The sequence below is a fragment of the Ochotona curzoniae genome, unplaced genomic scaffold (assembly GCF_017591425.1).
Source record: "Ochotona curzoniae isolate NIBS_2020 unplaced genomic scaffold, NIBS_Ocur_1.0 contig_523, whole genome shotgun sequence".
Lineage (NCBI taxonomy): Eukaryota > Metazoa > Chordata > Mammalia > Lagomorpha > Ochotonidae > Ochotona > Ochotona curzoniae.
Genome location: NW_024466459.1, coordinates 11,766,524 through 11,827,471, shown reverse-complemented (window position 1 = coordinate 11,827,471; position 60,948 = coordinate 11,766,524). Strand labels below are relative to the sequence as shown.

The 60,948-nt window shown below is 62.2% G+C and overlaps 6 protein-coding genes across 9 annotated transcripts; 4 read left to right on the top strand and 2 right to left on the bottom strand.

Moving 5' to 3' along the window:
• The first annotated feature begins 790 nt into the window (after positions 1-790).
• On the top strand, positions 791-7,921 carry CUNH17orf99 (chromosome unknown C17orf99 homolog). Its single transcript, XM_040989852.1, has 6 exons — positions 791-944; positions 1,202-1,234; positions 5,326-5,640; positions 6,813-7,082; positions 7,162-7,258; positions 7,813-7,921. Exons 1-6 carry the CDS (start codon positions 908-910, stop codon positions 7,817-7,819), a joined length of 759 nt encoding a protein of 252 aa, XP_040845786.1. The 5' UTR covers positions 791-907; the 3' UTR covers positions 7,820-7,921.
• A 1,731-nt stretch (positions 7,922-9,652) lies between these two features.
• On the top strand, positions 9,653-12,771 carry SYNGR2 (synaptogyrin 2). 2 transcript variants are annotated; one of them, XM_040989850.1, is made up of 4 exons: positions 9,653-9,765; positions 11,289-11,526; positions 11,708-11,847; positions 11,926-12,771. In XM_040989850.1, exons 1-4 carry the CDS (start codon positions 9,667-9,669, stop codon positions 12,121-12,123), a joined length of 675 nt encoding a protein of 224 aa, XP_040845784.1. In that variant the 5' UTR covers positions 9,653-9,666; the 3' UTR covers positions 12,124-12,771. The 2 variants fall into 2 exon arrangements, with proteins under 2 accessions (XP_040845784.1, XP_040845785.1); XM_040989851.1 differs by lacking the exon at positions 11,708-11,847 and having other exon boundaries at positions 11,926-12,056.
• Positions 12,772-13,997: 1,226 nt separating this feature from the next.
• On the bottom strand, positions 13,998-23,775 carry TK1 (thymidine kinase 1). 3 transcript variants are annotated; one of them, XM_040989847.1, is made up of 7 exons: positions 23,680-23,775; positions 23,563-23,594; positions 23,083-23,193; positions 20,652-20,745; positions 14,996-15,085; positions 14,735-14,854; positions 13,998-14,642 (listed from the first exon to the last, which is right to left on the bottom strand). In XM_040989847.1, exons 1-7 carry the CDS (start codon positions 23,743-23,745, stop codon positions 14,454-14,456), a joined length of 702 nt encoding a protein of 233 aa, XP_040845781.1. In that variant the 5' UTR covers positions 23,746-23,775; the 3' UTR covers positions 13,998-14,453. The 3 variants fall into 3 exon arrangements, with proteins under 3 accessions (XP_040845781.1, XP_040845782.1, XP_040845783.1); XM_040989849.1 differs by having other exon boundaries at positions 14,454-14,483; XM_040989848.1 differs by lacking the exon at positions 23,563-23,594 and having other exon boundaries at positions 23,680-23,757.
• On the top strand, positions 23,744-28,049 carry AFMID (arylformamidase). Its single transcript, XM_040989382.1, has 11 exons — positions 23,744-24,049; positions 24,578-24,668; positions 25,418-25,522; positions 25,603-25,651; positions 26,112-26,197; positions 26,291-26,363; positions 26,471-26,568; positions 26,694-26,772; positions 26,858-27,002; positions 27,157-27,261; positions 27,958-28,049. The coding sequence occupies exons 1-11, from the start codon at positions 23,744-23,746 to the stop codon at positions 27,988-27,990; spliced, it is 1,170 nt and encodes a 389-aa protein (XP_040845316.1). The 3' UTR covers positions 27,991-28,049.
• Positions 28,050-31,779: 3,730 nt separating this feature from the next.
• BIRC5 (baculoviral IAP repeat containing 5) lies at positions 31,780-37,156 on the top strand. Its single transcript, XM_040989456.1, has 4 exons — positions 31,780-31,902; positions 32,711-32,820; positions 34,043-34,160; positions 36,991-37,156. Exons 1-4 carry the CDS (start codon positions 31,780-31,782, stop codon positions 37,078-37,080), a joined length of 441 nt encoding a protein of 146 aa, XP_040845390.1. The 3' UTR covers positions 37,081-37,156.
• A 7,029-nt stretch (positions 37,157-44,185) lies between these two features.
• LOC121162396 (probable low-specificity L-threonine aldolase 2) lies at positions 44,186-48,384 on the bottom strand. Its single transcript, XM_040989381.1, has 8 exons — positions 48,368-48,384; positions 47,721-48,145; positions 46,582-46,665; positions 46,310-46,398; positions 45,841-46,026; positions 45,159-45,296; positions 44,865-45,057; positions 44,186-44,685 (listed from the first exon to the last, which is right to left on the bottom strand). Exons 1-8 carry the CDS (start codon positions 48,382-48,384, stop codon positions 44,402-44,404), a joined length of 1,416 nt encoding a protein of 471 aa, XP_040845315.1. The 3' UTR covers positions 44,186-44,401.
• Between the last annotated feature and the right edge of the window lie 12,564 nt (positions 48,385-60,948).

Below are 60,948 nucleotides of genomic sequence, written 5' to 3'. Positions count from 1 at the left end.
CCTGGGTCAGGCCCTCTCCCAGGGTGGGGAGCTGGGCGTCCCAGGGAGAGAACAGCCCTTCCCAGGAGGGACGACACACAGGCCTGGGCTCCGGCACCCACTGCAGGGCTCCCCGCAGCCCCTGCCGTGGCATAGCCACTAGCCTGGACCCTGTCTGCTCTGGGTCATGAGAAACTCGGGCTCTCCCAGCACACAGGTGGGGTGTGAGGAAGCCCCCCACCGCTAGGAGCTTCCCTGGGCTCTGAGAGGACAGCATATGCCTGGCCGGTGGTCAGAAAGGAGCCCCTGAGCGCTGGCCCTGCCCCTGCCGCTCCCCTGGCCCCAGCCCACTCATCCAGCCCCCTCAGCCCAGCAGCCTGGTCGTCATCCTTGCTGTGTGATTCATAATGTGACAGCTTTGGGGCTCCCAGGGACAGTCTGAGATTCATTTTGCTTTTGAGACTTATTTTATTCATTTGAAAGGCAGAATTAGAGAGGTGAAGAGCCAGGGCTGGGCTGGGCTAAAGTCAGGAGTGTCTTCTGGGACTCCTATGTGGCTGCAGGGGCCCAAATATGTGGGCCATCCTATGCTGCTTTCCCAGGTGCATTAGCAGGGAGATGCGTCAGAGTGGGGCAGCCGGGACTTGAGCCAGCGCTCACACGGGATGCCAGCACATGTGGCCTCCACAATGTGGCCCCAGCACTCGAGTTGAAGCTGAGTTTAGCTGCAAGACCCAGCTTGGCTTTCCAGGGTGGGGAACAAGCTGTGTGGGCCGGCAGGCTGTGTGGGCCCAGCCCTGGGAGCTGAGGCCCTACTGCTCAGGTCCGGGTTATCTCCAGCCTGCAGGCACCCCCCAAGGGGACACAGGGGCCCCAGGGTGGAGGGACCAAGACCAAGGGAGCCGGCAGAGGCCCCACAGCCACAGCCATGAGATCCCTCTGGCTTCTCTGGGTGGCCATACTGGGTGAGCCCCCGGGGGCGAGGGCAGGGGCCAATGCCAGGCTTCAGGAGGTGGGCATGGAGACGTGAGGGGAAGGGAGGGCCTGGGCTCAACCCTGGCTTGCTGGGGGTGCAGCCCCGAGTCGCTCCAGCACTGGGTCCCCTCCTCACCCCACACAGGCCAATGACTTCCAAGCCACAGCCCCACTCCCAGGGCTTGGTCTCGCCCGCGGCCCCAGCCCTCGCCCACCGGCTCTTCTGACCCGACACCCTCTCTTCCAGCCTGCAGCAGGTGCTCCACGGTGCAGGAAGATGGTGAGTAGCCGCCCCCTCCCCTGCTACACTGGCCAGGGTAGGGCTCCAGCCTGGGGACCCTGCGGGCAGAGCCCTCATCTGTGGGGGTGCCCATTGGAGATGCTGTGTGCCGACACACAGCCAGAACATTCTGGAAGCCAGGTTGGGCGCCCTAGATGGGGTAAGGGGAGAAGGGCAGGGTTAGCCGGCCAGTGTGGGGGCCTCCTGGGGAGGTAGGGCAGGTACATGACCTGGAGCCCTGTGGCTCCCCTCCCCCACCCAAACCCACCAGAGCCTCAAGGCCCTGCCAGGAGGATGTGGCCCAGGGAGGCCCAGCAGGTGGGGGGTCTCCAGGCCTGGAGGAGGCTCCACTAGGATGGGATTTTGAGCCTGCAGCCCCAGCCTCACAGAGCCAGGGGAGGGTGCACGAGGGCCCCACAGCCCCTCCTTCCTCTGTCCCAGTGAGGTGGGCAGGCCAGAGCGGGGCATCCCCTGAGTTCCATGGAAGCTCTGGGTACAGATGTGGCCCCGGGTGGCACTTGAGTGCGGTCAGAGATGAATTGTCATTTCCTCATTTGCTGTAAAAACAAGTGCCCTCCGAGTGCCAGCACAGAAGAGCAGGCAGCTGGGTGTGGGAAGCGCCTCTGCCAGGGCCCCTGGTCTCGCTGTGGTCCCCGGAGATTGCCAGCCAATCACTCAGTGCCTTTCAGTGACTGCCTGTTCCAGGTGCCTGGTGCCCTCCCACCTTCGGGGGAGGCAAGAAGAGGGGCGCCCAGAGGGCCAAGGATGGCCTTGTGCTGTGGGGGAGGAAAGCGAGGGCCCGGCAGCCCCGTGGCTGGGAACCAGTTGCTCTGGTCACTGTGTTAGGACAGCTGAAGGCTGTGACCTGGGAGGAGCATGGTGGGAGGGGTGACAGGAAGTCCTGTCGGTGGGCATGGGCAGCAGCTGGGGCCCAGAGGGGCAGGGGTGGAGCGGGAGGTGAAGGAGCCGAGGCGAGCTGGGGAGAGGTGGGCTGTGTGCTCTCTGAGCTGTGCCATTACGGTGCAACCGGTGGAAGAAGCAAGGCACTACAGGTGTTTCTGAGAGAGTTGAGGCTGGCCAGGCCCCAAGCCCAGAGGCGGAGCATGGCCGGAAACACCTGGAGGGTACAGAGCCCCCAGTGGCCGCCCAGGGCCAGGAGGACAGGTCAGGGGCAGGCGAGGGCCTGGAGCCGAAGGAGGCTGGCTCCAGGAAGTGCAAAAGCAGCTGAGGGTGTTGGGGTTCCCCAGGGCTGGCGCGACCAAAGTTACTACATGGTAAATTTATTTTTATTGGAGGTGGGGGTATGGCGTAGCAAGTTAAGCTACTGCTTGTGGTGTCAGAATTCCATCCTGGAGCGCAGGTTCAAATCCCGGCTGCAGACAAATCCTGGAAAGGCAGACATACAGAGAGAAAGCTCTTCCATCCACTGGCTCACTCCCAAGTGGCCCCAACAGCCCGATCTGAACTAATCTGAAGCCAGAAGCCTGGAGCTTCTTCCAGGTCTCCCACACAGCTGCAGGGTCCCAAGGCTTTGGACCATCCTCGACTGCTTTCCCAGGCCACAAGCAGGGAGCTGGATGGGAAGTGGGGCTGCCAGCATTAGAACCGGCACCCATGTGGAATACTGGTGCAAGGCCAGGACTTTAGCCACTAGGCTACCACGCCAGGCCCACAGATCCTATGTTCTACACAGAGTTGACAGGAGTGGAAAAAAGATCTTGCATCCACTGATTTATTCCCCAAATGTCCACGACCCATGGAATTGGGCCAGGCCCAAGCCAGGAGCCAGGGGCTTCCTCCGAGTTTCCCACCCAGGTGCAGGGGCCTGAGCCCTGGTGCCATCTGCTGCTGCTTTTCCGGGCACTTTGGCAAGGGACTGGGTCAGAAGTGGAGCAGCTAGGATTTGAACCTGTGCTCCAGGATGGGACTCTGACACCACAAGCAGTAGCTTAACTTGTATGTCACACCCCCACCCACCTCCAAGAGAAAAACAACATTTACAACACCGTGTTGTCATTGTTCTGTTGTGTGGCCGGTTACTGCTGACCTCTTCCTGTGCACTCGGGAGCCAGCCAGGGGCCTGCGCCCCTAATGTGAGGTGTGCACTTGGGGTGTCCCATGGCCCAACGGGGTTCCCAGCCAGAGTCTTCGCATTTCAGGGTGGGGCTGGGGCAACCCTGCACAGACCAGTGGAAGGTTCCATTGGCATGTTCGCCCTTCAGGTGCCCGCCAGGGTCTGGGGCCAGAATCAGGAGCCTAGGTCTGCCAGGTCTGGTCTGCGTGGGTGGCAGGGGCCCGAGTTCCTGAGCCATCACCTCGGGCTCCCCGGCCTGCGGGCCTCAGTGGGGAGCTGGAGTGGGGAGCCAGAGCAGGGAGCAGAACCCAGGTGCTCCTGGCTCAATGCAGCCTGCCTCTGCGGGGCTGCTTGTTAAAGCCGGGTCCCTGGGACCACCTCTGGTCTCCGGAAAGCCCATCTCTTCAGCTCAGTTCCCATTTGTCGTGGAGACAAGGCAGGGTTGTCCCGGAGCCACACAGGACACGGTGTCCGGAGCTGGACAGCATCCTTCGGCAGGGAGCAACCGGGCCCCGCCCAGAGGAGGAGGCAGGGAGCAGGTGCCTCCGCCCCGCCCCAAGGGTGTGGCCTTTCAGTTCTGAATTCGACACCCTGTCATTTGAACATTCGCCCAGCGAGAGAGTCCGCCCATCACATCAAGGCAGGGCTAGATGCACACAGAGCCATCAAAAGGGAAGTTGTGTGAACGCCCTCTGCAAGGTGCACTTTAAAAAACGGTCCCTCTGAGCACATATGCAAATCCAGCTGCTATTCACAGCCAGGCGGGATGAAGGTTACTTCCCTTGAAAAGGGAGGCAGAAAAGGAGGGGGCGGTCATCCTGGACCCCAACCCCTCCGCGGGAGGCGGCATTGTGGCCTCTGGAAACTGCTTGGAGTGCAAGGGAGAAGCCGCCTAGGCCCAAGGGTGGTGCCGATGAGGCAGCTGGGCAGTCTGCAGGACGGGGCCCCAGAGGCTGAATCTAACTGCAGATCTGGCTTCCCCTGGATAAGATCAAAGGCTTTGCAGGGAAGCCCATTGAACAAATCCACCAGGGCCCAGTGCGTTGGCTCAGTGGTTAAATCCTCGCCTTGCAAGTGCCAGCATCCCATATGGGTGTAGTTCATGTCCCGGCAGCTCCACCCCCATCCAGCTCCCAGCCTGTGGCCTGGGAAAGCAGTCGAGGACGGCCCAAAGCCTACACCCACATGGGAGGCCCAGAAGAAGTCCCTGGCTCCTGGCTTTGAATCAGCTCAGCTCTGGCAGTTGTGGCCATTTGTGCAGTAAACCAGTGGCTGGAAAACCTGTCTTCTCTCTGTAAAACTGTCTTTCCAACAGAAATAAAACAAATATTTAAACCAACCAACCAGTCTGTACCTGGCCTGGGGAGCGATCCTGGCTCCAGCTCGGCGTGTGGACACTGACACCAGGGCCCTGGCTTGAGGCCCAGTGCTGCTGAGGTACACCTGTCGGGCCTGGCCCCACTGCAGACATCTGGGCTGTGAACCAGCGGGTGGAAGATCTCCCAGACTCTTTCTCCCCTCTATCCCTCAGATATTCTTTTTTAAGTCCACGCTTTAAAGATTTATTTATTTGAAAGGCAGAATTACAGAGTAAAAGAGACTTTTCCACTGGCTGGTTCACTCCCCAAATGGCCACAATGGCCAAGGCGGAGCCAGACCAAACCCTAAGAGGCAGGAACGCCATTGGGTCTCCCGAGTGGAAACTCGAGGGGCTCACGCGCTTGGACCGTCCTCTGCTGCTTTCCCAGACCGCAAGCAAGGAGCTGGATGGGAGATGGAGCAGCCGGGACTAGCCTGTGGCACTCCTACAGGAGATGCCAGGTCCCGGGCATTCCAAGTAGGAACTGAGCCCACTGTGCCACGAAGCCCACCCCAACTCACCACACTCCCACATGGGCTGCTGTGCCAGGCGTGTGCGTGCGCGTGGCTCCAAGAGGCGGGGTGGGTGGGGTGGACTCGCCGTGCCCTGGACAAGGCTGTGCCCAGCTCCAGTGGTTCCCTCCCTCCTGCCTTCCAGCACGCGTCCTGCCAGCAGACACCCCGGAGAGCTCCATCGCCTACCGAGTTCTGGAGGTTTACCCCAGAAGGCGCCTCGTGCTCATCACGTGCCACGTGCCCCAGGCACCCCCACCTGTCACCTACACCCTCTGGGGGAGCGGGGACATCCTGGTGACCAGGAAGGTGGTGACGACTCCCCAGCCGGCCTCCTTCACTGTCAACGTCACTCTCAAGTCCAGCCCGGACCTGCTCACCTATTCCTGCCAGGCGGCGTCCAGCCTGGGCGCCCACGCACGCAGCGCCAGGCTCCGGCTGTACTGGGAGCTGTGGGCCAGTGAGCAGTGGCTGGGGCTGGGGGGACGGGCGGGAGCTCCAGGGAGGAGGAGGGGCAGAAAGGACTGCCAGCTGTTTACCACTCCTGGTGTCCCCGGGTGTGCAGGACCTGCCTCACATACACCTGGGTCTTTATTGGACGAGCCTGGCAATGTGACATGATAAACCGAATGTGCGGGGGCCTTGGCGAGGTGGTGCAGTGGATTAAAGTACCGCTGTGAACTCTGCATTCCCAGCAGAGGCCCTGGGTTGGATCGCGCCCCTGCCTGTAGCCCAGCTCTCCGTGGATGCCTTGCCTCTGGGAGGCAGGGGTGACGCCCGATGAAGTGGGCCCCTGACACCCAGGTGAGGGCCTGGGATGGAACTCCATGCTCCAGGCCTCCTCCTGACTCGGCCCTGGCGCCAGGCTGTTGCAGATAGAGAATGAACCAGAAGATGGAAGAGACTTTCTCTCTCTGTCTTTTAAATACAGAATTAATAAAAATTGAATGTATTTTATTACTTTTATTGCAAAGGCAGATTTTGTATATATAAAATATATATATTTCCCAGGCCACAAGCAGGGAGCTGGATGGTAAGCGGGGCCTCCAGGATTAGAACTGGTGCCCATATGGGATCCTGGCGCATTCAAAGTGAGGACTTTAGCTACTAAGCCATGGCGCCGGGCCCTAAAAACTGAATTTAAGAAGCCCCAAATGTGAACCTGTATGGGCTTTGCTGCCTGACTGCCTGCAGGCGGCAGACAGGCTCAAGTCCCAGGAAATGGGACTTCTTAAAAAACTTTCATTGTTCTTATTTGCTAAATGTGTGTGGTTTAAACAAAAATGTGTTTATTTATTTATTTAAAGAGATAGGCAGAGAGCTTCCATCTGCTGGTTTACTCCCCAGAAACCTGGAACAGCAGGGCTGGGCCCGGTGGAAGCCAGGAGCCAGGAGCCAGGAGCTCCTTCTGGGTTCCCCACGTGAGGGCAGGGGCCGTCTGCTCTTCTCCCAGGGCCATCACGGCGAACTAGCCCAGAAGCAGAGCCACCAGGATTTAAACTGGCGATTTGACAAGGGGTGCTAGGGTTGCAAAAGCAGCACCCTGCCCCACTGCCAGCTCCCTGCCCTTACCCTGGTCAGCAAGGAATCTCAAAGCCCCCAACTTGGCTTTGCACCCTTCCCTCCATCCAGAGCCCGTGTCCCAGCCACAGGCTGTGTTCGTCCTGCAGGACAGAGGCTCGGGCCCTGAGGTCGGGGTGTCCTGCTGGGCGTCCTCGGGCAGCCCCCCCATCTCCTACAGTCTGGTGGGAAAGGACAGACGCATCCACAGCCAGCACACACCGCCCCCCGGGCAGCCGGCCAACTTCTCCGTCCCGCTGGCCCAGTCGTCAGGCTGGCTCCAGTGCCGAGCCGAGAACGCTGTGGGCGCCCAGAGCAGTGCCTTCAGATTACTGCCGCCAGGTAAGGGGCAGGCAGGGGAGGGGGCAGTGGACAGCTCTGGGCAGAGGGAAGCCCCAGCCACCTGTCATCTGCCTCACAGGGGAGCTGCCCGAGGGCCCCGCCATGGTGCTGGCTGGCAGCCTTGCCTCCATCACAGCTGTCACTTCCGGAATGCTGGGTTGGACCATGTGGACCAGGTAGGGCGCAGGCGGACTGGGAGGGCATGAGGGCAGCAGGTTGCAGGGGAGGAGGGGCAGCCTGCGGGGCAGCGGGGAAGGAAGGGCGACTGTGCCAGTGCCTCCCAGTGGTATAGCTGCACCCGAGGACTCAGCGGGCCTCTGGCTCCCCGCGGGTTGGAGGACGCCTCTGGAGGACCCGAGCTTCTGTCTTCTCTGGGCAAACCCACTCTGAGTCAGTTTGTCCCCAGAGGTGAAAATCAGGGTCCCCTCTCCAAGGCCAGGGCTTCCTGCCATAGGGGACCAGGCCTTTGCGTCACCCAGTCCCAGGTACTTGGTGGACACTGTTGTGCCCCACTTTCCCTGTCCCCTTGGCCACCTTCCACAGGCTCTTCTCTGTTCCTGGCGTTGCACCTCAGGGACTCAGTCTTGCCTTCTGTACCATGGGAACAGAGACTGGCTCCACTGAACTGGGAGCGGGGCCAGGGTGTGTCCACTCAGGGTCAGAGCCTCAGGCCTCTTCCCGGTCTGGCCCCGGGAGCGCGTCCAACCGGCCCCGATTCCTTTGTCATCAGGTTGTGACGGAGACATGGCTTGGCAGAGTCCTGGGGCACCCCATCCCTGTCCCTCCAACCGCCCTACAGAAGCAGTTGAAGCCCAGCTGGGAGGGGCCACAGGAAGTAGTCAACACTCGAAGGAGCAGGTGGAGACCGCCCTACCTGCTGCTCTTAGCTGTTCTGGACGCCAACGTGTGCGGCCACGTGAGCCCACGACATCACCTGCCCCTCCATTGTCCCCGGGAACCCTCAACACGACAATAAAACTCATCCAATGAAAAGCACTGGGTTATGCCGATCCATCCCCTGTGGACACAGGTTCGAGTCCCAGCTGCTCCTCTTACACGCTGGCTCCCTGCCAGTGCACCTGGAAGGCAGCAGAGGATGGCTTGAGTACCTGGGTCCCTGCCTCTGTGTGGGAGACTGGGGTGGACCTTCCGGCTCCTGGCTTCGGCCTGGCTCAACCATTTGGGGAGTGAACCAGCGGAAGGAAGGAACACCTCTGCCTCTCCCTCCTTCTGTAACGCAAATAAAACTTTAAAGAAACAAAGGGAACGTCTGCCTGCGGGGGAGGGGGTGCTAATGGGAAGCCCGCCCCGCGGCTGACCATCCTGGCTGACCCCACACTTGCTCCCTTCTTCCCGGTGGGCGCAGGACCCCCCCCCCCCGCAGCTGGTGGCCCTGGGCGTCAGTTCTCAGGCTCTTCAGCGCACTCCCTGAGGGTGGGCGCACGCACAGACCCCCCTGGTGCACGTGTCCTTGGGCGGTTCGCCTTAGGCGAAACGCAGGGCGTCCCCCTGCCACCCGCAGCCTGTCCCCCTGCCACCCGCAGCCTGGCCCCGTGCAGCCTGTGCATGTGGCGGTGTGGGTGGGACTGCTTTACACCCGCCCCTGCCCCCTGCCCGTCCAGGCTGCACCGCGGGGAGGCTCGCCCGGCCAGGAGCAGGGGCGCGGGGCGTCGGGGGCCGGGCGCGGGGCAGTGCGGGCGCAGGGGCGCGGGGCGTCGGGGTCCGGGGCACGGGGCGGCGCGGGGCAATGCGGGCGCAGCGTCGGCGGGGCGCGGGGGCGCGGGGCGCAGGGGCGTCGGGGGCGCGGGGCAGTGCGGGCGCAGCGTCGGCGGGGCGCGGGGGCGCGGGGCGCAGGGGCGTCGGGGGCGCGGGGCAATGCGGGGCAATGCGGGCGCAGCGTCGGCGGGGCGCAGGGGCGCAGGGGCGTCGGGGGCGCGGGGCAGTGCGGGCGCAGCGTCGGCGGGGCGCAGGGGCGCGGGGGCGCGGGGCGTGGGGGCGCGGGGCAGTGCGGGCGCAGCGTCGGCGGGGCGCGGGGGCGCGGGGCGCAGGGGCGTCGGGGGCGCGGGGCAGTGCGGGCGCAGCGTCGGCGGGGCGCGGGGGCGCGGGGCGCAGGGGCGTCGGGGGCGCGGGGCAATGCGGGGCAATGCGGGCGCAGCGTCGGCGGGGCGCAGGGGCGCAGGGGCGTCGGGGGCGCGGGGCAGTGCGGGCGCAGCGTCGGCGGGGCGCAGGGGCGCGGGGGCGCGGGGCGTGGGGGCGCGGGGCAGTGCGGGCGCAGCGTCGGCGGGGCGCGGGGGCGCGGGGCGCAGGGGCGTCGGGGGCGCGGGGCAGTGCGGGCGCAGCGTCGGCGGGGCGCGGGGCGTCGGGGGCGCGGGGCAGTGCGGGCGCAGCGTCGGCGGGGCGCGGGGCGTCGGGGGCGCGGGGCAGTGCGGGCGCAGCGTCGGCGGGGCGCAGCGGCGCGGCCCGGCCCCTCGGCGCGCACCGCCCTTTGCCCGGGCCTGGCGGCGGCGCGGCTCCGCCCTCGGAGGCGGGGCGGCCGGGCGGTCCGGCTGGTTCTTCGGCCATCCGCGGCGGCGGCGGCGGCGACATGGAGAGCGGGGCCTACGGCGCGGCCAAGGCGGGCGGCTCCTTCGACCTGGGGCGCTTCCTGGCGCAGCCGCAGGTGCTGGCGCGCGCCGTGTGCCTGGTGAGCCGGCGGGCGGGCGGGCGCGGGCCGTTCGGGGACCCCCTGCGCCCCCGGGGCCCCGGGGCGGCGGGCGCGACAGGTGGCGGCGGCCCAGCGTCCCGGGCCTGGCGGCGCGCGTGGGGCCGGCGTCCTGGGCCCCGCCTTTCGCCCTCCTCGCCCCGGGGCTGGCCGCCTTGTTCCCCTCTGGCCCCGTGGCGTGTGCAGCCCCCCACCCGGCCCGTGTCCGGCGCGGAGTATCCCGGAGGTGCGTTGGGGAGCAGGCCGGTGGCCCTGCTGGCAGGAGGAGGAGTTTGAGGGCCGCACCAGAGCAGGTGGCCCTCACACCCCGGCTCCCAGTCGGGGAATCACCTAGAGGGGGCTTTTCGAAGCCACGTGGGGGCTGTGGAGGGCAGGAGGGCCTGCGGCCCACCCGAGGCATGGGGGCCCCCATGAAGCAAGTCCTGCAACCCTGGGTCCCCAGGCGGGGGACAGGGAACTTGCCATGGGAAGCGGAAAGCAGCTGGCTGTGGGCAAGTGGAGGGCGGACCGAGAGCGGGTTGCTGAGGCTGGAGCCTTCCAGGGGTCCCCCACCCCCTCCCAGCCCTTTGGGGGGTCTGGGCTCTGCCCCCTGTGGGCTGGATGTCGGTGCCAGGAGGGTGGTGGGACAGCGTTCCCAGCCTGCATCCGGAGTTCCGGCTTGATTTGCAGCCGAGGGTGGAGCCTGTGTCTGCCAGGGCAGGGCCAGGCCTAGAGCCGCACACCTGCCCTGCGCCTCCTGGGCTGAGGGCCTTGGAGTTTGTGGAGATGAGGAGGACATGGGCTGGTCAGCAGCCCTGCCCACCTCCCCGTTGCCCTGCCTGCCAGGTCTAAGTGCCCAGTTGCCAGCCCAGGCCCACGTGTGAGACTGACCACCTGGTGCCAGGGCAGAGGCTGGGATGTGGGTGCTCCTTGCAGCAGAAAACTGGCCAGCCCCGGCTTGGACAGGGTTGGAGGGGGCCAGGGGCTAGTCCTTGTCACTGGGCAGCCAAGCCTAGCTTGGGGCATCCACCTGACCGCGGGGGACAGTGGTGGAGTCAGGGTGGGTGAGACTCTGAGCCTGGGGCATCGGTGACGTTGCTGCCTTAAAAACAAACCACATTCTGAGTGATTCTGGACTGGGAGGGGCCATGGCAGACGTCAGGGCAGGGGCAGCCCCGCCCAGGAGATCCCCGGCCATCCCATCTCTCCCCAGGCTGGGAATCCCCAGGGCAGGGGCCTGCTGGGGGGTGGGGAATGACCACCAAGCTTCGCCGCCTGCCTGCTGGGGGGAGGCTGGGAGGGGCAGTGGGAGAGGGCGTGTCTGACCGCCCGGCCCCCTGCTGACCGCCTGGCCCCCACGGCCCCCTGCTGACCACCCGGCCCCCTGCTGACCGCCTGGCCCCCACGGCCCCCTGCTGACCACCCGGCCCCCATGGCCCCCTGCTGACCACCCGGCCCCCTGCTGACCACCCAGCCCCCTGCTGACCACCCGGCCCCCTGCTGACCACCCGGACCCCCGCCCCCAGGTCTTCGCCTTGATCGTGTTTTCCTGCATTTTTGGCGAGGGCTACAGCAACACCTCTCACTCGGAGCAGCTCTACTGCATTTTCAACCACAACGAGGATGCGTGTCGCTACGGCTGCGCCATCGGCGTGCTGGCCTTCCTGGCCTCCGCCTTCTTCTTCGTCATCGACGCCTACTTCCCCCAGATCAGCAACGCCACGGACCGCAAGTACCTGGTCGTGGGCGACCTGCTTTTCTCAGGTGCCTGCCCGTGGCGTCCGCTCCGGGGCCGAGCGGGTTGTGGGGGTCCCTCTGCACCCTGGCCGACGCTGCCGGGCCTCCCGGGCGGCAGGACCTTGGTGCCAGGCCTCCAGGGAGACCCCCGTGCAGGCTGTGCTGTCCGGCCGTGGCGCCGACCTCTCCTGCCCCGTCCTCTCCCCAGCTCTCTGGACCTTCCTGTGGTTTGTCGGCTTCTGCTTCCTCACCAACCAGTGGGCGGCCACCAGCCCGGACGACGTGCTCGTGGGGGCCGACTCGGCGCGGGCGGCCATCGCCTTCAGCTTCTTCTCCATCTTCTCGTGGGTGAGGATGGGGGCTGGCGGCAGGCCGGGGCGGGGCGGGCGCCTCCCTGCGCCTCCTGAGCCTGGTGTCTCCTCGCAGGGCGTGCTGGCCTCACTGGCTTACCAGCGTTATAAGGCAGGAGTGGATGATTTCATCCAGAACTACGTGGACCCCAGCCCGGACGCGAGCTCCACCTATGCGTCCTACCCGGGCGCGTCCGTGGACACCTACCAGCAGCCGCCCTTCACCCAGAACGCCCAGAGCAGCGAGGGCTACCAGCCGCCCCCCGTTTACTGAGCAGCATCCAGGGGCACCCCAACTCCCTGCTGCCTCCTGGAGAGCCTCTGCCCTTTGGAACCCTGGCTGAGGCTGGCGGATCCCACCCAAGTGCCTGCGCCCGAGGAGGCTTGGCAGCCCCCAGGCACTCCCCACGGCATTTTGTCTTAGGAGAAGGTCTCTAGTTGCCTGTGTTTTCTTGTTTCCAGGGACCTCCTCGCTCCCCGCCCAGCACGCTGCCCCGCCTGGGCAGCCCCAGACAGGAAGACCACTGCTGTGCCCAGGCCACACCTCTGCACATAGAATTCTCTGCCAAAGACAAAGTGCAGGCGGCAGTGGTGTCTCCGTGGCTGGTGCTGGGCCCTGGCCTGCTCACTCAGGTTCCGTACCCTGGCCCACACTGGGCCTGTGCTCAATGCTGCACCCTTGGGTCACTGCCTGTGCCACCCATCGCTGGCTGCCTCCTGACAGCCATGGGGCTGGGAAACAGGGCTGGAGCCCATCGCTGGCTGCTCAGAGAGCGCTTCCCCTTGCCTGATAACACCCAGCTTTATGTAAATATCCCCCCACTGCCCTGAGGGAGCTGGGCAGGGTGGACCCAGCCAGGGTTGCCCCCTTGCTCTCCAGTTCTGTTAGACTGAATTGCAGATGAATTAAAAGGTTTTCTCATTCTGCCTCCACCATCTTTGGTTGGGCCCCGGTCAGGCTGGGAGGCGTGCCCTGGGGCCTGGCCTCCGGAGGTCCTCGGGTTTGGAACCAATCAGAGGTGGAATCCTGTCCTGTAGCCCTGGTCCCTGCCCGATCCTCACTTGGCCTTCCATCAGCTGCTTAAAATAGCAGGTGCACTCAGCTTGTAAACAGATGGACTGTGTTGGGCTGCCCTACTGGCCAGGGTCTGCTGCACCCTTCCCGGCACTTGGGGGACTGGCTGGGGCCCGCCCTGTAACTGCTCCCCACTTCCCCTTTTGAGCAGCGACGGAGCTGCCAGTCATGGTCAGTTTCGAAATCCCAAATATACACACGATGGGGCGGTGAACTTCAAGACCCTGTGTGGCCATTCCTCAGGGTCCCAGGTCAGGGAGGACAGCCAGAGGGAAGCTGGGGGACCCCCGGAACATAGCCACGTGTAGCGGGTGCCCCTGGTCTGTACCTGGCCTCTGGCCTGCATGGCCCAGCCAGGCAGTACTTGGCTCGAGCTGCGGGCGTTTCCTGGCCAAGCCTTAGGCTTGAAGCCACGCCAGCTTTCCTGCCAGCCCTGGGCTGCTGCTGCCCACCCATTTTCTTAGAAAAAGCAATCTCTCAGCTGCTGGCCAGGCTGGAACCAGGTTCCTAACTACTGGGTGGGTGGCAGACTCAGGCTTTGGAGCCAGCAACCTGCTACCTCCCCAGGGTATGTTATCTGCGAGTTGCAGCTGAAAGCCAACCAGGACGTGAACCCAGGCACTTGGCCACGGGGGTGGGTACCTGGAGCAGCACCTGCAGCGGTAGGCCACGCCTCCCAGTGCCCTGGGGAGTGGCCTGCTAAGAGGTTGGTGGGAACCCCCATCAGCGGGGAAGGAGTCCTGGGTCACACAGAAGCACTTCCACACCGGCTGGCTGATTTTTTTTTTAAAAAAAGATTTATTTATTTATTAGAAAGTCAGATATACAGAGAGGAGGAGAAAGAGAGGGGAAGATCTTCTGTCCGAAGATTCACTCCCCAAATGAGCTGCAATGGCCGGTGCTGTGCCGATCCGAAGCTGAGAACCAGGAACGTCTTCCAGGTCTCCCATGCGGGTGCAGGGTCCCAAGGCTTTGGGCTGTCCTTGACTGCTTTGCCAGGCCACAAGCAGGGAGCTAGATGGGAAGCAGGCTGCTGGGATTAGAACTGGCACCCATATGGCGTTCAAGCTGAGAACTTTAGCTGCTAGGCCACACCTCCGGGCCCCAGCTAGCTGATTTTAATGTTTGTTATTTGCTGTGATGAAAGGGCAGACCCTGGCTCCTCCGCCATACCCTCCTGGGGCCCATGCCACCAAGGGCCCTGTGTGGTAGTAGGGTGGTCTCTTAGCCAGGGCCCCCAAGTCCAAGTCCCCCATCCCCCAGGCAGAGGGGTCAAGTCCTGAAGGTGCTGGGGGAAATTTCCAGGGAGAACAGAAACTTGAGGGTGAAAGCCGCAAGGGGGAAGAGGCTGAGGACGTCATGGCCACACTGGGGTCGTGGGCAGCCCCGGCAGCACCACTTCTGGCTGGGCGGGCCTTACCGGCGGGGGGATGGTGGCCATGCCCATTGCCCTGCCATCTGGCTTCCTCTTGGGAAGGCCACAGCAGGTAGGGTCCAGACTGCCGCCAGGGCCGTGGCGGGGAGCCCCCTCAGTTGGTGAGGCTGCACTGCAGGACTTGCTGAGGGCCGAAGAGTTTCCTGGCGACCACGCTCTCCGCTGGCTTCCCTGTCACTGGACAGTTCTCCTTGTCCAGCCCTGTGGACTGGCCCACGGACTTCTTGAAGTAACAGAGACGGCACACGGAATGGTACTTGTCCGCTCCACCGATCACCTCCACCTGGCAGAGCGACACGGCAGCACGGGTGTGGGGGGCTGGGACTGGGCGTGCGGGGCCTCCCCGCTCTGTCCCAGGGGTCCAGTGGCAGCTACCTCTTTCTCCATGCCCAGCCGCTTGGTGTAGGCGGCTTCCCGGAAGCACTCCATGCACACGGCGTTCAGCTTCACCACGCTCTCGGATAGGGGCACCAGGTTCAGGATGGACCCAAACGCCTGTGGGCAGATGGCAGGAGGACGTGAGGAAGCCAGGCCTGGCCTTGCTTCCCCTGCCAGCCACAGCGTGTAGCACTCTGGGCAGCCCAGCCACGATCCCCCAGGGCTGCTGCGCCCTGCCCCGGGTCCAGGACACTTTACCTTCCTCTGGAAGGTGCCGTCCAAGGCGGCCACGATCACGGTCTTCCCGGAGTTGGCCATGGCCTCACAGAACTCCACGATGTCGGGGAACTAGAGGGCGAGGGCAGTGAGCAGTGGCCTCCCGGAGTCTCCCAGCTGCCAGAGCCAACCACTCAGACCCAGGAGAGCCCCAACCCCGGAGACCAGGAGGTGGCCAGGTCTGGGGGCAGCACCTCCAAGGCCTTGGGGTCACACAGCTGGCTGCACCCCTTCCCACGAGGGGTCCAGGGTGGGGAGGTCCCTCCTGTCTGGACCTGTGGTGGCATTGTGCCTTGGGACTGTTTCCACACCAAGGAAGGCTGCCAGGCCCTGAGCTGTGTGACCTGTGTACCACCTGACGGCCACGCTGCCCTCAGGAAGCCCATGCGCTCGGTCTAGGGCCATGTCAGGTGGCCAGCCGGATGCAGCAGGACACCTGTGATGGCGCATCGGTCCAGCCGACCCTGTGGGCACCTGGAGGGTCATGGAAAGGGAGTCACAGGTAAGATGGGCCAGGCGTCTAGCCCAGAGCTCGAGGTCTAGGCACTGGAGGAAGTGCCTGGCACTGACACTGGGCACTGGGGCAGCTCACACAGGAGGCCTCACTTGCTCGCTGCTCCTCTGGCACACCTGGCTGCCTGGTTATATTCTCCTTGACGTGGTCCAGCGTTCAAGTCCCACCCCCCACCACAGCACGTGACCTCACTCCCAGGGGTAACCAAAGGCAGGGACCCAACCCAGTGATCTGTCGTCGTAACAAAGGACCTTTGGGGGCTGACGCTGTGGCGCAGCAGGTAGAGCTGCCACCTCCAAGGCAGGCATCCCGTACGGGCGCAGTTCCAGTTCGGGCAGCTCCGGTTCCCATCCAGCACAGTCAGGGCTGTTATAGGGCCCGGGGGTGCCCTGCTTGTGGCCTAGGAAAGCAGCACAGGGGACCTGCACCCCAGAAGAGGCTTCCGGCTCCTGGTTGCAGAGATCCGGTGCATGAGTCAGCGCGTGGGAACTCTCTTTGTGTCTAATAAAAACTCCCAGGTGCTTAGTACAATAATTAAAAACGAAACAAACCCCGGAGAGTTGGGCAGAGGTGACGGACTCCCAGAGACGCAACGGAGGAACGCGGGCCGCTGGACATCCGGGGCTTCCACAGCAGACAGAGGCTGCCTGGCTGTGGTCGGCTGTGTGCCGCTGGTACCCAATGAGTGATCCCAGCCCTGCGACCTGCTGCTGACAGATGTCGCCCTGGATGTCACGTGTGGGAACTGGTTGACATGGGCAAAGGCGTGCGAGCTCAAGGTGTGCTGGCACCGTGGCTCCAGCGTCCGCGGGGACACTCACGTCCTGTGCAGGCTGGGAGGCAGCAGGCAAGGTGGGCTCAAGCCGTGGGTCTCCACCGCCACTCGGAGCTTCAGAATGCCCCCGGCCCCAGCCCTGGCTGCTGCAGCCGTCTGCAGACGAGCCAGCGGATGGAAGAGCTGTCGTCCTGTACCTCTCAAATTCATTTTTAATTTTTTTAAAAATTCATTTATTTGAATGAGAGTTGCAGAGGAGAGACAGAGAACCATCTTTCCATTCATTTGGTTTACTCCCCCTAAAAGGCCACAACAGCTGAAGCTGCGCAGGGCCGGAGCCAGGGGTCAGGAGCCAGGAGCCAGGAGCCAAGGGCCAGGGGCCAGGAGCCAGGAGCAAAGGGCCAGGGGCCAGGAGCCAATGGCCAGGGGCCAGGAGCCAGGAGCCAAGGGCCAGGAGCCAGGGGCCAGGAGCCAGGGGCCAGGGTTTTCCTCTGGATCTCTACATGAGTGCATGGACTTGGGCACCAGTTCAAGTCCCCGCTACTCCACTTCCCATCCAGCTCCCTGCTAATGTACTTGGGAAAAGCCACAGAAGGCAGCCCAGATGCCTGGGCCCCTGCTACTTGTGGGAGACCCGGATGAAGCACCTGGCTTGGGTCTGGGACAGCCCCAGTCGTTGCAACCATCCGGCAGCAGATAGCAGAGATAAGCTCTGCCTTTCAAATAAGTAAATCTTAAGAAGAAGCAGGTCTGAGCAGACACAGGGCTAGGTACCCACCCTCTCCTGGTCCCTCCCGTGTCCCCTGGGAAGACACCAGCACAGGACTGCCTCCTACAGGCCCAGTCAGGGAGCTGGTTCTAGGGCTCTGGGGTGACCCAGGAGCCAGCTGCTTCCCCTCCCCCTGGCATCGTGCCTTTGTCTTGTGGCTTTTGGGGTCTCCCCAGGAATACCCCCCCAATGCCAGTGATTTCTGCGAAGCAGCCAGAACAGCACTGGTCCGGAGTTACGGATTAGCACGGATGCCGAGCCAGCCTCTGGCTCTCTGGTTGGGGTCTGGGCCGGCGTCTGGCTCAGATCCTGGACACAGACCCACAGGAAGCTAGCAATATTTTCACAGTGAGTAAAACAAACATTGCCAACCTGTGCCAGGCAGGAAGCAGGCAGGTGTACAGAGCTGGGCCAGCTGGCACTCAGAGGGCCACACCCTGAGCTGACCCCACGCCCCTGGAGCCATTGACAGCATGTGGGGAGACAGAGACAGAAGGGTGCCAGGACCTTGTGGGGGTCTACCTCACAGGACAGAGGCCCCATGCAGGGCGGGGAACTGACAGCTTCACCACAGGATGCAGCGTGCACATAGAGCCAGGCCTGGAGACCACCGCCCCAGCTGCCTGATTCCGTACTGAGAGGTGACCGCTCGCCAGAAGCCCGAATCCGGGAGCTGGCACAGTGGCTCAACAGGCTAACCTTCTACCTGCAAGAGCTGGCATCCCATATGGGCACTGGTTCAGGTCCCAGCTGCTCCACTTCCCGTCCAGCTCCCTGCTTGTGGCCTGGGAAAGCAGAGGATGGCCCCAAGCCTTGGGACCCTGCATCTGCATGCGAGACCTGGAGGAGGCTCCTGGCTCCTGGATTCAGATCAGCTCAGCTCTGGGGACTGAACCAGCAGATGAAGATCTGTCTCGCCTCTGTAAACCTGCGTTTCCAATAAAATAAATCTTAAAAAAATAAAAAAGCTCAAACGTGTTGAGTACCAAGCAAGACTGCAGTGACGGGCTCCAGGCCACAACAGGTCACAGTGCTGTGTGTGCCTGTCTTGCACCTGCCGTGGCCTGCACCCAGGTGCCGTGTTTGCCGTGGGGAAGAGGACCACGCAGTCACGTGGCCTGGAGCCACGGAGGAGTACGGGCGAGGCAACAGCGTCTACTGTGCCGTGTGCCTGAAGACCACCACTTCTTTACTCGACAATGCGTTTCTTTCAAGTCCCCACCATGCCAAGCCACCAGAGCTTAGAGAACATTTGCTACAGCAGCCCACGCACGCCGCCCCTACCAGACTGGGAGCAAACTTAAAACTGCCAAGGTGGGGTGTGAACGGCAGCTGCCCGGGGTACCAACATCCCAGCTGCTCCATTTCCCGGGGCCACTCACAGGGCAGACCCGATGCAGCTCCTGGTCGACCTGCCTCACCTGGCCATTGAGCAGACCCTGTCTGGGTCTTCCACGTGGGCACCGGGTCATCTACTGCTGCCTTCCCATTAGTAGGTGTCCATGTGAGAAGCTGGTGTGGCAGGCAGTGGCTTAACCCCTCTTGCCAGCGCTCCAGCCCATAGAAACATTTATAAAGGCAGGAATCCTTCCTCGCCCACTTCAGTGTGAACATTATTTTTAAGAGGTGGCATCCTGCTGGCATCATAGGACAGCGGGCTAACCTGCCACCTACAACACTGGCATCCCCTATGGGGGCAAGTTCACTCCCAGCTACTGCACTTCGGGTCCAGCTCCCTGCTAATGCTCTTGGGAATCCAGCCTGGCCCGGCCCTGGCCATTGGAGCCATTTGAGGACTGAACCCAGGGTTGCATGATCCCAGTCTCTGACTCCGGCTGGCTTGGGTGTTCCCTGTGCAGTCCTAACAACCAACAGCACAAAGCCCACGGGAGGCCCACCTGTGTATTTTACTTGTCCCTTTAACACTCAGCTGGACAATGCTGCATGCACCCCACAGCAGCACTGGCGGTGGTTCCTGGTCCCCCCAGCAGGGTTTGGGGAACATTCTGTGAGAGCCCACAGGTGTGAGGACGCCCTGTGTGTGACGCCGAGCTGGGGGACGGCGGGGTGTCCGGGTCAGGGTGACGCCCCGAGATCCCGGTTGAGAAGCTGGGAAGTCCCTGGCCTAGCCTGGGCGCACAAGCCCGGAGGAACGCATGCCGGTTCTTGGCACCAACGAAACCTCGCTTAGGGACAAACGCTTTGATGCCAAGAAAAAGTATCACACATCAGCAGCTACAGGAAACAGGATAGGCAAGGACACTGCCCTCCCCCAGACACGTTACCTGCACAGGAAGTAACCCCCGAGTGACCGGAGCCACAGCACAGCCAGCTGGGCCACCCAGGAGGGGGTACCAGTGTCCAAAAAAGGCTGCACTTCAGTGAGGTGGCACAGGCGGTTGCCCTGATGCATGCAATGCCAGCATCCCGTGTCGGACTGCCCACTTGGGTTCCAGCAGCTGTGCTTGACGGCCCAGGTGTTTGGGCCCTTGCCGCCGTGGGAGTTCCTGGCTTCAGCCTCATCTACTTGCAGAGCGAACTAGCCTGGGGTGGGGACTAGCCAGCTGTGGGCCATATGGGGCCCGAGAAATCCTTTGGTCTTGACCTTGCTAAGGCAAGCACAGCTGGGACAATCAACCCATAGCAGGTTCATTCTAAAGCTGATTGCTTCGGACCGCCCACGGATGAGGTTATAAAAACTCAGATGGCTGGGCCCGGCACAGTGGCACAAGTGGTTAAGGTCCTCGCCTTGCATGCCCGGGATCCCATATGGGCGCTGGTTCTAATCCCGGCAGCTCTGCTTCCCTTCCAGCTCCCTGCCTGTGGCCCGGGAAAGCAGTGGAGGACGGCCCAAGGCTTTGGGACCCTGCACCCACGTGGGAGACCCGGAAAAGACTCCTGGCTTCGGACCAGCATAGTATCGGCCGTTGTGCTCACTTGGGGAGTGAATCATCGGACGGAAGATCTTCCTCTCTGTCTCTCCTCTCTGTATATCCGCCTTTCCAATAAAAAAATAATAAAATAAACCTTTAAAAAAAAAAAACTCAGATGGCGAAAGAACAGGACCCTCCATCCCTGGAGCACACGGACAATCCCTCTCTCTCTGTCCTCCTGCTCTCTGTCATTCCACTTTCAAATAAATAACTCCTTAACTTTAAAATTTAAGGAAAACACACAGAAAAAGCAGGAAGCAACCATGAGCTAAACCAAACGCCCCAGCTGCCGGGTTAGGAAACCGCATTTGCTCACGGGAAAGGGACGCCCCCTGCAGGAAAGCACGGAAGCAGCAGGGCGTGTGGGGAGTTCTGGACACTGCTGGCCGTCTGTCGCAGGGCCAGCATCCCTGCTCAGAATCCCCCGTCTGCAACGCGCACCCACAGTCCAGTCAGGTCTCGAATTGTTGCATGAGGAGTGCCCGGGCAGTACGGTCTGAGCGAACATTCCAGAACCTGCCCCCACACCTGGAACCATTCCATTCCTGACTGCTTCAAAGCAGGAATGCTCCAGCTACAATTCCACAGGAGACCTGGACCAGAACCACTCCCACCAGCAGAGGGAGCGCCCAGCGCCCTGCACTTACAAACTGTCCTTCGTCGATGCCGATGACGGCCACGCCCAGGGCCTCCTGAGCCACGTCCCGCAGCTGGCAGGCAGGCAGCGCCTCCATGGTGTTCCTGGGAAGAGAGGGTGTGTGAGCCAGGCAGAGCCCCGGAGTCGGAATGCTGGGGCCAGAGAACGGCTCCCACGGAGCCCTGTGGCGCCAGTTCAAGTCCTGCTACTTCATGTCTGACCCAGCTCCCTGCTGATGCGTCCGACGAAGCAAGGCAATATGGCCTAAGTACGTGAATCCCCGCTCCACACGCAGCTCCCGGTCTGCCTCTGGCCCAGCCCGGGCGACCGTGGCAGTCTGAGGAGCGAGCCAGGGGCAGGGAGAGCTTTCCGTCTCTCCTTCTCTTTGCTGTTCTAGTTTTCAAATACATAAATACGAGAGAAACTTCAAGAAGTTCCTGGAAAAAGCTTATTCTGAGATGGCTATGCAGACTCAAACTTTTTTTGCATCCAAATAAACCTTTAAAAATTTTGAAAGGAAAAATTGTAGAAAAAGAACCTACAGATCTTTCCATCTGATGGTTCACGCCAGACGGCCAGGAGCCAAGAGCTTCAGCCAGGTCTCCCACATGGGTGCAGGTGCCCAAGCACTTGGGGCGCTCCCGGCTGCTTTCTCAGGCCCCTGAGCAGGGAGCTGGGTTGAAAGCGGAACAGCTGGACTCTTCCTGGTGTCCACACGCCGGCCCTGCAGGCTTATACAACACCGTCCTCAAAGGCACCATTGAATTCCATTTTCTTGTGAGCTTTTTGAATTACCCTAGCATAAAGCTCAGCTGAGACCCTGTGTCACCAGAGGCGTGCTCAAGACACCCCAGAACCAACAGAACTTTCCTCTAGACGGTACAGGTTAAATAAACAAAGCTCGGCCCTCGTCTTCATAGCTTTGTGGCCATTAGCTATAACTTGAAAACCAAAACAAAACCAAAATGGAGGGAGGCGCCTGCAAGGGCAGACACGTGCAAGACCTAGCCGAGCGACCCTGGCCAGTCAGGTGCACCCGACAGTGAGATTAGAGGAGGCTTACCCACCCGGTGGAGACAAGCCTGGGACCCCGTGCCGTGGGGCAGCTGACTGGAAGAACTTCCCAGAGCTGGTGTTAGCAGGGGTTAAGGCAGCTAACTGGGTGCACACAGCCCGATCCCCAAACCCGAGCGTAGACCTGCTCGTTCCGGCAGAGTGTGGCGGAAGTATGCCACGGAATGCCAGCTTTTCTAGCAGCTGTGCCCACTGCCTGCCCAGGAGCCGCCAGCATCCTTACGCTTGCCTGCCCCTCCCTGCCAGCCTGCAGGAGCTTCCCCCAAGGCCTGGCACGTCGTGGCTGTCGTCATCAAACACACAGCACATCACAGGATTCTGCTGGAATCTGCTCCCAGGTTTGCAAAGACCACGACACAGCACGGCACACATTCAAACCCTTCTAGGCAGGCGTCTGAGGCCCTGTGTCATTAAGAGGCCCATGTGCTGCAGAGCAGTGCCAGGGTTCGAGTCCCAGGTCTGCTTCTAAGGGAACAGCAGATGATGCTCCAGGGGCTGACGGCTGACGCCCACTAGGCTGCAGCCTAGCCCGGCCCTGGCGGCTGCAGGCATTTAGGGGAGAGAACAGATGTCTCTCTCTGCCTTTCAAATAAGTTTTTAAAAAAATCTCTTTTCCCTAGACAGAGGACCGGAGGGAGGGCAGGCATCAGTGGTGACTAGGGTGAGTGCGGTGTCTCTGAAACCTGCCCCGGCCCAGCACCGGGAGCCACTTCGGAGGGAGCTGGTGCCATGTGGCAGGGCTCGGACCAAAGCTGCACCTGTGACTGTCACACAGCACCATGCAGTGGACACTGCTTTAGGGACAAGGAAGCAACGAGTAAACAAGCAGCCAGCGAGCAGGCTGATCAGCCACATGGCCAAGTCGCCCAACTCATCTGGCACCCCAGACCGCACTGCCAACAGCCGCCCCACTGGGCTGCCGCTGGGGTCCTGAAACAGGGCACAGCCTTGTCGCTGAGGCCAAGGCCGGACTCAGACACGCCAAGCCCAGAGCTGCTTCCAAGGGGCTAAATTTAACTTGCAACTCGAGGCCACAGGCCAGCATGTCCACAGGGCTCAGGCAGAGGGATGCTACACTGGGAAGAGCAGGGTGCGGGCCAGCTCGCCATGGGGGCTGTCCTGCGCCCCCGCAGGGGTGTGTGTGTCTGTCCCCCGCCCGTGACAACCTCAGACTGCAGTGGAGCCTAAGGGCTGTCTTTCTGAGAAGCACGGTGGGGTGGGGACGGGGCAGCCCCTGCGGTGCCCGCGCCTGTGCGTTTTGGGTTCTCGGAGTTTCCCAGTGGTGGACCCGCACGGTCACCCTGAGGGAGGGCTCTGACGCTCCTCTCCGTGCCCGGATGTCCCCCCACCCCAGGACAGGGACTGACCGGTCATGTGTGCAGAAGCTGTTGCTGTAGCGGACGTCTTTGGCATACTTGATGACCAGGCACTTGTACTGGGCGATCTGGAAGCGGCGGACCCGTCTCATGAGCTCCGTGCTGCGGGCAGAGGGACACACAGACGGTGGGTGAGCCAGCACCCCAGCCTCGTCCCAGGCCGCCGGTGCCCTCTGGCAGCGGGAAGCGGGCCTCCCGGCAGGAAAGGGCACGATCCAGGAGTCCACCTCCCCGGGAAGGGCTGGGGGCCTGGGGGCCTGACGAGTGGCAGCATCAGGTCTCACCCCACAGCTTTGCTGCCTGCACCTCGGGGTACCTGGGGTGAGGCGATCCTGAAGGGGAATGGCCTTCTCCCTGCGAGGAGGACCCGGAGAAGGACCCGGGGAAGGAGGGGCAGGGGCCGGGCAGGGCGCGAAGGCGCGGGCCGGGCTGCAGGCCGCGGGAGCCATGCGGGAGCCACGCACTCCTTACCTTTTCCCGGAGAACATGGGCCCGAGGATCACCTAAGGAGAGATGGACAGGTCACTGCCGGGCGCGGGGCGCGGCCGCCCCATCCCGACCCCGGCGGGCGGGCCCCGGACTGCGCACCTGGATCTGGCCCCGGGTCTTGCTGGGGGAGCCGGGCAGCACGGAGGGCAAGGTGATGCAGCTCATGGCGCCGTTGGGGAAGATCGCGGGAACCGCAGAAATCCCGACCTTTAAGGTTCGCGCCCATCCCGGGCCGCCCGCCTGCACAGGATTCGCGCTGGCCAATCAGCAGGCGACGCTCTCCCCGGAGCCAATCAGCGCTCGGCGGGAGAGTCGCCGGACTGCTCCCTGTGATTGGTTCGGGGATGGTGGGCGTGGCCTGTCGGGCGGGGCGGAGGAGCCAATCAGCGCCCGGCCAAAGCGGCGGGAGAGTCGACGGCCGCCCGCTCCCGTGACTGAAAGCGCGGGTGGTGGGCGTGGCCTGTCACAGGTGTGGCTGGGCGGGGCCTCGCCGCCGCCCCGCCCACAGCATACAAAAGGGCGTGCGCCGCCTCTCCCGGTTGGTATGGCGACATGGCTGTCTTGGGGCAAGCATGTCTGCGTGATGCTTCCTGGAAGAAGCTGACCCCGGAGGTAGGTGGGCTGCTGGGGCACCGTCCCCAGCTCCACGGTGTCTTCAGGCTTCCCACCTTGGTTGTCTGTCAGTCGTTGCTGCAAAATCTGCTGCTTTTAACATTGGGTGTGGCTCAAATCTTACACTGGGCGCTGGGCGACCCTTGCTCCTGACCCTGTGCCATGCCCTCCTGCAATCGATTCTCCGTCTCTGGGGACATCTGCTCTCTGGCTGCCTGCCGCCCGGCCTCCTGGGGTTGTGCATGCCCTCTGTCCCTGCAGGCCATGGTCTAAAGCACTCAGTACCCCAAGCACCGAGGAGGCTGGGGATCGGAGCGCTTATGGAGGCTGAACGGTCTGGGGGGGCTTCCTCTGGAGATCTTAGGGAGCCCTGTGTGTCTCCTAGGAACTGGAGAAGCAATACTCCCCCAGCAGATGGGTCGTCCGCCTGGGACCAGAGGAAGCCCTGCGGACCTACTCGGAGATGGGAGTCCAGGGTACTGCTGGGACCCCTGCAGCCGCCTCCCGTCGCCTTCAGCCCATGCCGCGGCTTCAGCACGTGGGGGTGGGCAGGAAGGGTCAGCAGGCACTGCCTTGGAGCTGGGTGCCTGGAGGAGTGGGGTTCTGAGAGGGCAGCTATAAATCCTGGTCAGGTGCCAAGCGTTTGGTGAGCCCGCCACCTGGGGCCATCCGGAGGCTGCACAGCCCGGAGGAAGGCGGGGGCAGGTGCACAGGCCCTGCTCGGCAGGTCATGGTGAGGCCCAGGGTGGCCGCAGTGGGTCCAGGCCCCTGAGGCCCCACACGGCAGAGTGAAGGGAGAAGTGACAGGAGTGAGGCCTCGCTGAGAGAAACTCGGGGCCTGGGAACCCGCACGAGCGGCCGTCAGCTCATCCACTGGTGGCTTGGTGGGGCTTGAACGAGGCCCCAGGGAGTCAGAGGGAGCTGGAACCTTCTGGAGAGTTCTCTGCCTTCCAGAGACAGCTGCCTGGGGCTGGCGGCTCTCTAACCTGATACCTGTCCTCTTTTTTGTCCCTGTTTGCTCAAAAAACATTTGGATTATGTGGTAAAATACAAGAGCTTGATGAAAATGTTTAAACCATTTTTTGTGAGTTATTTTAATTTCTTTGGAAGGCAGTGAGAGACAGACAGGTGCACCCCAGGGTGCTGTCAGCAGACCATCCCCACCCCGGGGCATAGGGAGGCTGTCTGGCCTGTGCCGGCTGTGACTTGTCTGCCTCCATGACAGCCACTGCGAGGGCCCGGGCCACCAGGAAGAGCCAGCTGCACGTGCCCTACGGAGCGGGCGAGGCGGAGAAAGTGGACTTCTACTTCCCGGGGGAAATGTCTGCAGGTGAGCAGGGGGCTGGAGGTCCCACGTGGCCTGCTCGGCCCCAGCCTGCCTCACTTATGCCAGTCTTGCCCGTGTTCCAGCTGCACCGGTCTTCCTGTTTTTCCACGGAGGGTACTGGCAGAGCGGCAGGTGCGTGTGGGTAGGGACGGGGAGTTTGTGGGCCGAGGGAGCAGTGGGCAGTTCCTCCCGGCAAAGAACCGCAGCCAGTGTGAGTGGCTGGGAAGTCTGATGTCCAGGTCCAGGGTCAGCAGGGCCACCTGCTCCTCCCTGCCCCTGCTCACCGTCCCGCGGCCCCTCGGCCATGTTCACAGTGCCTCTGGGCTCTTGGCACCTTCCACCCCCGGCAGCGGCATCTGGCAGCTCTGCCCATCGGAACCACCATGTTCAGGGCCCACCAAGCTCTCTCTGCCCCCAGGAGGGGACAGCACTGTCCCTGCTGGGTGGATGGAGCTGAACCAAGTCCCCACGCTCCTGTCATTGCGGTGTGGCAAGCCCGGGGTGGCCCAGGTGCTGTGTGCTGCTCGGCCTGGACCAGCCCCGCGGCCTCCGGTGGTCATTTCTCTGTCCGTGTCTCCTCCTCTCTGTGCAGTAAAGATGAGTCGGCCTTCATGGTCAGCCCGCTCACGGCCCGGGGAGTGGCTGTGGCCATAGTGGGTTACGACATTGCTCCCAAAGGTAAGGAGTGGCCACTGCAGGGCTCGGGCCAGGAGGCCTCGGCTGGAGCTGGGGAGTCCAGGCAGCTCCTGATCTGGCCTGAACTCTCCGCAGGAACTCTGGACCTTATGGTTGACCAGGTGGCCCGCAGCGTGGCGTTTGTCCAGAAGCAGTATCCGAGTAACCAGTGGGTGTCGCTGCAGATGCTCCCAGGACCACAGGGGTGGAGGGTGGGGAGGGACAGGACACCGGTGAACCCCAAAGACGCTGCCTGTCTGATCTGATGTGTTCTAGGGGCATTTACCTGTGTGGACATTCTGCTGGGGCCCACCTGGCCGCCATGATGCTCCTCACTGACTGGACCAAGCACGGAGTCACACCCAACCTTAAAGGTGCCCGGGGATGGGCCTGGCTGGCAGCCTTTGAGGGTCTCTGCCCGGTCCTGCCCTCTGGCCTGGAGGCCCCCGACTTCATCCACCCGCTGCCTGGCTCAGTGACCACGCCTCGCCTCCAACAGCCTTCTTCCTCGTGAGCGGAGTCTACGACCTGGAGCCCCTGCTGTACACGTCACAGAACGCTCCTCTGCACTTGACCCTGTGAGTCTCCTGCCCCTCCCCAGGGCTCCCCAGCCCACCTGGAGCCTGGCCCCTCTCCGGGCTGACCCACCCGCCTGTGCCCCAGGGAGGACGCCCTGAGGAACAGTCCACAGCAGCAGCTGGAGGCAGCCCCGGGACAGCAGCCTGCAGGCCCAGCCTGCCGTGTACTGGTCATTGTGGGCCAGCATGACTCCCCGGAGTTCCACCGCCAGTCCCGGGAGTTCTATCAGGTACTGCTGGCACCTGCCCTGTGGCTGGGGCTCTTTCTTCTTTCACCCACCCACACGGACCCCAGGCGGGCGCCCTTTGCGAGCTCCTGCCAGGTGCAGGGTCTGGGCAGGGAACCCTGTCCCTGTGTGAGTCCTGCCCTCTCTCACCACCCAGACGCTGTGCCGGGCAGGGTGGACAGCCTCGCTGGAGGAGCTCCAGAATGTGGATCACTTTGAAATCGTCGAGAATCTGGCCCAGGAAGACGATGCACTCACCCAGGTGGGGGTCTTGTCCTCCCGCTGGTGGTGGGCAATGTGGGTGCTCGGTAAGGAGAGGAGACAGGTCGCAAAAGGGGGAATCCAGTGACAGCGGGTGTTGCTTGTTGTCCGGGAAGGATTGGGCGCAGGGCTCCTTGCACGGGGCTCAGGTCCTTTGTATAACCTGACTTAACGTTGCACAACCCTGGGCACTACTCCCTGTTTCAATGTGTATCTGAGAGGCAGCAGAGCTCCCATTGGCTGGAACCGCGGATGCCTGTGGATGGTGACCTAGTGAGAGAGCAAAGCCGGGAGCCGGGAAGACAACCCGGGCCTGCCTTGGGGGTGGCAGGAAGCCAGTCACCTGGGTGTTCACCACTGCCTCCCAGTGCCGAGCTGGAGCTGAGCCCGAGCCGGAGCCGAGCCGGAGCCGAGCCGGAGCCGGAGCCCGAGCCGAGCCCGAGCAGGAGCAGCCGGGTGCTCTGAGGTGGCACGCATCTCAGCCAGTGCCTGCCTACTTCAGCCCAGGGCTGGGGGCCTTGCAGCCAGTGGGGCCTTGAAGGGCCGTGCCAAGGCAACCGCAGGTGGTGTCAGCATTAAGGAAAGTTATGGCAGGCTAATTTGGAAATTGATACTTTTTTTTAGACTAATTTGTTTGAAATGCAGAGTGACAGGGACAGAGAAAGAGATCACGTGGGGCCTTTTATTCCTGCTGCAGGTTATTCTGAAGACAGTGTTCCAGAAGTTCTGATGGCACGGGACGCTGCCCACGAGCACCTGACCCAGGAACGCCTGTCCTGCGGGGGGCCCCCACAAACCTCTTGGTCTCCCTTTTGGCAGCCTGAGATGAGCTCAGGTCAACGCTGTGAGATGCCCAGAGCTGCCTCTGTGCAGCAGGGCCTCTGGCTGCCACTGGGGTGCAAACCTGGCTCTTCCTGTGCCCTGATGGCTCTCTGACAACCTGTGTGAGTCACAGTGTCACATCGCTAAAGTCACACTCTAAGAGAACAGAGCCCAGGGCGGAGGGAGCCTCGGGAACAGCCATCTACCCAACCAGCTTAGCCTAGTGGCTAAGGTCCTCGCCTTGCGTGCATCGGTTCATGTCCCAGCTGCTCCACTTCCCATACAGCCCCCTGCCTGTGGCCCGGGAAAGCAGTCGAGGACGGCCCAGAGCCTTGGGACCCTGCACCCGCGTGGGAGACCTGGAAGAGGCGCCTGGCTCCTGCCTTCAAATCAGCTTAGCTCTGGCCGTTGCTGTCACCTGGGGAGTGAATCATCGGACAGAAGATCTTCCTCTCTGTCTCTGCTCCTCTCTGTATATCTGACTTCCTAATAAAAATTAATAAATCTTTTAAAAAATAAAGAAATCTTTAAGAATAAATAAATAAGTAATAAAAAGTGTTTGTAAAGCAGAGTCATAAATTAAGAGGGAGAGATCTTACATCTGCCGGTCCCCCTGCACAGCGACCACAGCAGCCAGCACGGGGTCAGGGCAAAGCCTGCGGCTTGTTCGGGGTCTCCCACACGTGCAGGGCCTAAGCACTTGGGCCGCCCTCTGCTGCTTTCCCAGGCCACAAGCAGGGAGCTGAATGGGAAGTGGAGCAGCTGGGATTAGAACCGGCGCCCACATGGGATGCTGGTGTCACACGCAGCAGTGTAACCACTTTGCCACAATGAGGCCCCCATTCTAGCAGTTTTAAAGTGCTATTTGTTGGCCTGACCTAGCCCGGGCTATTGTGGCTGCTTAAGGAATGAGACTGTCTTTGTGTAACTCTGTCTTTAAAATGAGTAAAATTTAAAATATAAAGTGCCTGTCAAATTAAAAGCACAGACGGTGTCCTTGGGCCCTTCGTCCACGCTCAGTAGGGACGTCCACCCCCACGCCACTGTAACAGAGGTGGCCAATGTCATCTTGGAGCAGACCTCAGTGACCAGGCCGCAGGACTCCCTGTGACCCGCTGCTTTGAGAAGGCCAAGGGGGAGCGGGCCTGGTCCCTGCCTTGTCCCCAGAGGCAGGCAGAGAAGTGCTCCCCGCCCCAGCATTCTGGGGCCCCGTTTGTGCTCGGAAGTCTCGTGAGGGGCGCCTGCGCAGGTCTCAGGCCTCGTTGTTTGCCCGTGGGTCTGCCCTCGGCTCTGTGTACGTTCCCAATCTCTGCCTCAGTCTCGGGGTGTCCCAGCTGGTCATCCATGAAATAACTGGGAGTGGCGAGAGTGGGCAGGTCCACAAACAACCCCAGCCATGGCTCGGCCCCCTCTCCTGGGGAACCCGCCAAGTGGTGAAGGTAAGCTGCCAGCCTGTGTTGGACTGGGTTACTGAGTAAGCCGGGCGGGGTGGGGTGGGGGAGAGAAGGGGGAGGGCGTCTGCCAGGCTGACCATTTCCGCTGCTGGAGGGGTCAGGACCGCAGCGTGAACATCCAGGCAGCAGAAACACAACTCAACAGCGGGATTCTTCTATGCATCATCTTGGAAGCAGAAACTATTTTTCATTTATTTATCTTTATTACAAAGTCAGATATACAGAGAGGAGCAGAGACAGAGAGGAAGATCTTCTGTCCGATGATTCACTTCCCAAGTGACCGCAATGGCTAGAGCTGTGCTGATTTGAAGGCAGGAGCCAGGCGCCTCTTCCAGGTCTCCCACGCGGGTACAGGGTCCCAAGGCTCTGGGGCGTCCTCGACTCCTTTCCCAGGCTGGGATTAGAAGCGGCGCCCATATGGGATCCCGGGCGTGCAAGGCGAGGATTTTAACCACTACACTGTCACGCCGGGCCCTGTGATCCCTTCATCTCTTCTCATTTTCTGTCTATTGTAAAATGACCCATAATTTTCCTGTGCATTGAGCTGAGAAATGAAGTCGGGTCCTCAGCGCCCTGTCCCGTTCATGATGAGACTGGAGTCAGGCCCTGCAGTCCTTCCATCTGGTGACAGCTGCTGCTGCCCGTGGTGCCTCAGCTTGCACAAGCTCAGAAGGCTAACTCCTCCCTACTGCCCCCGTGCTGAGGTGGCTGTGTGGCTCAACCGTCACAGCCACGTCCCGTGTCGGGGCGCCTGCTCGGAGTCCCGCTGGCGTGCAGCTGGCACAGCCACGCCCCGTGTCGGGGCGCCTGCTCGGAGTCCCGCTGGCGTGCAGCTGGCACAGCCACGTCCATCCATGGCAGAGGCCCGGATGGAGTTCCTGGCTCCAACTTTGGCCTTGCCCAGCCACACGGGGATTCAAGCTGGGCTGGGCAGCTGCTGCCATCACACCGGGAATCATGAAGTGTAAGTCCACGTGGCACTAGGGCTCCAAGGCTTTGCCCCCGAAACCCCAGGGAGGCCTCTCCACCCTGACCCTAAACAGCACGCCGGAAGGCCCCTCCACCCCGAGAGCCCAGGAGGCAGGCCTGCCACGGCCCAGATCCAGGCGCCAGCCGCAGCTTGGGAGTTATCCTGGCCAGCTGGCCAGGTGCTGCCCACTGGCTTGTCACACGCCACTCCTCCTTGTGACAATGCCACAATGCCATCGGGGGGGGGCTTCCCTGGAGCTCTCCTCCCCACAGCACCTTGGGGCTCAAGAAGGCACGGGGTCTGTGAGCCGCTGTTCCCCCAGGGCTCGCCTTGCTCCTGGGTTCCTAGGCTGGAGCGGGAGGAGAGGGGGTGAGTTTAAGGAACCCAAGGCACACGGGGTCGCAGACGCACACAGGCCCAGGCACAGCCCTGGCGAGACGAGGAATTCAAAAGCCCCATTAGACCATGGGGTCCTGGCCAGCGGCTGCAGACACACACAACTGCGACTGTGTGCCTGTGAGAGGAAGTCCGCACGAGAGGCATTCCACGACGGAATGAAAAACAACGGGACGGGGGAGAACCACCAGACAACGTGGGGCCAGGACTTGCAGCCCAGGAAATATGGACTTCCGCCCTGGCGTTAGCTACCCCTGCATGGGAGGTGGACAGGCTGGTTCAGGTCCTGCTCCGATGCCCCAGGGAGGACATCTCGTGGCACACCTCAGCTTTCCTGCCTGCAAACACAGACACACGGACAGGTGAAGAGCTGACATCCCTAACAGAGTCACACGGCCTTGGCAAGAGCGAATTGGAGCCATCCTGAGGCTGGCGCTGTGGCATAGCAAGTTAAGCTGCTTCCTGTAGTACTGTAAGGGCCCCAGTTCGAGTCCCAGCTGTTCCACTTCCCATCCAGCTCCCTGCCATTGTACCTGGGAAAGCAGCAGAGGATGGCTATCAAAGTCCGTGGGAACCGGCACCCATAGGAGATCTGGAGTAAGCTCCTTGCTTCATCCTGGCCCACTCTCAGCTGTTGTAGCCTTTTGGGAAATGAGCCACCAGATGAAAAGACCTCTTTGTCTCCCCTGGTTTTCTTAGGGCGACACCTAGCGGCCGGAGGTTGGCATTCCCCTCAGGTGCCCTCTCTCCCAGCACGCCCCGCGGCCGCCGCCGTCCCCGAGGACTCGCTTTCCCAGCAGGCCGCGCGGCCGGGGGCGGGACGTTCCCGACATGCGCCGCGGCGCGCCTGAATTGCCGGATTTGAATCTCAGCAGCGATGGCGGCGTCCGCGGCCGGGCAGTCGTTGCCCCGGGCTTGGCAGCTGTACCTGAAGGACCACCGCATCTCCACGTTCAAGAACTGGCCCTTCCTGGAGGGCTGCGCCTGCACCCCGGAGCGGGTAAGCCGGCCCTTCGTCCGTCGTTCGGGATCGGCCTCCCAGGTCTTCCCACCCGGGCTGCCGTCCTCCGACCCCGCTGACCCTGCTGCCCCGCTGATCCTAACCCTGTCCCCCGCTGACCCTAACCCTGCTGCCCAGGACTGACCCTAACCCTGTCCCCCGCTGACCCTAACCCTGCCCCCCGCTGACCCTAACCCTGCCGCCCCCCGCTGACCCTAACCCTGCTGCCCAGGACTGACCCTAACCCTGCTGCCCAGGACTGACCCTAACCCTGCCCCCCGCTGACCCTAACCCTGCCGCCCAGGACTGACCCTAACCCTGCTGCCCCGCTGATCCTAACCCTGCTGCCCAGGACTGACCCTAACCCTGCCCCCCGCTGACCCTAACCCTGCTGCCCAGGACTGACCCTAACCCTGTCCCCCGCTGACCCTAACCCTGCCCCCCGCTGACCCTAACCCTGCCGCCCCCCGCTGACCCTAACCCTGCTGCCCAGGACTGACCCTAACCCTGTCCCCCGCTGACCCTAACCCTCCCCCCGCTGACCCTAACCCTCCCCCCGCTGACCCTAACCCTGCCGCCCAGGACTGACCCTAACCCTGCCGCCCCGCTGACCCTAACCCTGCTGCCCAGGACTGACCCTAACCCTGCCCCCCGCTGACCCTAACCCTTCCCCCGCTGACCCTAACCCTGCCCCCCGCTGACCCTAACCCTTCCCCCGCTGACCCTAACCCTTCCCCCGCTGACCCTAACCCTCCCCCTCGCTGACCCTAACCCTCCCCCCGCTGACCCTCCACGCTGTCCCCTGCAGATGGCTGAGGCTGGCTTCATCCACTGCCCAACGGAGAACGAGCCCGACTTGGCGCAGTGTTTCTTTTGCTTCAAGGAGCTGGAGGGCTGGGAGCCGGACGACGACCCCATGTGAGTGCTCCTTCCCGGGAGTCTGACTGGGTTTGGGGGTGTCCCAGACACCCCCCTCGGCGAGACTAGTCTGCCCAGCCGCCCGTAGCTGCTGCAGATGGGGCCAGCACCTGTGGGGCCCCGGGCGCATCCGATCAGAAGAGGGGTCCTTCTAGGGGTGTAAGTGCTTCTGATGAGGGTTTTGTTTTATTTTTTTGAAGATTGTTTTTGCTGGAAGGGCAGGTTAACAGAAGCAGCGAGGAAGCCCTCTGGCAGCGTGTGGTCTCCGTAACCCGGTCCTCCCTGGCGTCCTGTCAGGCTGTGGCGTCCACAGCTTGGATTTTCTGCCCTGGCACTGTGGCTGAGCGCTTCCTGTGCTGAGTGTGATGGGTCCCTCCCCGCAGGGTGGCCGTCCCCCTCAGGGTGGGAGGTGTGTGGCCACCCCTGCCCGCAGGGAGCAGCTTCCTGTCATCCCCTCAGTTCCGGGCGTCAGTGGCTGGGCTGCTCCTTACCGCTGGGGACTCTGCGGAGTGTGGGGCCTGCAGGGCGGGAGTCCCAGGGGCTGGTGGACTCAAGGTGTCCTAGGCAGTGTCTTGAGGGTCGCGGAGGGGTTGCCTGTCCTGCCTGTCTGCTCTATAACACCCTCCAGATGTTACTGTGGGACAGGAGGGTGCGGAGACGGGTCCCGCAGCCAGGGACCCAGCGCCAAGGCCTCCTGCCCTGGGCTCCACACTGCCCTTCTGTCTTCTTTTTTGTTTGTTTGTTTGAAATGATCCCCCATCCCCTGTGTCACTGCCCAAATACCAGGGCTGGGCCAGAAGCTGGGAGATCTCAAAGTGGGTGACAAGGACCCAAGCACTTGAGCCGTGACCCGCTGCCTCCCAGGTGCTCATCAGCGGGGGCAGGGGAGCTGGCCATGGCCCCCTGGTACAGGGCCGGGTGTCCCTGTGGCATCTCAGCTGGGCCAGGATGCCCTGGGAGCTGGCCATGGCCCCCTGGTATGGGGCTGGGCATCCCTGTGACACCTTGGGTGGTGGGATGTGCCCTGGGAGCTGGCCCGGCCCCCTGGTACAGGGCCGGGCGTCCCCATGGCATCTCAGCTGGGCCAGGATGCCCTGGGAGCTGGCCATGGCCACCTGGTATGGGGCTGGGCGTCCCCGTGACATCTCGGCTGGGGAGGGTGCCCTGGGAGCTGGCCCGGCCCCCACCTACCCTCTGGTGACCCCCGTGCTTGCTTCCGCAGTGAGGAACACAGGAAGCACTCATCCAGCTGTGCGTTTCTCTCCATCAAGAAGCGGCTTGAGGAACTAACCCTGAGTGAATTTTTGAAACTGGACAAAGAGCGAGCCAAGAACAAGATCGTACGTATTCATGGGAGCGGGGCACGTGGCGCGGTCGGGCTGATGGGGACACGCCTGACTCTGATGAACTGCCCAGGATGTGCTGGGGAGAGCCAGCTGCAGCCCCACGTGCATGCTGCAGAGGCCAGGCCACGTCCTCACCGTAGCTCACTCTTTTTTTTTTTTTGGAAAGGCAGATATACAGAGAGGAGAGACAGAGAGGAAGAGCTTGTCCAATGGTTCACTCCCCAAGTGAGCGCAACGGCCGGAGCTAATCCAAAGCCAGGAGCCTCTTCCGGGTCTCCCATGCGGGTGCAGGGTCCCAAAGCTTTGGGCCGTCCTCGACTGCTTTCCCAGGCCACAGGCAGGGAGCTGGAAGGGAAGCGGGGCTGCCGGGATAAAACCGGCGCCCATATGGGATCCCGGGCGTGCAAGGCGAGGACCTTAACCACTGCGCCACCGCGCCGGGCCCCCGTAGCTCACTCTTACAAACAAACCTTGCCAAACCTGGAAGGCTTTTGGTGGCAGACATCTTGAATAAGGGATTCTGAAGCTGCCCCCAGTGACCCGCCCCGTGCAAGGCACCAGAGGGCGCTGTTTTCCCCAGAGAGCATCGATAGAGGTTTCCTATTTATTCTCATTTTTTTGGAAGAGACCAAGATCTCGCCTCTGCTGGTTCACTGCCCAGATGCCGGCGACAGCCAGCTGGAGCAGGCCCGGAACCCAGCGTGCTGCCAGGTCTCCCGTGGGGTGGCAGGGGTGCAGGCTTGAGCCACACCCTGCTGTTCCTGGGTGCAGGCCGACAGGAAGCTGGGGTCAGATCCAGTCAGCAGCCCGGGTGCTTCCAACCAGCATCTGCCCCTAAATGCCACCCCACCAGGGGGCAGGCCTCTCCTCTGTTTACGATTTATTAAGGGAGCAAGAGGGAGAGAGATTTGTGTGCCGACCGTTCCCCCAGATGGCCGCCGCCCTCGGCTGGCAGGCCGAAGCCCGGGGTGCCATCCTCCTGGCTCTGCTGTGGGATATGGCCGGTACGGCAGCTGCCAGGGCCTCCCAGGGCGGCACCCTGAAGTCCCTTGCCAGGGGGCACGAGGCGAGCCACAGGAAGCGTTTGCCTGCCCCCCGAGATTCTCCGGGGCTCCCCAGTGGTTTCTGAGCATGACGTCGGAACGGCGTGTTCCCTAACGGTGTTGGGGGTGTCCCTTGGTCCCACAGGGGGTGGGACGGGTAGGGCTGTCTTCCTGCTTTGGGAACATCCGCCCAGAGGGCACGTCCAAGCCGTGTGCTTGTGTGGGCAGAGGGCGTGTAGGGAGAGGTGGCAGGCCTGTCCTGCAGCCGAGCTTTTCCCAACATTGATTTATTGACCTGGTTTCATATAATAATATATGTAAGATTGACTTTATCTATTGGAAAAGAATTACAGAGAGAGGAAGACCCAAAGCCCTGTAACCCGCTGGCTCCCCCCCACAAGGCCACAGCGGCCCGGGGCTGGACTGGGCCGAAGCCGGGAGCCAGAGATTCATCCGGGTCTCGCCTGTGGGTGGCAGGGACCAAACACTCCGTCTTCCACTGCTCGTGTGGGATGGCCGAGTCGCAGGCGGTGGTGTGATGCGCTGTGCCACCGTGCGGGCCCCTGCAGGAAGCGCTGACCTGTCCAGCCAAGCAGGCTCCGGAGGGGCAGGTGGTGAGGCCTCTAGCACCATAGGCAGTGTCTCCGGTGGCTGTTCAAATTCCTGAGTTGGTCTGGCCTGGGGGTCTCGTGGGCAGGTGGGTAAGTGGATAAGGTCAGGAACCGTCCCGTCCCACTGCCACGCCGTGGGGCGTGTGGCGGCAGCAGCGGAAACAGGCAGTGCAGTCGTGTGCCGCCGTCGTGCGCCGTGATCCTGTGTTGGGGTCTCCCTGGGGTGTACCTCGCCCTGGGATTCTAATTCCAGCTGCTGCATTCATTCCTCTGGCTGTCGAAACAAGGAAATGGTTAAGAACCAACCTGGAGAACATCAACGAGGTCATAAAACCTTGGTGTGTGAGAGACTGAGCCTGGCGTGTTCGCCTTGCACGCACCGCGATCCCATGTGGGCGCCGGTTCTAATCCCCGCAGCCTCCTTCCCATCCAGCTGCCTGCTTGTGGCCTGGAAAAGCAGTCGAGGACGGCCCAAAGCCTTGGGACCCTGCACCTGTGTGGGAGACCCAGAAGAGGCTCCTGGCTCCTGGCTTCGGATTAGCGCAGTTCTGGCCGTTGGGGTCACTTGGGGAGTGGACCAATGGATGGAAGATCTTCCTCTCTGTCTCTCCTTCTCTCTGTAAATCTGACTTTCCAATTTAAAAAGTTAAAAAGTTAGCTTCTGTTAGTGTTCTTAGTAGAAGCACATTTAACCCAAAAAGGGTTTGTTTTGTCGTGTGGCAGCCAAGGTGAGGCGAGGCAGTGTGGACGGGAGCGGGAGCCTGCCTGCTCACTGTGCTGCTTTGGCCCGTCGGACAGAATGTTCTCAGCGGGTCATGCAGAGGTCGGGGAGTGGACATCGGCCCGGCAGGTCTGCTGGCCACGTGCACATCAGAGGGCCTGGGGTTGACACCTGCTTGGTGCCAGCTTCCGGTGGTAAGCAGGCAGCAGCCGGTGCTGCCCGGACTGTAGTTCCCTACCCCACTAAGGCCTGCCCAGAGTGCTTCGGTTTGGGGAAGGCGTCTGGGGGACACCCCAGAGGAGGGGAGAGCCTTTCCCAGTATGTCAGGGGCAGTCCCTGAAACGGGTCCCTCGAGCGGGTCGGGGTGGAGCCACCTGTGGCCTGTGGACACCCCTGCCCGTGGCCTGCCTGCTCGCGTGGTCACACCCCTGCCTGCTCTTCACTTGCAGGCCAAGGAGACCGGCAGCAAGCAGAAGGAGTTTGAGGAGATGGCCAAGAAGGTGCGTGTGGCCATCGAGCAGCTGGCCACCCTGCAGTGAGACCAGGTCGCGGGAGCCGGCTGCGGGAAGCACCGCCCGGCTCTCGGTGCTGCCTGCTGCACTGGCCCTGGACAGCTGCTCTTGGCCTCTGCTGCCCCGAGTGTGGTGTGGGGCTGGGAACAGGCAGTGCTGGGCCCGCTGCTGGCTGGCAGCCCTCTCCCGGGCGTGGTCCGAGGCCCTTCTGCCGTAGCTAGTGCTGCTGGCCTCGTGGCTGTCCTCTGTCTCGGCTGGTTTTTGCTCCTGTGAGCATGAACCTGGCAGGTGAGACCACAGGCAGGGATTGGGGCTGGCGGGTGGCATGGGGTGCGTGGGAGCCCTGGGGCCATCCCCTCTGCTCACAGTGGGCTGGCCTCTGCTGCTTGCTGTGGGGAACACCCAGTGCTGGTAATTGACCTGTCCTGTGGCAACTCCCATGAGCCAAGAAATAAACTCATTTAACAAGTGGACTGGAGAACTCGCCTTTGGGGGAGATGGTTTTGCCGGTGGAGCCAGCACGATGCCTCAGTTAGCTAATCCTCCGCCTGCAAACACTGGCATCCCATAGGGGCACCAGTGCGTGTCCCGGAAGCTCCACTTCCCATCCAGCTCCCTGCCTGTGGCCTGGGGAAGCGGTCGAGGACGGCCCAGGGACTTGGGACCCTGCACCCGCGTCGGAGACCTGGAAGAAGCTCAGCTTCTGGCCATTGCAGCTACTTGGAGAATGAACCAGTGGACAAAACATCTCTCCTCTCTGTATATCTACCTTTCCAAGAAAAATAAATATTTAAAGAAAAAAAAAGTGGTTTTGCTTGTGTCGAAGTAGAGGGCTCGTTTCTGCTGTTACAGCTTAGAGAAGCAGCTTCAGTTCCCGCGTGGACTTGGCACAGGGCGGGCCCCGCACAGCTGCGTTTGGGGCGTGTGGTCGGTCACCCTGGCGGCCTGCACCAGCCCCGCCCACGGGGTCAGGCTTCCCTGTCGAGGTCTGTGAGAGACAAAGGCCTTGGTGTCACTGCAGTGTCGCAGAGTCCTCTGCCTTTCTGTCACTGCTTCACCAGGCACATGCTGCAGCGAGAAGCAGGAAGCATCCCGTTCCCCACGCGGCAGCAGCGGCTCCTGTGGGCGGCTCAGGAGAGCCGAGGTGGCCATGCATGGCGGCGCTGCCCAGGGTGAGCTCTGGCCCCAGCCCTGCCGGATCCGCCTGCTGTGTGCCGAGGAACGCCTGGCCACCGCGATTCAGGGTCTCCCTGGTGGGGTGGGTGGGTGGTCCTGGAGATGGCTTGTCCCAGCCCTACTGGGGCACCCTGCTGGTCGGACAGGACACAGTGTGCGCCTCCAAACACCGCTGCCCCTACCCCCGCCCTGCTGGCATTCTGACAAGATGAGCTGGCCAGCCCCACTCCGCCCCTGGCTGCATTGCCATCCACTGTGAGAAGGATCTTCCATCTGCTTCACTCCCCAAGTAGCTCAGCTGGAGCTGAGCCGAACCAGAGCCAGGAGCCTCTTTCATGTCTCCCCCATGGGTGCAGGGTCCCAAAACTGGGCTGTCCTCGACTGCTTTCCCAGACCAAGCAGGGAGCTGGATGGGAAGTGGGGCTGCTAAGATTAGAACCAGAACCCATATGGGGTCCTGGCGCATCCTTGCCTTAGCCACTAAGCTACTGCACCAGGCCCAAGTTGCTGTTTGTCAGTCTGTCCCCAGCCAGGGTGCATGGGGTGCCTCTGTCCCTCTTGCCACACTGGTATGCGATTCCTGAAGAGCAGCGTTATCTCGGGGCCCTGACACCCGCCAGGGTCTTCAGGCCTAGCTGGCATTCGGTACTGACGTCTCCAGGCCCCCGTCTGAGGGCAGCCACCTTGCCTAAGTTCACAGCCACCTCTGGCCCTCAGCCGCACTGGTCTGGGAGTCCTCCACCTCCCTAGTATGGACCCAGGGCTGCCCTCACGCCACACAGCTGTTCGTGACGTCACGGCGGCTCACGGGGCTGAAGCGGACTCAGAGAGGTGCACTAAGTGGCCCAAGGGCCAGGGTGTGAGCCTGGGCAGGTTCCAGAGCCAGCACCCTCAGCCTCATGGCACGCCCCTAGAGGGTGAACCCCCCCCGGAGGTGGCTCTCCTTGCAGCCTTGGTGGACTAGAGGGTGACCTCTGGGTCAGTCGCCAAGTGCTTGTGCTGGGAGCTCCATCCAGGTTTTGCACCTGCTGGCCCTGGGTGCTCATTGGCAGGCACCCAAGTGAGGGGGGCCAGGCCTGATGGGGGACCCCCTCTGCTTTGCGGTCAGCTCCTCAAGGACTCCCTTGTCCTAACGCAGTGGCATTCTCCAATCGAAAGTCAGACCGTAGAAGTGAGCCGTGGGCCCTGTAACAGCTGCCACCTGCACTCCCTGCCGGCACCCAGGGCACCCAGGGCACCCAGGGCAGGCCCTCGGCTTCAGGGATTTCCAGCCGAAACGGCGTGCTGAGCCCTCGCCCTCCCCAGAGCGCTGTTGTCCTGAGCAGCCTGCTCAGCGCGATCTCCATGCGGAAGGAAAACACGGGCTTTGCTCTCTCCAGCCTGCTGGACGCTGCCCTGCAGGTGAGCCGCTGTGACAGTGATCGGGCCGCAGGTGGCCACTACCGAGGCCCTGACGAGTTGATGGAGGGCGGACGATGATGAATTAATATTTTTGGGGAGCAGCCCCTTCTCAGCTGCGCGAGGTCAGAGCTGGCCCCGTCTCCAGCCGAGGGTCCTGGTGGGATTTCTCCCAGAAGCACCTGCTGCCCACGGAACATCCTGCTGACCCTGTGGGTGTGGACACCGCCCGCTGGCCCCGCCCCACAGAGCCCCGCCCCCGCAGAGGCCCCGCCCCACAGAGGCAAGGCCCCGCCCCCTCGTTGCCCTGGCCCCGGGGGACCCCAGGACTCTCCCAGAACCCTCCCAGAGCCCCGCCGTGCCACGTGTGAGATGACAGGGCCCTGGGGTGCCAGGACTGCTCCTGTCCTCATCCCCCAGTCCTGGTCCCCAAAGGAGGGAGAGGGGAGTCCCTGATGCCCGCCCCGCGGGTGCACCCCAGTGTGGGGAGGAGCAGGGCTGTGCTGAGCACCGTGGCCTGGCAGCTGCCCCCGCCCACACACATCACACCTCCACACATCACACGCTTCATTCCACACACGTCACACCTCACACTACACACCAAACCAGGCACACCACACACACACTGTATGCACACACACATTACGTCCATACCTTGTATACTACATCCCTCCCACACACACTGCCACACCACACACACCCACACCACACCACACACACACACACACACACACACACACACACCACACCACACACACTCCACACACACACACCACACACACACACACACCACACACACACACCACACCACACACACTCCACACACACACCCACACTCCACACACACACCACACCACACACACACACACTCCACACACACACCACACCACACACACACACCACACACACCCACACCACACCACACACACCCACACTCCACACACACACTCCCACACCACACACACACACCACACCACACACACCACACCACACACACTCCCACACCACACACACACACCACACCACACACACACACACTCCACACACACACCACACCACACACACACACCACACCACACACACCACACCACACACACCACACCACACACACACTACACACACACTACACACACACCACACACACACACACCACACACACCACACACCACACACACACACTCCCACACCACACACACACTCACACCACACACACCAGACACACTCACACCACACACACTACACACACACTGCCACACCACACACACACACCACACACACACCACACACACACCACACCACACACACACACACTCACACCACACACACTCACACACCACACACCACACCCACACACACATCACACACACCACACACACACACACTACACACACACTCCCACACCACACACACACACCACACACACACCACACCACACACACCAGACACACTCACACCACACACCCCACACCACACACACACACCACACCACACACACCAGACACACTCACACCACACACACCAGACACACTCACACCACACACACACTACACACACACACACACACACACCACACCACACACACCAGACACACTCACACCACACACCCCACACCACACACACACCACACACACCCCCACACCACACACACACCACACACACCACACACACCAGACACACTCCACACACACCAGACACACTCACACCACACACACACACTACACACACACTCACACACCACACACACACACCACACACACACCACACCACACACACCAGACACACTCACACCACACACCCCACACCACACACACACACCACACCACACACACCAGACACACTCACACCACACACACCAGACACACTCACACCACACCCACACCACACCACACACACAAACCCACACCACACACACCCCCACACCACACACACACACCCACACCACACACCACACACCACACACCACACCACACACACACACACCACACACACACACACCACACACACACCCCCACACACAGACACGCACACACTGTCCGTTGTGCCCCCCCAGGCCCCGGGACAGTCCCCAGTGTGGGAGGGAGGAGGCAGGCGTCATGCCACAGGACAGTGCTGGGAGGAGGCTCACCTTGAAAACATGATTTTAAAAAAACGGTTTATTTGTTTGGAAGGCAAAGTCACAGAGAGAAGGAGACAGAGAGGTCCCCCCAATGGCTACCATGGCTGGAGCTGGGCCAGTTCAGGGCTGGAAGGGCCTGAGTCTCCCACCTGGGTGCAGGGACCCAAAGACTTGAGACACTTTCTTTTACTTTTTCACTTGCGTTATTAGCAGGGAGCTGGATGTGAAGTAGGATAGCTGGGACTTGAACCGGTGCCCATATAGGATGCTGGTACTGCAGCAGAGGTTTAGCTTGCTACATCAGGGCCCTGTTCACCCCCATTTGATGGAGGGGAAGACTAAGGTGCAGAATGGCCCATGCAAGTCATCTGGCAACACGTGGCATGCCAGGGGGACCCCGAGGGGCCGAAGGTGGGAGGGAGCCTGTGGTGGGGGTTGGGTGAATGCTGGGTGTCCCCCACTGTCACACTGGTGACTGTTTCCAGGCAGTGCATGCCCTCGGGTTGCTGTCCTTGTCCTGCTGTGGACTGCTGCCCCTGCTAGCCCTTCTTTGCAGGTGCTGCAGTGGGCGGCTGGGGGGACACCCTGAGCTGGGGACTATGCATCAGCTCTGCTCCCCGCCCTGCCCCTCATCTTGGGCCACAGGACCTGGGCACACTCTTGGCGTGCAGCCCGACAACTGGGGTAGCTGAGGAAGAGGCTCCCTGCAGCAGAGCCCTCTGAGGACACAGCAGGGACTCACCGCTTCTGCTACGAGCTGTCCGAACAGCCTTTGGTTCTGGCGCTTTGTTCCCAACAGCCGGCATGCGCACATGGAGCTGGCCGTGTGCACGTGTGTGGGCTGTGCTTGGGAGCCAGTGTGGACGCTGACAGCTAACGCGGCCCTCACCATTGATGTCATTAAGGCACGCTCAGTGGAACTCCAGCCCGGTTCCTATCTGCCCGGGCATCGAGAGGCCTCTGCTTTAAGGCCCTGCGATTGGGACCGTCCTCCCGCACCGACGGGTACTGGTTATCATGCTGGGTGCCTGGAGCCAAGGCGGGCTGGAGCTTTGGGTGCCCACCTCTGCCGGCGGAGCCGCTAGGCGGATCTAGAGGCTAGATCTGCAGGATAGAGGTGGGTGGGTGAGGTCTTCCCTGGCCATCTGCCTCCTCCCGTCGCACACGCACCACTGCCCAGGACCCCACCATGCTGCTGCCTTGAATCCGTGTCTCCGTCCTTTCCTGAGCTCCGGGGCTGTATTTCTTCAAGTTTCCTACCCATCTGTTGGCAGAGATGAGTGCAGGATCAGTTTTTTGTTGTTGTATATTGTGAGGCAGAGACAGCTTCCCTCCGCTGGTTTGGGATGTGCAAGCCAAATGGAATCCTGTGCACTTGGGCTGCGGCGAGCAAGGTCACATAGCTTAATGGCGAACCCACACCTGACACACCAGGCAGGTGTCCCAGGGAGAGCTGGGCGTGCAGCCTGCACTTACACCGGGGGTGGCGTTCTCTCCCCCACTCCCACTTCTCCTAGGCAAAGGTCCGCTGGCAGTGAAACCCCACTGAGGCTCTCCTCTCCCAGGTGACCAGGCTGGGCAGCCCACGTGGTCCGACACAGAGGATTCTCCCGGACCACCTTCCTTGGAGAGGCTGGGAGCACCTGTGGAGGGTCTGGGGTCTTTGTAGTGTGGAATGCTGGGCTGCTTCCAAGCTGTGTGTTGGAGCTGCTAGAACTTGCTGCATTCCTGTCCATGAGCCCTGCTGTCACACACGGGCCAAGTCCTAACACTGTAACACATCCACTTCAAGAATACTGGTGTGACTGCACACACCACACACTCACTGTGCAACATGCCTCAACAGCAATGGTGGTTATCTTTGGGTATTACAAATAACAGACAATCTTTATTTTAATATTTATTCTTTTTTTTTCAAGATTTATTTATTTTTATCACAAAGTCAGATACACAGAGAGGAGGAGAGACAGAGAGGAAGATCTTCCTTCCCCAAGTGAGCGCAATGGCCAGAGCTGAGCTGATCTGAAGCCAGAAGCCCTGAGCTTCTTCTGGGTCTCCTGTGCAAGTGCAGGGGCTCATCCTGTCTTCGACTGCCTTCCCAGGCCACAAGCAGGGAGCTGGATGGGAAGCGGGTCACTGGGATTAGAACCAGTGCCCATATGGGATCCTGGAGTGTGCAAGGCGAGGACTTTAGCCACTAGGCTACCATGCCAGGCCGCGAGAATATATTTATTTGAAAGGCAGAATTACAGAGAGGTAGACCAAGAGAGATATGCTGGTACAGGTCCCCACATGTTGGCATTGGCCAGAGCCGTGCCAGGCCAGAGCTAGCAGCCTGGAGCTTCTTCCAGTTGTCCCACGGGTGCAGGAGCCCAAACACTTGGACCATTCTCCACTGCTTTCTCAGGTTCATTGTCAGGAAGCTGGATTGGAAGTAGAACAGCTGGGACTTGAACCGGTACTCATGTGGAGTGTGGGCATTGCAGGCAGAGGCTTAACCCACTACACTACAATGCTACCCTCCGCAGTCACATCTTTCCCATCCTCCGCTTGGCTGTTTGTGACGGGACATCAGTGCTGAGTATCTGTGCAGGCAGCTGTCCCCAGAGGCCGGCCTCGGGCTCCACGCCCACACCCCACGGGGGTCCCCGGCGGTCCTCAGTGCCCTAGCTGCTGCAACACGAAGCCCCACTTCCTGAGCGCCAGCTCCGTGTCACAGGCGGAGACATCGCGGTGCCACACGGCACGCACAGTCCGCTCCGCCCAGGGGAACAGCAGCACTCGCACCGCTTGGCCGACCCGGGCCTCCTCCTCGGCGCTCACGGTCTGCAGGCGCTGGCACAGCTCCACTGGCGACAGCCCGTCCACCGTCACCATCACCATGTTGGTCTCCACAGCCCTGGGGTCCACGGAGCAGAAGGGCGACGCCAGCTCCTGGAGTCCTGGGGCGGGGGACCTGGACTGAGTGGTGCCGCACCCGGGTGCCCACAGCCAGTGGAATCAGGGTCCCACTCCTGGGCACTTCCCAGGGCCAGGCCACCAGACCTGGGCCCTTTCGGGGTCCCCAGGGCCTGACGTGTGTAGGTGTGTAGGGGCTCTCGGCCCGCCCCACCCCAAGCACCTCTGGCGAACCGCCGGGCATTGTCGTGATCCTGTCGCAGCACCTGCTCGGCGTCGGCCAGGCCCACCAGGGCAGCGGCGGCCAGCACCCCTGCCTGGCGCATGCCGCCGCCCAGGGCCTTCCGGAGGCGCCAGGCTTCCTCAACGAAGTCCGAGGATCCGCCAAGCACAGCCCCTGCTGGTGCGCCCAGGCCCTGAGACAGAGGGGGAGGCGCTCAGGGGAGCCCAACCCGCCGGGACAGGCCTCCCGGGGAGGGGGAGCTAAGTCGGCCTCCACCCCCCAGGGGCTCCCCACCTTGGAGAAGCACAGGGACACGGAATCACAGTGCTCCACAATGCGGGCTGGCGACACACGCTGGGCCACTGCCGCGTTCATCAGCCGGGCCCCGTCCAGGTGGATGCGAGCCCCGTGGGTTCGGACGAGGTGGCGTACCTGCAGCAGAGGTCAGAGTGGCTGGAGGTGTGGGAGGCTCCCGGGCATGAGGGGCTGGGTGGACAGCTGGCCCGGGCTCTCATACAGGGGCTGCCAGTTTCATGATCGCAATAGCTGCCCCCTGTGCACATGTGGTGCTGAAGACCAGGGGACCCCGAGAACCACAGCCAAGCTGCTCGTGACTGCAGCACGTGCTCTTCAGCATTCAGTGTCCAGGCCACGGCAGGTGTCGGGCCCTCTACTGGGTGAGCCCAGGCCACGGCAGGTGTCGGGGCCCTCTACTGGGTGAGCCCAGGCCACGGCAGGTGTCGGGGCCCTCTACTGGGTGAGCCCAGGCCACGGCAGGTGTCGGGGGCCCCTCTACTGGGTGAGCCCAGGCCACGGCAGGTGTCGGGGCCCTCTACTGGGTGAGCCCAGGCCACGGCAGGTGTCGGGGGCCCCTCTACTGGGTGAACCCCAGGGCAAACCCGGCAGTGGCTCCCTCCGTATCTACAACCTCGAGGCCCGTGGGGAGCCAGGGCAGACCAGTGCGGGGCGGGCACACCTGGCGCAGGTAGTTGAGGGGGAGGACCCGGCCTCCTGAGCTGCTGTGGCTGTCCTCCAGGCAGACCAGCTCACACACCGGATGGTAGCGGTTTCCACGGGAGCGGGCAAGCGCCCTCTCCAGCTCGGCCAGGTCCAGGGTGCCGTGGGGCAGGTCTGGGAGGGGCTGCGAGTGCACCCCGGCGATCTGCAAGGAGGGCAGGGGATGAAGGAGCAGTTGCTGCTCAGATGTGGTACCAGGGCCAGGTGGTCCTGAGCCCACCCCCACCCCACACACCTTCACCCTGGGTTGTCCATGCTCTGTGTGACCACTAGGGGGCAGCAGGGCCCCGGGCAAAAGCTCAGGCCTCGGCCAGTGGTCCCTGGGGCCAGCTGGGGCCAAAGGGGAGACATGCAGGGTCTCCTCCCCTCACCCCTCCTGCCCCAGCTTGCCGTGTGGCTCTCCCCAGGGCTCGGGGCCTGCTCCTCACCTGAGCCGTCCCGCCCTGCTCGTAGACATGCAGGTGACACTCCTGTCCCAGGAGGAGCTGGGAGCCCCGGCGCCGGCAGTGAGCCATCACTGAGACAGGGAGAAGGGCAGGCCTTGGTACCTAGTCCAAGGGCCACGGCGTGCCCCCTCGGGAGTCAGGCAGCCCAGGGCAGGGACTGGCAGAAAGGGGAGGCGGGACCACAACACTGCAGCCAGCGCCACCTCCCGGTCCCCCACCCCCAGGCAGGCGCTCTGCAGGGTGGGCACACTCACCACAGATGAGGTTAGCCATGGTGTTGGTGGGCACGAACAGGGTCTGCTCCACCCCGAGCAACTGGGCTGCCTTCTCCTGCAGCTCTGGGGGGAGGGAGAGGGGCAGGCAGGGGTTCCAGCAGCTTTTACCCAAGGCCACTGTGCCCGTGGGCATGTCTCAACAATGGCATTTTTAATCAGACGCAGTGACCATCAGCTGGGGGCCCCCGAGAGGAGGCCCTGGCCCCCACTGTTCCTGTTTGGAACCTGACAGCGCCAGCTGGGGTGGGTGGCAAGCCCACCGTTTTTCCTGCAGGAAGCCCTTGCTGTCTGCCAGCTCCCGGGCCTGATCCTGTGCTAGGTTAGTGCTGGGCTGCCTCGGTTCTCCGTGCCCACCCCCCCTGAAACTCCTGTGGTTTGAACTCCCTGTCCCACCCAGCTTTCACACCTGTCTTACTTCCTTTCCCATCAAGTCCTCACAGGTGGGGCCTGCGGTTTCCTTGCTGACTTCCTCCCCACCCCCACCCCACTAGGAGCTCTCGGGGAGGTGAGCGGGGCGAACAGGGCGGCAGGCAGGTCAGCCAAGGCTGTCGGGGTGCCCCCTGCCCCCACATTTCGGCTGGATGTTTGCTTCTCTCACACGCCCTCCCGCCTGGAGGAGCTGGCACCCTCATCCTTTAGGGAGCTCGCATATGAAGTCCCCTCTCCTGGGGTCTCCAAGGCCGCCCCCATAGACTCCATGGGCCACAGTGGTGCTGACCTGGCCCCCATCACCCCTCTACCCGGTCAATAGCCCCGGCTCAGGGCTGCACTCCATGGCAGCAACTCAGCCAGGTGGGGTGTGGCTGGCTGCGTTCTCTGCCTCGGGAGAACCCCCTTTTCTGAGTCAGTTTGGTTTGTCTGTAGCGGGATGCTCAACAGGGACGGGTTTTAGGATGCCCAGGACTGCGTCCAAGCTGGGGCTGGCGCTGGAGCGCCTCCCTTAGGGGGCCTTGCCTGCGGGACTGGGCGACACCTGGACAGCTGACCCAAGGCAGGCCGGCTTGGCAGTGGGGTGGAGGGCCACTGCGAGCCCGCCAGCGCGCACAGCCTCGGGCTTTCTCCGCAGCACGGCGGACAGCGCCGGGGGACCCCAGCCCAGGCCTGCGCGCCGGGCTCACCGCGGACAGTGGGGTCTTCGCCGTAGTCGTCGTCCCCCACCACCGCCTCTGCCATGGCGCGCCGCATGGCCGGCCCGGGCCTGGTCACCGTGTCGCTGCGCAGGTCCACCACGTGGGCTGGGACCCCCGCCCGGCTCCCGGACCCCCGCGCCTGCAGGACCCTCAGTGCTGGGGCCGCGGCCCCGGCCAGTGCACGCAGCATGGCGGAGACGGCGCCCGGCTCCCCGCTCGCCGGGGCTGCTGACCCCTTCCTTGGTCCGGCTGCGAAGGGCCGCAGCCGCGGAGTCCCCGTAGCCCAACTTCCTACACCTGGGTCCTGGCTGACCCGGGACAGGCGGGCGGCCCCCGCGGCACGCCGGGAGTTGTAGTTGGCCGCGAGCGGGTCCCGCGGAGCCGCGCTGGGAGTTGTAGTTCCTGCTGCACTCCTTGGGAAACCAGGGCAGTCCCTAGCCAGGTGTAAGTCTTTCAGAGACCGAGCCTCCCACGGGCGTGACCAGGTCCTTGGGTAGAAATCGGCGGGCGTTGCACAGGTGCAGGACAGGGATGCACAGAGCTCGGGCTAGGGGGGCATAATGAGGGGGGTCGGGGTGCATACGGATCTGCCCCCCAAAACTCCCCTGGTGCCCAGGGGCAATGCTGACCCTTACCAACTGGGCCACTGCATCGTCGCTTGCCTGGGTGGGCGGGAGACTGCAGTGGCCGGGGGTGTCATGCTGACCTGACTGCTGGCTCCTGGTGAGAGCTCTGTGTGTGTGTCTGCACTCGTTCCATCCCAACCAGGGGGGTGACTGTCTCACCTGGGGAGTACAGGCTCCCTGCAGCCCCGGCCCTACCTGTACCCCATCAGCTGACCAAAGGCAACGGCATCCCTTGCAAGCACTGACCAGCAGGGTCTGGGGGCTCAGGAGGGACCAGAGGCACTTCAGGTCAGGCTGGGACAGATCTGGTGGGCAGCAGGGCAGGCTCCCTGGAGGAGGCAGCTGTAGGGCTGTCTGGAAGATGGGGCCGAGGGAAAGTGCGTGGGAAGGCTTGGGGTGGGAGGCGCTGCTGTATCAGGCCTGGGAAGACAGAGGCTGCAGCCGGCAGCAGGGTCCCAGCGGTGGAGGCATGTCCAGGGTTGGGGTGACCCTCCAGGAGCGCTCCACCTCTGCCCCCAGTTAGCGAGGCTTGGGGGTCTGTGGCTCCCTAGGGACCATCGCCCTGGAAGGACAGGCTCCCACCCCTCCCCCTCTCCAACTTGGCCCTCAGTCTGTCCTGAATTCCCCGCCCTTCACAAACAAGCCCCTTATCTCCGCATGTCTGGCTCCTGTCCTCTGCTGGGAAGTGGGGGGCAGGGAGCTGAGGCCCTGTGGGAAGGAAGGTGGCGGATGGGAGGGAGCAGCTGGAGGGCAGCTTTTGGGGGAGCGAGGAGAGAGGTCCCCTCCAGCCAGGTAGAAGTGCAGGGCGGCCTCACAGGGCAGACATGTCACAACGGGCACAGCCTGCCCGCCTGCAGCCTTGGGGAGGGGCCTGGGCAGAAGGGGCAGTGCCACCTGGCTTCTATGCCTGGTGGGAGCGGCCTCCTCAAACCCCAGGATGTGGGGGTGAAGCCTGGTCCTTCCACCCTGCCCCAGTGCAGGGAGCCAGCAAGAGGCTTCAGGTGCAGAGGGCCTTGGGCTCAGGGGAGCTGTGTGGGCTCAGGTCTCTGTGTGTGCCATGTGTGTTTGCACACATAGGTGTGTGTGGGTCAGGTGTATGTGTGTGTAAGGTATATACACAGGTATATGCCTGCACAGGTGTGTGTGGCACTGGTGCATGTGTGTGCACAGGTGTGAGCGTGCACAGGTGTATGTGGCACAGCTGTGAGTGTGCACAGCTGAGTGTGCACAGGTGTGAGCATGCACAGCTGAGTGCACAGGTGTGAGCATGCGCAGCTGAGTGTGCACTGGTGTGAGCGTGCATAGGCGTGTGGCACACATGCTTTGTGCGCATGCGTGTTGTATGTGTTTCCATAACGTGTGTGTACTCACACATGTGTGTTCATGTGCCTACCTGCCTCTGAGCACTGGGTTGTCCCCAAAGAGGCGGGGGACAGGCCACAGCTGTGGCAAGACTTGGGTACCGGGAACCCCCGGGGAGCCCAGCCTGCTGACCCCAGTCCCTGCTGGCACAGCCACCACCCCAAGGTGTCAGGCCATCCCTGGCCTCCTCCCCGTGTCAGCTGCCCCACTGCTCCTTCCGTGCTATGCTCTCTGTTCTTGTCTGGGTCATTGTGAGCTCTAGCCTGCTGCCACACATGGAAGCTCCAGGGTTGCCCAGGGGTGCTGCTCCCTGTCCACCCAGCAGCCCTCTAGCCCTGGCCATCAGTCTCAGTGTCAGTCTCCACTGAGATGTGTCCTCTGTCCCAGCCTGGCAGGGGAGGGAGGTGGCCCTGGTCCTGGGCTCCCTGGAGCTGCTTCCCTCCCAGGGATCCAGGTCACTGCTGCCGGTTTACTCGTCTGGCTGGAGGATGCTCCGCGCGAGCGCCAGGGCCAGTCTGCAGGCCGGGCATCCAGTCCCCAGCTCCATGAGAGGAAGACGCGTCTGACCTTGGGCCCCTGTGCAGGGTGAATGAGACTGGGAATCCTGGGCCAGGCAGGGGACGGACAGGGAAGGCCTCCTGGGACCCCTGCCCTAGCGCAGCCTCGGGGGCCCACTGGCACCCACATGCACAGTTCAGGGCGAGGATTCCTGTAAGCCTGGCCGCCGGCAGGAAGTGAGCTGCGGGAGGCTGTTGCTGGGAACCCGGCTGGCCCCGGAGATAAAGGCAGGCAGCAGATTGGAGCTGTCCTGGTAAACAGGTGGGGGGCGTCCTTCCTGTTCCACCCCTTGGCCTTGGGACTGTGAGATTCATGAAGCAGGGGCTTCGGCCCCCCACCCTGCTCACTCCCTCCTGGGGACCCGGCAGCTGTACCTTTGGCCCCCAACTACAGGTGACCCCATATGAGGGCCATGGGGGCTGTTGGGAGGCGGGAGAAGAAAGCAGGGGCCCCTCCGCGCATGCCTGCGCTCAAACTGGGCGGCGGGGTGAGCTGAGGCCAGCAATCAGGGTGACCCTGAGGGATGCGTCCGGAGGTGGATCTCCAGGAGCCCAGAAGCTTGGCCTGTGGGTCCAGTGTACAGCCCAGACCAAGGCCAACCATTAGATCATGCCCGGGATTCTAGAAGCTTCCTTCCCAGCCCCAGCCCCTCCCCTGCCCAGAAGTGACGGCTGCCGGGCTGTTTATGAGTGGTACCTGCCTCTTTATGGTTCTGCTCTGTGCTGTGCCCCTTCGTGGCGCCGGAGCAGGGCTCATTCCTGTACTTTGTATGGCTTGGGTGGGTGTGTCCCCTCTGGCACCAGCTTCTCCTGGCTGTGTTCCCAGCAGCCACCTGTGCCGCGTCGTGGCTCATTCCCGGTGCCGCCTGAGCAGGGGCCTCTGGGTGCGTCCAGGCTGTCGAGCTATGAGCTTACTCAGCCCACCGCCTGCTGACCCCGGGACCCATGCCCCCTGTGGATGGGCGCTCCCGGGAACCTCCCCACCATAGCTCATCCCATCTGGCCTCATCGCACTCCTTTGCAGAGTTCTTTCTCCTTGGGGTGGTGTCTTGATGTGAGGGTCAAACCTTCGTTTGTAATGACGTCTCATGTCAGAGCACTTGTCTGGGTTCCGGCAGCCCCGCTCCCCATCCAGCTCCCTGCTTGTGGCCTGGGAAAGCAGTCGAGGACGGCCCAAAGCCTTGAGACCCTGTACCCGCATGGGAGACCGGGAGGAAGCTCCTGGCTCCTGGCTTCAGACTGATCCAACTCCCAACCACTGAGTTTGTTTGGGGAGTGACCGATGGATGGAAGATTCCTTCTCTCTAACTCGGTCTTTCAAGTGAAATAGATAAACATTTCTTCCTCTGTTCATTTGAGGGACCCGAAGTGATAAATGGAGAAAGAGTGTGAGAGAATTGCTTCTTCTTGCGCACTCCCCAGAAGCCGGCCATAGGGGACAGGGAGCTCAGCCCAGGTCCCTGCGTGTGTGCGTGCGCGTGCGTGTGTGCGTGTGCGTGCGTGTGCGAGAGCGTGCGTGCGTGTGCGTGCGTGCGTGCGCGTGCGTGGCAGGGATCCAGGCTCTTGCATCATCTCCGTCGGCTCCCAGGGTCTGCCAGGAGCTGAAGGCAAAGCCAGGTGGGCCGACTTGGTGGTGTCGTGAATCCTGGTGGGCGTGTGGTGTTCCCACTGAAGAAGTGGGGCGCCTCTCTGAGGGTCCTGCCTTCTTGGGGTCCCCGCCTTGGGAACAGCCTGCCCAGCCTGTCCCCGTCGCATGGCCACACGTTGCGCTCCGTCCCGATGCTGCAGACTCATTCTCGGTGGCATGGCAAAAAGTTTCTTCTTTCTTTTTTGCTTTGGGGGAATATTTTTAAATGATTTGTTTATTTCTTTGAAAGAGTAAGAGAATGGGAAGGGGAGGGGAGGGAGGGCAGGGGGAGAAGCTTCCATCCTCTGGCTTACACCCCGCCACCGCCCATGGCCAGAACAGCCAGGGCTGAACCAGGCAGAAGCCGAGAGCTCCATCCTGCTGGTCAGGACGGAGGTCCCGGGGAGCCATGCTGCCGACCCGGTCCTTGCTTCGTGGGGAGGCAGGAAGCTGAGGGATAGAGGGGTGTGGGGGGCCTGGACCCCGGTGCGCCCGCCTGTGGGTGCCCCCTCCTGTGGGTGCCCCGTCCTGTGGGTGCCCCCTCCTGTGGGTGCCCCGCCTGTGGGTGCCCCCTCCTGTGGGTGCCCCGCCTGTGGGTGCCCCCGCCTGTGGGTGCCCCCTCCTGTGGGTGCCCCGCCTGTGGGTGCCCCCGCCTGTGGATGCCCCCCCTGGGGCTGAGAGCACAGCGCGTCCTTGCACTGCGGCCCCACCTGCCCCTCCCCGGGGGCTGCCCCGTGCCCAGTGGGCCCCGGCAGCTGGGGCTTGTGTTCAGATCTGGCGTTATTTACCACGGCTGCTTCCTGCGCCTTCCTGTAACTCGCCCTCCGACTTCAGGCGGCTTCTGATTCGGCCGAGAGACCTCTAATCTCTCGGATCTCGCTTACCGGCAACGGCTGCGTGCGTGCTTCCTGTTACTGGGCCTGGACCGAGGCTCGGGGTCAGCTCCCTGCTGGCTGGGCCCCCGCCCGTTCCTGGGGCCCGCCGCTCTCACAGCTCAGCCCACAGGAGGGTCAGATGCTGAGCGTGAGAGTGGGAGGAGGTGCAGGTGCAGCCCCGTCCCAGGCTCAAGGGCTGGCATGGGGCTGGCATTCCCATGAGGACCCATGGAGGACACCTCCCCAGCCTGCTCCGACTATGGGAAGGAGGGATGGAGGGGGGGAGGGCTGGAGATGGGTACTGCCAACAGGCATAGCTTGTGGTCTGCTGCTCTTGTCACAGTAGCCAGGGCTGTGCCAGGCTGACACCAGAAGCCGAAAACTTCTTCCCATTTTCCCACGTGGGCAACAGAGACCCAAGCGCTTGAGCCATCCTTTGCTACTTTCCCAGGTGCAGTAGCAGGGAGCTGGATGGGAAGTGCAGCAGCAGCCCCAGCAGTGCTCCTTGGCAAGGGGCATCTGCCCTCCCCTCCTCTGGCCCCCGGGGGAGCCCCTCTGTGTCCTGTGCTGCAGACAAGCTTAATCCCTCCAGCTCCTGGTGGTCCTAAATTTGGCCATAGCTGGAGGACACCCCCACACCCCCATCCTTGGCGTGCAGCTCCCCAGGGAGAGTGTAGCCTCCTGAGCAGAAGGAATCCTCCAGGCGAGGGGAGAGGCCTGGGGGGCACGGGGGACCCCATCCCAGCTGGGGAGTCTGAGGGCCTCTCTTGAAAGCCGGGTACCCAGAACCCTGTATTAAATCCCAGCCTTCTGAGCAACTGAGCCTTACAGACATGGCCGCGGAGCTGGAAGATCATGGCTCCCTGGGCCTTGGGACTCCAGTGCCAAGTTCACGGTCCAGGATGGCCGAATGAGGGGCTGCCCCGCGGGCAGGGCTTCCCCAGGGCCTGGCTGCACCGCTTGGTGGGGGTTGCTGTGGTCAGGGCTGGAGATGTGGGCACTGTCCAGGCTCAGGGCTCTGTCTGGTGGCAACAGACACAGGTGGAGCTGCCCTGCTGCCCCGGAACCCCAGCACACCTCCCTCAGCGGGGTGGGGGTGATCCCCAGGAACTCCCTGTCTGCAGAACTGAATTCCACTGGCACATTTGTCCGGCTCCTGTGGGCTCAGGACACAGCTCTTGACATGAGCCTCTGTTGGACACATGGGAGAGAAGCATGACTGGGAGTCAGGTGTATTCCAGAGCCCGTGGGGGTGGGGAGGAGCTACTGGCAGGGAAAGGAAGGTTCTGGAAGCAAACCGCAAGGTCTCCAGTCCATCCACCAGTCACTTGCTGTTGCCAGCCCACGCTGGGGTTACCGTGGGGTTGTCTTCTGTCTCCCAGGCACCTACATGTCCGGGCCCAGGATCCCAAGGTTATTGATGAGGAAACCAATCAATGGGGCAGAGTCACTTGCTGGCAGACAGCAGAGTTGGGGGCATGTTGTGGCACAGTGGGCCAAGCTCCCACTCGGGAAGCTTTCATTCCGAATTGGAGTACCCAGTTCAAGTCTCAATTCTCTCCTAACTCATCCTGGGAGGAAGCAGGAGAGCTTGGTCCCTGCCACCCATGCCACCCACGCCACCCATGCCACCCACGTGGGAGGCCCGGATCCATTCGGCTCCGGGCTTCGCCTGGCCCAGGCCTGGCTGTTGCGAGCATCTGGGGAAGTAACCAGCAGATGGAAGTTCCGCTTCTCTTTCTCTCTCTTACTATGCCTTTCAAATAAGTAAAGTCAAGTAATTTTACTTTTGCTTTTTACTAACAGAGCCAGGATTGGAGCCCGTGCCACAAGGGGCTCACCTAGCTGTGAGTGTCTGGGGCCAGCGCTGTGGCAGGCCAATGGAAATCCCACCTGCTTTCACCTAGAGCCTAGCCGGTGGTAGCCCCACTCCTGGGCTGAGGCCCCTCCCTCCTTTCTGCCCAGGGCTGCTCAGGGCCTCCAGGATCTGCCAGCAGCTACCCCGGCCAGAGGCCCTCCCTGGGGTAAGGGTTAAGGGTTAAGGGTTATGGGAAAAGGCTCCTGTTGTTCTTAGAATTCCCAGCATAGGAACTTGAAACATTCATGAACTACCTGGATGGGAAAATGGAGTTCAGGAGGCTCCCTTCCCAAAGACAAGAGACGGGGCTCCAGAGAGGAGCAGGGGGCGCTCGGGGCAGGCAGGGGAGGCTCTGTGGGGACATTCCAGCAGAGATGTGGGGCAGGTGGCGTGAGGCAGCCAGTGGCTGCCGCCAGCAGGGAGCCCCGGGCTGGCGGGTCCCAGGCAGCACTCAGCCAGCATTCCTGGAACCTGCAGCTCCAGCCTGCTTGCTTTCTTTTTTCCTTCCTTTCCACTTTGTGCAGGATCGCCTGGGTGCCTCGTCCTGCCAAGCACCCCATCCCCCTAGCCCTCTTCCTGCCCACTGTGGGGCTGGGGGTGGGGCTCATGGGGGTGGTACCTCTGCCAGCCTCCCTGGGGAGCAAGTAGGAGTGGGGGGTGAGGGGGCCCCACAAAGGCAGCTGTTCCCGGAACAGAACGGGGGAGTGGGTGGGGAGGGGCGGGTTTAAGCACTTTTTTGTTGGCGAATATGCATGTGTTCTTAATTATTTATATGCAGCACTTTTCTCCCCCAAATGTTTTATCAGTGCACAGAGCTGCAGGGTGGGGGATCCCCGGGGAGTGGCAGGGACACTAGGAGAGGGCACACAATGGGGGGGCTGAGGAAGCATGGCGACCCCTGACTCAGATTATGGGGAGAAGGACTCGGCCCTGCAGGTCCACCTACGGTGCACCCGGAGCCCACACCGGGGCCAGGTGCCGGCTTCTCTGGGCTTCGGGACTGAGCAGCTCCCAGCCATTGGGGGTGACCTGTGGGGACCCAGCTCTCCCTGGCATGTCCCTGGTACAGCCAACCTAGGGTGAAGGCAGGGGTGGCAGCACCTTGGAGTCCTGTACCCAAGGAGATGGGAGGGCTCTGGGGAGTTTGCCCTAGGGGCCTTCAGACAGCAGGGGATTCACTCCCAGGCAGCGGTCTTGGGGCGCCCGGAAGGCAGGGACAGGCGATGCGTGGAGGTCTGGACCACTCACTGCTCTCCAGTCCTGCCTTCCACCTGCAGGGTCCTTGGAGTCCTGGACACCCACCAAGGGGCCTGATAGGAGCTGAGCCTCTGAGGGGGACGCCCCATGAGTCCCTGAGCCAGAGCTTTCAAGCTGGAGGCTGGGTCCATGTGGGGGCTCCAGCCTGGAGGTGGGGAGAGCCAGCCCGGTCTGGGAGTCTGCGCAGCAGAAAGCATGGGTGTTAGGTGCACTAGGACCCCTCGTGTGGCTGCCTCCCCTCACCCCATCCTGGCGCTGCCAGGGGAGTGGGCAGGGGCTGCTGCTTCCAGACCTTTCTTGGCCGTTTGGTGGGAATCCTCCCCAGGGAGGCTGGCGGTGGGGGTGGGGGAAGTTCTTGTCCCTCCCATAGCTCTCTCCCACCCGTGTCCCTCGGAGACCCTCGTTCTCTGGGCTCCCCAGGATTGCCCCAAGTGCTTCTGGGAGGAAGACCCTGGCGAGCTTGCTGAGGTTGGCTCCTGGGGAAGGGGCACTCGGATGGGGGACTGGGCAGGCGGGGCCCTGTCCTAGGAAGAAGCTGCGCAGGGAGTGGAGCGAGACGGAGACCCTAGGAGGCCCGGGAGGGTCACAGTGCCTCCCGGGATGGTGCGGGGGTCGGGGGCGCGGGAGGCAGCCCGGGGTTCCCTGCTGCCCACCAGCCAACCTGTTCCCACAGCCCCAAGTTGCCATGGTGACCCCTCCCACCTTCAGCTACAGCTTTTCCAGTAAAACCACAGCAGAGATCCGTCCTTCCCGACAGGCACGCCCCCCAGCCCCCGCCCCCCACGCTGGGAGCGCAGGGAGTTAACCCTGCCAGTGCCGTTTCTCGCTTCTCGGGGAGACAGGGGCAGCCCCCCACCCGCCCCGGGGCGAGGGGCCAGGGACCTGGTGGGCGGGACTGTCCTGGAGGGTCCCGCAGTGGAGCAAGTTCTGCAGTTGGAGTGCAGGAGCCAGGCCAGCCGGCACTTGGGGCAGCCAGCTGAGCCTCAGAGCCGGCCAGGATGGGGCCCCACAGGCTGGCATGGGCTGCTGTGCAGGTGTTGGGCAGGGGCCCTCCTGGGCCTCTCTCCCCCGCCCAGAGGCCCCTCCCAGTGTGGCCAGCTGCAAGGAACACTGGGGCAGGACCCCAAAGTCCTGCTGGCTGTGGGGATTTGTGCCTGCCTCCACCCCAGAGGAGTGTTTATCTATGGGGTCATGCTCTCGGGGACTCAGTCCCTGGCCCCGAGGGACACCCAGGCTGCCGGTCAGCTCAGGGGCTCTTACCCAGGCCCGGGGCTGGCTTCCCTGCGGAGCTGAGCCGCCCTCAGGGTTGTTGTGCAGGCAGAGTAATTGAGAGGTCTTTGAGGAGAATTAATTAACCCGAGTATCAAGTATACCACTGCAGCTGGGGCGCCCATGGAGGGCTGGCTCTCGCCCAGACTTGCCAGGCAGCCTCGAGGGAGAGCTGCCCTTCAGCCTGGAGCCCTGCCCCTGTGGGAGTGGGGACAGGGTTGTGGGTGGGTCTCCCAGAGGCGGCGTCCTCAAGTAAGTTAGGTTCAAGCTGAGATCCGGCTCCAGATAGGGTCCTGACATCAAGGGAGAGCCCCCACCCCCACAGCCCTATGTGTGGGCCTGGGGGTCTCCAGGCTCATGCTGAGCCCCGGGAGGGAACAGTCCCAGCCCCCCAGGCTGTAAGCGTCCTTGCTTGGTGGGCCTTGGTGGGTGGATGTCTTGGAAGGCGTGAGGCTTGGCTTGGCAGGAAGTGCCAGAGTGCTGGGCCTTCACAGCTGGCACCTTGGCATCTAACAGGTGAGCATTATGTCTCTGCCTGCCTTGCATGTCCCCTCTTTGCCCCCCCATGGGGGCAAATTGCTAATTTGTTCAAATTGCTAATTGTGAAGCTTTGCCCCCTGAACTAGACCACCAAATGTCCCAGGGACCCCGAATCTCAGACCCTCTGGGCAGACTTGCTGCTGAGGCCACGTGCAGGACACCGCGTGCCCGGGGAGGTGTGAGGCGTCTTCGTTAGCGTTTCTTTCGTTCAGGGACTGTGGCCCGACACGTCTGAGGGCAAAGTTCTGAGATTCCTTTTCTAGTTGGATCTGCTTGTTTACCAGTGTTCATGTTTGGTGATCAGGTCAGCTGTGTGCTATTGTGTAGTTAACTTGTAACTTTTACCAACCTGCTTACTTTGCAAAAATTGATGTAAGTTGCCCTGGAAAATTCAATCAAGTGTACGTTGGTTCATCTCGCCTATGCATCCCGTGTCCCAAGTTTGTCCCCCACTAGAGGGCCTCCCGAGACAGGACCACCTGCAGACCCCAGCGGGCAGGATCGGCTCTCCGACCTGCAGCCGCCCTTGGCGCTACACCCTGCAAGCTGCCCTTTCATCCAGCCCCAAGATGTGGCTCTGAGGCAGCTACATCGAAGCCATTGACAAGATATGGGCAGCCAGGGGGACTCTGCCTGCGAGGTGTCTGTGTCCAGGGGCAAGCTCCCGCCTCCAAGAGGCACCTGCAGGGTATGCGGGCAGAGGAGGGGCAGCCAGTTGTGGGAGTGTGGCCAGGCAGGGTACTGTGTCCCCCACTTGTTGAGCAGGAGCTGGGGTGGAGCCTGAGTACCTGGGTGTCCGTCCTGAGTGGCCCTAGCGACCGCCCTCCTCCATCTTTCCTTTGCAGGACTAAAGTCATGACCAGCTGTCCCTGTGGTCCTGGGAGGGAGGCCGGTGGCAAGCTGACTTCATTTCACAGCTGACCTGGCTGGGATCTAACTCGTGACCCCAAGTAACCAGGTGAGGAGCCATCAGCTGAGCAGGTGCACAGCCAACAGGCGCCTCCTCCTCTTCCTCCTCCTCTTCCTCCTCCTCTTCCTCCTCACAGCTGGGAATCCCTCCCTCCCTCTCTCTGCGGAATCTGATCTGGTGCCCCCCAGGTCCATGGAACCGGGACCCTAAGAACACCATGTGGGGCTGCAGAGGGCTGGGGGAACCTGAGGGGGCCTGTCTGAAGGCCAGGAGACTGAGGTCAAGCTGAGGGCTGCGTCTGCCTTACGTCGTCCTGCAGTCCCTTCCTCGCTGGCCTGTGTCTCCTGCTTCCCCTGGACGAGCTTTAAGAAGGTGGGGCCTCTGCTCCCCCACCCACGGGCCTCGTGACCCACCCGATGCTCACTCCTGGCTCTGACTTCTGAGGAGCTGCCAAGGGCACGAGGGATTTGGGCCGGTGGCGGGTCAGACAGCATGCAGAGGGGTCCAGCAGTGGTAGCCACGGTGGGCCGTCTGTGCCAGCCAGCAAGCACCTCTGTCTCTTGCAGTGCCTGTTGAAACCAGCCTGGCATCCCTGGGAAACTCTCGGTGCCAGCCTGCATAGGGTGGCATGCTCACCTGCTGGCAGGGCTCAGCAGGTGCAGGGGAGGACCCCACATACTTGTTATGCTCCTGGGGGCCCTGGCCAGGCTGAAGCCTGTTCTAGGAATCCTTCAGCAGCCCGGGGAGCAAGACCTTTGCAGGATTTCAGGGGAGACCCACAAGAGGCTTCTGGCTCCTGGCACGGCTTGGCCTGGCAGTCACTGAAGCCGTCTGGGACTGAAGCAGTGGACAGAGGATCTCGCTGTCTCTCCTCTCTGTAACCCTGCCTTGCAAAAGCTAAAATAACAAGATGTTTTAAAGGTTGATTTGTTTTCATTGGAAAGGCAGATTTACAGAGAGGAGAGACAGAAAGGTGCTGCATGTGCTGGCCCACTTCCTAAATGGCCGCAGTAGCTGGAGCTGAGTCAGTCCAAAGCCAGGAGCACAGGGGCCCAAGGACTCGGGCCATCCTCTGCTGCTCTTCCGGTCCGTAAACAGGGAGCTGGATTGGAGGTGGAGCAGCTGGGACTAGAACCAGTGCCGTTTGGGATGTCAGCCCTGCAGGCTGATAGAGGGCTGCACTGGTGAGCCACCGCGCTGGCCCCATATATATATATATATATATATTTCCTTTTCAGATCTCAGGTATATGAATGGTCATCCCAGTGATCAAAGGGCTTGCATGTGACCCTGCCCAAAGTCACGGAGGTGGCTATGTGCTTCTGCCTCGCATTCAGTCTCCCTTTTTCGTTGTTTGTTTTTAGTTTCTACAGACTTATTGATTTGTCACTTCACTGAAGGGCAGATGACAGAGAAAGCTGGTTCCTTGTAGATGTGGCCAGCTCCCAGGGCCGGAATCTCCAGTCTCCCAAGGTGCTTCCTTTAAAAAAAGATTTATTTCTTTATTTTTTATTGGAAAGACAGGTATAGAGAGGAGAGAGACAGAGAGGAAGATCTTCCATTTGATGGTTCACTCCCCAAGTGACTGCAATGGCCAGAGCTGAGCCAATAGGAAGCCAGAAACCTAGTGCCTCTTCCAGGTCTCCCACACGGGTGCAGGGTCCCAAGGCTTTGGACCGGCCTCGACTGCTTTCCCAGGCCACAAGCAGGGAGCTGGATGGGAAGTGGGGCCGCCGGGATTAGAACTGGCACCCACAGGGGATCCTGGTGCATGCAAGGTGAGCAGCTAGGCCACCGCGCTGGGCCCTGGTTCTTCTTATGATGCAAATACATTTTGATGATTTATGGCAGGCGGGAGGGTGGACTCCCACAGAGCACCCCAAGCTCCACAGTGATTAATCTTTGCCCGTATTGGTTTGATTGGTCTCTTTCTTGCTGCGCAAAATATTTTTCAGACTTTCTTATTGTGGTCAAATGTGCTTAACTAAGTTTGCCAGCCTAACCAGCTTGAAGCGCGTGGCGTAATTGGCTCCCTTGTGCAACCTCCGCTGCAGCCCGCTCTGCCCCCGCTGAGCGCTGTCCCGCTGAGCCCAGCTGGCCTGCCTCATCTCCCCCAGCCTGGCTTCCCCCTCTTCAGGACTGCTTCGATTTGCTTGAATGGTGGAGTTACAGAGTTTCCATTCCCCAATGACTGTCAGCCTAGACAAAGCCAGGCCTAAGGTGGCAACCTGGAACTTTATCTGCGTCTCCCACGTGGGTGCAGGAGTCAAGCACTTGGGCCGTCCTCCACTGCTTTCCCAGGTGCGTCCACAGGGAGCTGGATCGGAAGTGGAGC

Excerpts from the sequence above, each read along its gene's own strand:
- CUNH17orf99 (XM_040989852.1), top strand. The coding sequence starts at position 908 with ATGAGATCCCTCTGGCTTCTCTGGGTGGCCATACTGG. Across the intron at positions 1,235-5,325 it reads CTCCACGGTGCAGGAAGATG|CACGCGTCCTGCCAGCAGAC; the intron begins GTGAGTAGCCGC and ends CCTGCCTTCCAG. Across the intron at positions 7,083-7,161 it reads CTTCAGATTACTGCCGCCAG|GGGAGCTGCCCGAGGGCCCC; the intron begins GTAAGGGGCAGG and ends TCTGCCTCACAG.
- SYNGR2 (XM_040989850.1), top strand. The coding sequence starts at position 9,667 with ATGGAGAGCGGGGCCTACGGCGCGGCCAAGGCGGGCGGCTCCTTCGAC. Across the intron at positions 9,766-11,288 it reads TGGCGCGCGCCGTGTGCCTG|GTCTTCGCCTTGATCGTGTT; the intron begins GTGAGCCGGCGG and ends CCCCGCCCCCAG. Across the intron at positions 11,527-11,707 it reads GGGCGACCTGCTTTTCTCAG|CTCTCTGGACCTTCCTGTGG; the intron begins GTGCCTGCCCGT and ends TCCTCTCCCCAG.
- AFMID (XM_040989382.1), top strand. The coding sequence starts at position 23,744 with ATGGCGCCGTTGGGGAAGATCGCGGGAACCGCAGAAATCCCGACCTTT. Across the intron at positions 24,669-25,417 it reads CTCGGAGATGGGAGTCCAGG|CCACTGCGAGGGCCCGGGCC; the intron begins GTACTGCTGGGA and ends CCTCCATGACAG. Across the intron at positions 26,773-26,857 it reads GCTCCTCTGCACTTGACCCT|GGAGGACGCCCTGAGGAACA; the intron begins GTGAGTCTCCTG and ends CCTGTGCCCCAG.
- TK1 (XM_040989847.1), bottom strand. The coding sequence starts at position 23,745 with ATGAGCTGCATCACCTTGCCCTCCGTGCTGCCCGGCTCCCCCAGCAAG. Across the intron at positions 23,194-23,562 it reads CCCATGTTCTCCGGGAAAAG|CACGGAGCTCATGAGACGGG; the intron begins GTAAGGAGTGCG and ends CTCTGCCCGCAG. Across the intron at positions 15,086-20,651 it reads GCATCGACGAAGGACAGTTT|TTCCCCGACATCGTGGAGTT; the intron begins GTAAGTGCAGGG and ends CTCGCCCTCTAG.
- BIRC5 (XM_040989456.1), top strand. The coding sequence starts at position 31,780 with ATGGCGGCGTCCGCGGCCGGGCAGTCGTTGCCCCGGGCTTGGCAGCTG. Across the intron at positions 32,821-34,042 it reads GAGCCGGACGACGACCCCAT|TGAGGAACACAGGAAGCACT; the intron begins GTGAGTGCTCCT and ends TTGCTTCCGCAG. Across the intron at positions 34,161-36,990 it reads AGCGAGCCAAGAACAAGATC|GCCAAGGAGACCGGCAGCAA; the intron begins GTACGTATTCAT and ends CTTCACTTGCAG.
- LOC121162396 (XM_040989381.1), bottom strand. Across the intron at positions 46,027-46,309 it reads AGCAGGGCGGGACGGCTCAG|ATCGCCGGGGTGCACTCGCA; the intron begins GTGAGGAGCAGG and ends CCCTCCTTGCAG. Across the intron at positions 45,297-45,840 it reads CCCTCAACTACCTGCGCCAG|GTACGCCACCTCGTCCGAAC; the intron begins GTGTGCCCGCCC and ends CCTCTGCTGCAG.